This window comes from Sarcophilus harrisii, chromosome 6 (genome assembly GCF_902635505.1).
Source record: "Sarcophilus harrisii chromosome 6, mSarHar1.11, whole genome shotgun sequence".
Taxonomy (NCBI): domain Eukaryota; kingdom Metazoa; phylum Chordata; class Mammalia; order Dasyuromorphia; family Dasyuridae; genus Sarcophilus; species Sarcophilus harrisii.
This window is the reverse complement of record NC_045431.1, coordinates 245,174,808-245,241,850: the sequence shown is the minus strand read 5'-3', so window position 1 is coordinate 245,241,850 and position 67,043 is coordinate 245,174,808. Positions and strand designations below refer to the sequence as shown.

The following is a 67,043-nucleotide window of genomic DNA, read 5'->3' as shown; positions in this document are numbered from 1 at the left end:
AACTAGAATGGGGGGAGGGCCCGGGGTCCCGCTGTCCGAGGGCACAAGGATCCAGGGGCACCAGCCCAGAGGCTCAGAGAAGGCCTAGATTTGGGGCCAGGAAGGAACCCCAGGGTTCTCCGCTGAGACCTCCCTGGGCTCATGAGGAGCGAGAGCCGGGGCCTGGAATAAGCAAGTCGGGGGGCCACACCCAGGGGTGCTCCCAGCCTAAGCTCAGAACTGGCTGAAGGGGTCCAGGGCTGCCCTGGGCAAGACCCCTGATGACATTAGAAAGGGAAGCTCTGGGGAGGTGGGGGCCCTGGTGACCTTGGGAGGTTGGGGTCCCTCAGCACTTTGGGAGGCTCCTGGTGACCTCGGGATTCTTGGGAGGTTGGAGGGGGGGCACCTCAGGACCTGGGAGCCCGGATTAGGAGCTGTCCAGTCCTCTTAAGCCCAGGCTGGGATTCTGGCACATAGACCTACTGCCCCCTTGTGGACATTTTGGGGCATAACCCCGAGCCCAGGACCACCATTGGGGTTGGCCATTAGGCCAGGCCCAAGGATGAAAGGGAGACGGGTGTGGAGGGGAGGGGGCCAGGGGGTAGGAGTCTGTCCCTGGCTGATGGGCAGCCCCCTGGGTCCGGGGCCTCCCTGTGCCCTTCACGCTGGCCCAGAGACCCCCGACCTCCTGCCATCTGTGCAAGCCCCAGCTGGGCGCCAGGATGGTTGGGGCTTGGTCAGGGTTTGGGGCCCCAAGCCCAGCTCGGGGCAGATTGCCAGGACCATCTGTCCAGCACTCAGGCGTCCTGCAGTCCAGCTGTGAGTCTGCCAAGTGTCTAAATTCAGCCTGTTTCGCCACTTTTAAGCTGGCACAGGGCCCCCGAATCCCCAAAAAGCACCATGTAAAGGCCGGCCGCTTGGGAGGAGCTCATCTCGCCCCCATGCTTCCTGGCTCGGTGACCCTGGGTTGCCGCCGGGCTTCCCCGCCCCTTCCTCACCTGTCACGGAGCACCAGCAGCACCCGCACCAGGGCGGCACCCGGGGCCTTAAGACACAGATAAGTGTCTGGGACGGGGACATCACGGGAAGGTTGGGATTGGAGGCTTAAGGGGCACAAGTGTCTGGAGCCAGGCCGGCCCATGGGGCCCAGCTACAGAATCCCAGGGAGGGCTGGAGGGGCACCTGCACCAAGGGCAGCACCAGGCCCGGGAGGGACCCGGGTTCAAACACCACCCCAGCCAGGTCGCTCCAGGCTCCATTTACTGGGCAACTTCCCCCAAGGCTCCCGAAGATCAGCTCGGGTCGTCTCCAAGCATGGGCCTGGGGTCTCTGGGGGAAGCTAAGCACTGGGTTCAAGCACCGACATGGAGGAGTGTCTTCTGGGTAGGGGGAAGAGGTGTTCTCCCCTCAAGAGTCTTGGGGCAGAGGACAGTCACTGTTCAGCGCTCCCTCCGGTTCCCCAGAGCTTGGCTCGGACCTCCGGGTCAGAAAGGCCCCCTGCAGGTCTCCCAGAGGCAGAAATGGAGGCCCTGGGCTGGGAGTCTTGCCATGGGGGATTCGCTCCTTTCTGAAGGCCATTCCTGGGGACCCCCAAACTGCCCCCACTGCCTGTGGAACAAATAGGGGCCTCCAGCAGTCAGGGAGCTGCAGGTCCCCCGTCCCCAATGGAGACAAACACCCTCCCTTGAGAGCACCCCTGCTCTCCCCGGGAAGCTCAGCCCCTTTCCATGGGCATTTCAGCTACAAAGACGAGAAAACGTTCATTTATTTTTTTTAATGAAACTAGATCACTGCTTACAAAAACCTGCCCATGTTCTGTGCCCCTCCCCCTGGGCTCGGCCTCCCTGGGAGCTAAAGCAAGCTGGAGGTGGGCAGGCCAGGCCCCTTCTGTGGTGCCCCGGGGCAACGGCTCATCTTCCCCGGGGGCGCTGGCTCTGGGGCAGGCCCCGTGCCCAGAGGCGGTGGCACAGGGCAGGGCGACTTCGGCCTCTAGGACAGTCGGGACTGGCTGAGCCACCGTTCAGACCAGAGTGAAATGCTGTGAGTCCCTCCCCAAAGTCCTCCCCCCTCCCCTCAGTCTCTCTCCCCTTCCCACCCCCCACCCTAAATGCTACCCACACTACAGAGACAAGGCCTCGGGATCTGTAGGGGACAGGGCCTACAGGCTGTAGAACTTGAGGCTCCTGTCCATGCCAGTCGAAGCGATGAACTTGGCGTGGTGCCCGAAGGCCACCCCTGTGGTCAGGCCGCTGTGCTCTGAGGGAGAGAGGGCGCCAATTACGGGACAAACCCCTGGGCTGAGTGTGGGACCCCCCCCTCCCAGGAAGCTGAGGCTCCAGCAGGGAGTTGAGCCCCGGGAGCCACCCTCTCAGCCCTGGAAGTGCTCCCCGACAGCGGAGCCCAAGTCTGGACGTGAAAAACCCCATGTGCCCGATAATCCCAATAAGGGAGCTGGCCCTCAGCAGAGTGAGCTGCTCCCTGTGGGTGAGACGTCAAAGGTGAGCCAAAGGCTCTCAAAAGGAGGCGGCCAACACAGTGCCAAAGGGTCCTGAGCAAGATGGCGGGAATGTGCGTGCTGGAGGGACTGTGGAGAACGGGCATTTGGGCATTGTCCAGCACTCATTCACTGCCTGCTGTGTGCCAGGCGGCCGCCAAGCCCCAGGAGACACAAAAATGGCCCCAGACCCGGGCTAGGAGAAAGGCCCGTGTGCCCGTGCTATGATCAAGCCCTCTGTGTGGCCTGCATGGCCATCAGGACTCTGTCCTGGGCTGTGAACCAATGTGCTTCGGACGCTGAACAGAAGCCGACGAGACCCCGGGGCGCCCTTCCTTTGCCCCAGAGGGCCCCACACCCCACTCCAGCCCGTCCCACGCCCCCTACCTGTGAAGTGGAGGATTTCTGTCCACTGCTTGCAGATGTAGATCTGAACGTCGGTGCCTCCGAGGGCCAAGTATGTGCCGCTCTGGTCAAAGATCAGAGACTTCACCTGTCACGGAGAGAACTGGGTTTGGAGGCTGGGGATCCTGGCCCGGGGGTGGCCCGAGGGTCCGGCTCAAGGTAGGGCCGAGGACGCCCGCCAGCCCACCCACCTCAAAGTTGTTGTCCAACTGCAACGTCTTGAAGTTCTTGAGTTTGCGAAGATCCCAGAGTTTGACGGACGAGTCGTCGGCCGCAGTAGCCAAGTAATAGCCGTTCTCCGAGAAGGCGATGCTGGTGATGGGCCCAGAGTGTCCTGGGAAGTTGGCCACGTTGGTGCGTTCCTGTGGGGGAGCCGGAGGACATCAGCCCCAGAAATTCCTTGGATCCCACCGTGGGGGGAGGAGAGCCTCTTAGGCAGAAGCGAGAGGCCGGGGCAGAAGGGTCCTGGTGGCCCTCCCTCTCTCCCGGGAGCAGCCATGGCTGCCAGGCACAAAGCTGGCAGGTCAGCGGCGCGCTCCAGGCCTCCCGCCTACCTTCAGGTCCCAGATCTTGATTTGAGAGTCCATGGTCCCGGTCCCAAAAATGAGCCCATCAGGATGGAACTGAGCGCAGGTGAGAGCTGCAGAGGGAGGGGAGAACGAGCCGAGTCAGCACCTGCCCACCGGGGCAGAGGGGGGGGTTTGGGGCCGGCCCTTGGGAGCACTCACCGCAACCCGAAGTCTCATCAGTGACCTTGGTGAGCACTCGTCCCGTCTGGATGTCGGAGAAGGCCCAGTACTAGGCACAAACAGACAATAAGGATGAGGGGGGAGGAAGCCCTTGGAGCGTGTGAGAACACAGGGCCCGGGCTGGGCAGCTCTGGGTCCGAGGAGCAGCATTCTCAGGAGGGCTCACCTGGTCATCCGAAGAGCTCAGCAGGTAGTCACCCGTGGCGTGCAGGCTCAGGCCAGTCACGGCACTCTCGTGGGCCCGGACAACCTGCACGCAAGAGGCGTTGGGAACCGACCAGATGCGGATGGTGGCGTCCGGGGAGGCAGAAAACACCAGGTCCTGGGGGGGGAACAAGAGGGTCCGATGGTGAGAGCTGCCAGCAGAGCCCAGGGCGGCCCCGAGGCAGGCCCTGTCCTCCCCAGAGCCAGTTCTGCTCCCTGCCCCAGCCCTGGCTGATTGCCCTCGGCTCACCCTCAGCAATACAAGTCCCACCATTTCCAGGCCTGACTTTTTAGCCCTTCCCTTCACGGCTCCGTGAGTAACCAACCATGCTCTCCTCCCTGCTGGGATCCTGCCGCCTCCCCCAGGACCTCACCCATGCCCAGCCCTCCATGTCTGGTCTCTTCTGGAAGGGTGCTGGAAGCTTCCCCCCCCCCAAGTCCTCAAGTCTGGGCTCAGTAGAGACCACTAAGTCATCTGGACAACAAGGTGGCACTGCCACCCAGTGGCGGAGGTGGGCAATGGCAGGCTAGCACAGGAGGCTGCTTCCCATCCATGGGTCCCAAGGAGGCCCAGGGTCCCCTTGCCCCCCGGGATTGAGAAGCCCCCAAAGCCACAATAAAGGCCCAGGCAGAGACGCAGTCAGCAGGGACAAGGGTCATCACATTTACCGGACATGGGACCATCGAATGAGGCTAGAAGGCCCCGGGTTCATCTCTATTTTACTGATAAGGGACCTGGGGCCCAGAGTCCCAGGAAGCCAGAAGAGGCAGAGGCAGGAGCCGGGGCCCTGCCTCTGGGGGGGCTCAGGACCCTGAGCTGCTTTCTTCCCATAGCAGGGAGGGCAGGGCTGCCTGTGAGGACCAGAGACTCTCCTCACTGTGAGGGTGGAACTCTGCTTTTCCCCGCCAGTTGAGGGGCACATTAAGGAGAGTTTCCTCTTGAGCCTTTAAATATCACTCAGGGACTGCAGCTGGCACACGGGGGGCCGGAGGAATTCTTCTGGGGACCTCAGACCCCCCTTCCCCTCCCCACAATTTAGGCCAAGTTTTCCCATCTGTCAGAGGAGATTCAGCCCTTCCAGCAAGACCCAAGGCAGGTCACTAAGGGAAAGAGTAACCCCACTGACCTCTGACCTTCACATCAACCCAACCCAACCCAACCCAGAGAACCGTCCGGGTCACTTCCGAGGGAGCCAGGCTGGCAGAGCTGCGACGGCCTCACCTGGGACGGGTGGAACACCACGCTGGTGACCTTCTTGGTGTGGCCTTTGAGCGTGGCCAGGATCTGCTCGGAGCTCTTGTCAAAGACGACCACGTTTTTATCCGCCCCTCCTGAGGATGATGTAGAGCGAGGCGTGAGGAGAGGCACTGGGACCTCCCCCCCCCAGAGTCTGCCCTCCCCCGCCCCAGACCACCTTCGGCCTGCCGCTTACCGGTGAGGATCTTGTTGGTGTCTGACGGGCAGAGGTCCAAGGCAAGGATTCCCGGGATGCTGGCGCTGTGCAGCCCCTTTGCAGAGAGAAGAGTGGCCCCGCGCCATCTGAGCCCAGATTCTGGAGCTAGCGTGCGGCCCAGAGCCAGTCCTCCCTTACCTCCCTGGCTAAAGTCGGGGCTTTCTCCTCCTGCCCTCAGCAGGAACCTCACTGAGGGAGCAGCAGCATGCCCCCCACCCCATCACTAACAGAGGGAAGCTTGGTTCCTGGGGTCACCAGACCTCCATTACCACAGGCCTCTGGGGTCTGTTCAGAGGAGGACCACTCACCACATGGGATGCCACCTGCCGGTACTTGCTGAGCTCCTCTGGCTTCACCAGCTCCTCCGGCACCGTCTTCCCCCTCTGTCAACAAGAACCGCCCCCGAAGGCTCCTGGTGAGTGGTGTCAAAGGCCACCTCCCCAAGATCCCTTCCTCCACAGTACCACACCATCCCCCCCAGCCCCCTCCCTCCATGGCACCCCCCCATTCCAGGTGCCCGTCCCCACTGGCGGGACTCACCTTTTTACGCTCCGTGGTGAGCACCGTAGCTTTGTCTTGAAGCTGAAGAGGAGAGCAAAAGGCCATGAAACCCGGCTGCAGACCCGCCTGCCCGCCCACACAGGGTGTCCCCCACTTCTCTCTCCAGGCCAGGAGGCAATGGGGGGAGCTGGGGCTTAGCACGACAGCCCGGCTCTCGAGGGGAGGACACCAAGCCTTTGCCCAGGCAGCCATCATGGAGGGTGAAAGGGAGAAGGCCCAAGAGCCGGGCACTCCGCCGGTCCCAGGGGGGCAGTCCAGGTGCCTACCTTCTGGATGATCTCGGGGGTCATTCCCACCAGCTCTCCCAGATCCATCGGCTCGCCGGCGCCCTAAAAGAAAGAAGACCGCGGCTGAGGAGGCCCGAGGAGGGGCCCCGGCGCTCAGTGGGGGCATGCCCAGGGGAGCACTCACCACAACACTGGGCTGGGAGCTTGGCACCGCCTGGGGCACGATGAGCCCGGCCTGGGGCTTCAGCGTGGCCAGGGCTTCTCGGGCAGCGGTGACCTCCTTCGTGAGACGGGCAATGACACGGCAGGCGGCATCGTGCTGGTAGAGCGCGTGGGACAGCTCCTGGCGGGTGGTCTGCAGCTGCTGGCGCAGGGTGAAGCTGTGCAGCATGACGGCGTCCTGGGGGAGAGGGGTGGCTAAAACGGGGCAGGCGGCTGGCCCTGGGCCCAATGGGGGAGGGGGAGCTGGCGGGGAGACCTGCTCCGGCCACATTCCTCCGGGAGCCCCAGGCACAGACAGAACCCCGCTCCCAGTGCCGACCCAGGCCTTCCATCTGCTGCTTCGGCCTCCCGGGGCCCACACTCCCAATGCCCCATCGGGAAGGCCGCGGCCGAAGTGAGCCGACAGGGTCGCCCTTAACCCCCCGACCCATCTGAACTGCCAGGGGGCACCTCAGGCGTGATCGCCTCGGGCCCAGTGCCCTGCACAGAGGAGCCCCGCGCTCTCACCCATTCGTCCTGCAGGGCCTTCAGGATGGCCGGGATGCTGGTGGCAGAGGGCGGCTTGGGCCGGATGGGGTGGGCAACTATCCGAGAGACAGAGGGCTCGTGAGCGATTCCCGGCACAGACCGGCCCTCCCGCGTCCCTTCCTCCCCGGGCTTTTCATCAAGGCCCCTGCATGGCAGCCTGGGAGGAGCCCCTGGGGTGAGGGGAGGGGGTACCTTTGATGTCAATCAGCTGCTCCTCAGACAGGGGCTGGTTGTTGATGGGGTCGGTGCCATTCTCTGCAATGTACTTCTCGATAAGCCTCCGCTCGTACACATGGTTGGAGACCGGGGACACGCAGGGGTGCTCCGGGACCTCGTTGGAGACTGGGAAGAAGGGCCCGGGACTCATGAGCGTCCGCCGACTCCCCGACCAGCCGAGCGCAAAAGGGCCACGGGGGAGCTCGGGTCCGGCCTCTCGGACGCTGCCGTGGCTCGGGGTGGGAGGGGAACAGCGCCCACCCCCGAGGCCCAGCTCCTCAAAGTCCGAGTCCCGACTCCATGGGCTCTCACAACTCAACGTGGGGCCACCCAGTCATGACGCGTCCTCGGGAAACGTTTGATGTCGCACCTATTTTATATTCCCATGTACCTGGGGACACCCAAAAATCTCTGGGGTCACGAGTGGGGAAAGTGAAGGACCCCCGACTTAGAGGTTGTCAGAGGGTCCAACGGGGTGTCAGAGTCTCTGGGACAGGCCACAGGGCAGGGACCCATCAGGGGGTCAGGCAAAGGGGACGAAGGGCGGCTCTAGCGGGCGAGACCCCAGCCAGCTCTAGGGCCCTGTCCTCCTGGAGCGTGGAGGACCAGAGTCCGGCCCTGTTAGAGATCACGGGGCCCTGATGTTTCGGGCACGACACTTACCACGTTTGGGACAAAGCCTGAGTGGGCAAACCCCCTGAAAGGGCTTCTGACGCCCCGGGACTCCCTAACCCACACTCTGAGAACCCTGTTCCCCTTTAGGGGAGAGGAGAGGGGGAAGGGCTGAGCCTAAGGGAGAACAAGCCGCCGCTCCCGCCTGTCTTCACCCCCCCTTCTGACCTTTCTCCCGCCATGACCACGGGTGACCCCACAAGGACAGAAGAGCACCTGCTGGGGAGGGGGGGGTGGACATCTTCCCTCCGTACTTGGAGGAACTCCCCGCGGCGCGCCCCCCCCCCCCAGGGCGCGCATCTTCCGTGCCAGGAGAGGGCCCCCACTAAGGATGCTCACGGCCCCTCCCCCGGAGGAGCTCTGCCCGCCCCGCCCCGCCCAGCGCCGCCGCCTCGGGCTCTGCCACCCGACCCCGGGGTGCTTCCCTCGCTGCCCCGCCCCCGTGCCCCTCCCCCTTCCCCCAATCCCCGCCGGGCCCTCCCACAGGAGGTCAGCACCACGTGCGGCCGAGGCTCACTCAGCGCTTGCACGGGGGCGCGCCGCTCTCTCCGGGCCGCGGCCGCGCAGCCCCCGGGGGCCGCCTTACAGGTGAGGAGACCGAGGCCGCGGCGGGGGGAGCGCCTGGCCGCGGCGGGGGAGCGCCTGGCCCCGGGGCATCCCGGCAAGAAGAGGCCGGGCCTTGGGCTCCGCCTGGGGAGGCCCGGCCGGGAACGCCGGAGGCCGCTACTCACTGGAGCAGATGAGGGACATGGCGCCGCCGCCGCCGCCGCCGCGCTGGGGCTCCCTTCCCGCCGGGCTCTGCTTCCGGGGCCGACGCCTCTACTTCCGGTTCTCCCCCTCTCCCGGGGGGTGGTTCCGGTTCGAGGAGGGAGAGGGGGAAAGAAGAGGGCCGGGCACGCGGGGCTTCACGTGGGGGAAGCCGTCGCGCGCGGGATCCTTGGGCAACTAACGGAAACGAGTCCTTCCCGGCATGCAATGGGACCGGAAGGAGCTCTCCCGCCTCCTATCCGGATTTTCCGGAGGACGCTCGGTTTCTTCCGGAAGAACATGGGACCAGAAACTACATTTCCCATGATGCAAAGAGAGTAGGGGGCCGTCCGATTCCCGAGAGGAATACGAAAGGTTGAAAGACCGCGAGATTTGACGCCCCGGGGCGGAGTCCTTGGCGTTAAAACGCGCCGTGTCTTGACGTCACTCCAACTGTTTGGACCTGAGAGGGAGGATTTGGGTCTGCTTCAGCCAGCCTAGTATTAAATTTAAAAATTCAGGACCACGGAGGTGGAGCAGGGCGGGGCCTCCACCTAGACCGCCTCCCTTCCATTTCACAGATGGGTAAACTGAGCCCGCTCGGAGGTTACGGCCCGTGCCTGGCACGCGCCTAGTTACTGCTTACTAATGCTTGCGAGCTCGGTTGGGTAAACGTGGGTGCCCCCACATGGGTCAGTGTATCAGTCCCTGGGGGGCCACCATGTGCAATGTTGGCAAAACCGTCGGTCCCCGCTGGTCCTAGTGCAGCAGCGAGGCGGCCTCGGCACTTTCGTGGCTGTGGGGAGCTCTCTGTGCCTCGGTTTCCCCTTCTGTAAAATGGGGGCTCAGACTGGCTTCAAAGCCGGGATTCTGGGCCCCTGGGTGTGCCTTTGGGCAAGCCCCTCCCCCTTATCTGGGAAGTGGAGGGCCGGACTAGACCGCTTCGGAGGTGGCTCTGGGCGGGGGGCGGGGACAGTGACAAGGCGGGAGAATCCGGGCCGGGAACGCCCCCTAGCGGAGGGGGTGGGAAATGGGGGCTCAGACTCTGGCTTCAAAGCCGGGATTCTGGGCCCTGGGTGTGCCTTTGGGCAAGCCCCTCCCCCTTATCTGGGAAGTGGAGGGCCGGACTAGACCGCTTCGGAGGTGGCTCTGGGCGGGGGGCGGGGACAGTGACAAGGCGAGAGAATCCGGGCCGGGAACGCCCCCTAGCGGAGGGGGTGGGAAATGGGGGCTCAGACTGGCTTCAAAGCCGGGATTCTGGGCCCTGGGTGTGCCTTTGGGCAAGCCCCTCCCCCTTATCTGGGAAGTGGAGGGCCGGACTAGACCGCTTCGGAGGTGGCTCTGGGCGGGGGGCGGGGACAGTGACAAGGCGGGAGAATCCGGGCCGGGAACGCCCCCTAGCGGAGGGGGTGGGAGCCGAACCGTGAAAGGAGATGATTCCCTCCCACCCCAGCCCCGGGGGAGGGGAGCGCGGCCTTCGCCGCCTTCTGCCACAGCCCAGCAGCTCAGTGTGATTGCAGGGTCCGCTCCTACGGGGTCCCCGGCCTGAGCTGCCGGACGGGCTCGGGACGTGCAAGCTGCTGCAGCAGCGGGGGCCTCGGGGGTGGTTTCTAGCCTGGAAAAGTGGGGGGGCAGCGATCCGGAGGGGGGGAGGGGGGCGGGGCTGGCTCTGGGCAGCCAGGAAAAGGGCGGGGGAGGGGGAGGGCCGGGCCGGGAGGCAGCTGGGAACGTGGGCGGGCGCTGGGAGCAAGGAGGAGGAGCCTCGCCTCCGCGTCCCAGGTCTGCGCCTCTGGCTTGCCGGTTGAATGCCCTTGGGTAAGTCCCGGGATCCGGAGCTGGAACTCGGGACTTAGACTTGAAAGCTCTCTCTGAGGTCACCCGCGTCTGATCCCCGCAGGCTGCCGGGCAGGCGCCTTCTCTTTGCGCTCTCTCCCATGCATTATCGCTCATCGTTAGGGCACAGCACTGTGTAGCTTATATATGTAACAGGGTGTTATGGCGTAATAACAGTACGCAATATTATAGTCACTAGTGACAGCGTTAATTCTGGGGTTTCAGTCATCGCACGCACCAAAAGAGGTCACAAACAGGCACATGAAGGAGGCCGGGGCCCAGGGACAAAAAAGGAGTAGCCTTGGAGTCACATCTGTGTGTGTGCTTATCTATATGCACGTGCCTCCTCCCAGACTGGCTCCCTGACTTATACACCTGGACAAGTGGCAAGCATGGCCCTAAATGTAGGGGATACCAAAAAAATCCATCCTTCAGTCACTGAGCTTGTTGCGTGTCACTAGTTAAACTAGACTCTCTTGATTGATTAGGAGTCGTCGGAGGCAAATGTTGCAGAGTTTGCTGCTGTTGAGGCAGTCGGCATAGAGTGGACAGATGCTTGGCCTGGATTCAAGGCCTGAATTTAAATCCAGTCTCAGATACTTCCTAGCTGTGTGACTCTGGGGCGAGTCACTCAAACACTGTCTGCCTCAGTTTCCTCGCCTGTCTAAATGGAGACAATAATATCTACCTCTTGGGTTGTGGTGCGAAATTAAACGGAAAAAAAGCTTGGATCATAGTGCCTGGTACATCTTGAGCATTATGTAAGTTCTCATTCCTTTCCCTTCCCCCTTCTCCAGTTGGCCCAGTGTTATTCCTAGACAAGGACAAATCTGGAAGATCTCACCATTTCTAGGAGAACCTGGGTCTGGCACAAAGGAAGTGGTTGTTTGTTAGTCGAAAGCTGACTGGCTTCTCTCTCCAGGGCCTTTGGCAAGCTTGATTTATCTCCCTGCCTTGTCTTTCTTGGCTAAATTTGGAAGTAGCAACCAGAATTATCCCTATCATTACCTCTCTTAAGGATTTTGACACATGTGGGAGACTCCATGTTGGAAAAGAGCCCCGAAGATGGTGTCTGGCTCAGCCAAATCAAATCCTTCCTTAAATTCAAGAAACAATAAGCATCCCGTGAGCCTCTCCTCTCTGTATTTGTTAATCATTGGTGTGATTGTAAAGTTGTGGTCTGTTGGAGGGCATCGTTTGGGAAAGCCTGTTTCCTCCTCCTTCACATAAATATCAAAGATTTGAAAGAACTCGATTCTGCCATCAGCAAATGCTCGATTTCCTTGCCTAGAAAAGAACTGTGGAGACCAAGAGCAATCCCCATTTGTAACATCCAGTGGAGAAGTGTGGTGGGAGACTGTGAACAGTCTGGCCATGTAAAACACCAAAATTTATCAAGAGACATAACTGGGCAAAATCATTCCTAGGGAATTCAGAGATGAAACTAGGAGGACGACCGTGAATGGATGAAAAAGGGAAAAGATCTGATGTTGTCACTTCGGCAAAAACTCTGTTTCTGAATCGGGGACAGTGGACAGCAGTCACCGGGAGTGTGTTCACAGCGCAGCATGGCTAGGGAAGATTTGTATGAATGATTCCAAAAAGCATAAATAAGAGCACCAATCACAATAGAGGAGGATTTATCCGAGGAGTCAGTGTTCAGTCTGATGTGTTTCTCCAGTCAAAGAGTAGGTGTGGAGTAGGGATCTATAAAATTGTGTGGTTTAAAGAAAGATGATTTTATTTTTATTATAATTGGTTTTTTCTCTTAGTCCTAAGGATTATGTTTTATGCATTTAAAAACATTGTTCTGAACAGTGTCTATAGGCTGCCCAGAGTGTCCATGACAAAAAGATCAAGCAGCTGTGGTGTCTAAGGGATCTTCCTTATGGAATGTCAGCATGGTTTGCTAAGAGAACTCACAGAACTATTCATTGGGTTTCAAAGACCTGGGCTGCCTCCAAGATAACTGATTCATGGGCTTGTGATGGGAAATCAATTGGGCCCTGAAATGATTGTAATGTAATCTACCTCTTTCCTCTTCCCATTTATGATTTGTGTATAAAATCTCTACCTTGCGTGCAACAAAGATGATCTGCCCAGAACTTCCAGTTTGCACACTGTATTTCTCATTCTAAAAATGATTAAACTGCTACTTGATCTCTAAAACCTGCCCCTTGGCCCTGCTCAGTGTGGCTCTAGCTATTCACACTTTTGAGATCAAGACCATAAAATTCTGTTAACATGGTGTCCAGCTGAATGGGCTGATACTGTGGAGATAAAGGACAGAATTCTCCTTCCCCTCCCAACTGAAAATGCCTGACATGAGGGCCAAGGCCCGAGGCGAACGACATGTTCTTAGCCAAGCATCCTGAGAGGAGACTTTTCCAGCTCTGGACATAATAGCAGCCAGGCCCCTGAGAGATGTCCTGGAGAAGCACGGGGCAAAAGCGTGCCTGCTTCGTAGGTATCCCCACCTTTTGAGATTTCCAGGTTCCATGGGTCCTGCTTGAGAGGTCAGCCACCACCTATTTAGAATAGGAATTTTTAACCTTTCTTTGTGTTACAGATGAAACCCATGGATCACTTCTCAGAATGATAGAAGTGAACTAAACAGACTCCCTAGGATGACAAAGGAAACCAATCTGTACTGAAATTCAATTATCAACACATTAGAAACACAAGAAATCCATAGACCCGGAATGAGTGGGTGGAATTTTCAGGTAAACTCCTGGCCAGTGGGAGGTTTCCCTAACTGGATGCTTCTTGGAGAAGTCAAGCCACAGACAGTAAGTGCCTGCTGCATTCCAGGCTCTGTGCTTAGTTTGGGGAGCTCTTGTCCTCAAGAAGCTCACAATTTAAGGGGAAAAACAATTATGTGCACATGACATATAGACAGGATAAATTGTAGGTAAGCTCAGGATGGGGAAGGGTTTCTGGCGGAAGATGGTACATTAGCAGAGACTTGAAGGAAGTCAGGAGGCAGAGATGAAGGAAGGGCATTCCAGGCATAAAACAGCCAATTGGGAGAATGGGAAGAGTCAAGTAGGAAGAAAATGACAAATGAAGATAAGGAGGAAAGAACCTGTAAATAAAGGAAGGGGCTTGGTGATCAGGACTTTAAAAGCCAAGCAGGTCTGAAAATAGGATCTTGGCAGTAAAAAAAAAAAAAAAAAAAAAAGCTCTGGAGAAGGGACAGGATCACCAAAATGCTTCTCACAATGAAGGAATAAGGCCCTAACTTGGGGGAGGAGATGTAGAGCTTGCCACGACAGTTCCCACCATTAATATGAGTTATTTAGACAGGGCATGTCTGGGAGCAAGGGAAGCGCTTTCAAAAGCCCCCAAAGTAGGTTTCTATGGGATTCTAGGTAGAATTCTGTGGGAAAGAAGGGCTTCCAGTCACATCAAAGGGTCATTCCATTGGCAAGCCCAAGTACAGCTTCCATCCAGGAATCTTTGATCATTTTGTTCATTCCCTGGATCTGTGGATTCTGCATTTTTGGTGGGAGTGAAATAAAGTCTGTCCCAAAGCCAATACCCATGTTCTTTGGAGATCCCAGGAGCCATGGACCTTGTTTCCTACCTTCAAGCATTAGACACAACCTCTTCTGGACCATATGAGACATCATGAAGTTGCCGTTAAAGAGAAATAAGCCTTTTGGATCCATGTTCTAAGACTGGACCCGGACCATGTGAGCTCAGAGTTAGGGAGAGGCCTGGACCACTGATCTGGTGTAAATGTTTTGTTGTTGGTCACTTGCATCCAACTCCTCAGGATCTCATCTCTTGGCAGAGATACAGAAGTTTGCTGTTGCCTTCTCCAGCTCAGATGGGAAACTGAGGCCAGCAGAGTGAAGTGACTTGACTAATAAGTACATAAGGGCAGATTAGTACTTCAGTCTTCCTAACACCAGTCCTGGCACTGTTTCCACTGTGCCATTGTAAAGGAGACCAGGGCTAAAAGAGAGCCAAAGTCCAAGTGACCCGGTCAACCTCTTTACAATGTGTGGGACACCCTCTGCTCTCATATCCGTCTGATTTCTTGCCTTTTTTCAAAGCCCAGTCCCAGCCCAGCCTCTCACCTGAAGAAGTCATGTCCTCCCAGCCTGTGCCCTCGGGAGCTACTTTGTGCTTGCTTTGTAGAGATTTTTATGTTTATCTGGGCATATGAATGAACTCTGGGGTCTCCCTCGAGAGAGTCTAACTGTCTTCTAAAAGTGTGGGTTGTCTTCTTTGTACTTTTGTATCTCCAGCATTTAGCCTAGTGCTTGGGACATAGCAGGTGCCCCAAAATGCTTGTTGAATGAAGAAGTGGATAAAAAGGATTTAGGTTCTACCTTTACAGATAACCCAAATGGCAATAATCACTTCTCCCTCTCTCCCCCTCTCCTTTTGTCTCTCCCTTTCTTTTTTTTTCTCTCTCTCTCTCCTCTCTCTAGTTCATATTCCTTATTTATTCTTATCCTGTTTTTATTTTTCAGTCAGTCAACAGGTTTTTATTAACAACTTGCTATTTTCCAGAAACTGAACAAGGTATTGGGAAAACAGAACAAAGTATAAAATAATTGCTACTCTAATGGGGATGGAAGGTTACATTCTAATGGGGGAGAGAAGTATGTATAAAAATATAGACAGCATAAATGTAGACAAATATAATTATATACAAAGTATTTAAACTAGTTCAGGTGGAAGAGCACTAGTGGTCAGGAGATCAGGAAAAGCTCCATGCAGAAGACAGTATTCTGAAAAGGGATCCATAGCTTTCATCAGATTTCCAAAGGGATCCATGTTACCTTTTTTGTAAAAGGTCAGGGTAGAGGGAAAAGAGAAAAAGAGAAGGAAATAAGCATTTATATAGTGCCAACTATGTGCCGGGCACTGTGCTAAATGCTTTACAAAGATCTCATTTGATCCTCATAACTGTGGAAGGTAGAGTCTATTATCTCCATTGTACAGAACTGAGGCAAATCAGTGAGTTACCAAGGTTCATAGAGATAATTTTCTGAGGCTAGTTTTGAATTCTAGGTCCAAAGCTCTAGACCAGTGGTTCTCAAAGTATGGTCTAGAGAATCCTGGGGATCTCTGAAACCCTTTTAGAGGGTCTACAAATTCAAGAATAGTTTTTCTTTCCAATATGGGAAATGTCTATAAATATAACCCAGATAAACAAAAATGCTTTGGCGAGATCCTCAATCATTTTTAATAGGATAAAGATACTGAAAACAAAAGTTTGAGAACCACTGCTCTAGACACTTGAGCTACCAGCTGCCTCAAAACCCAAGAAAGAACTTGAGAATGGCCACATTTAGAGAGAGGGGATAACACAGGTATTAGATTGAAGAATTAGTAAAGGAGATTGAGAAATCATCAGACAGGCAGAAAAGAAAGAGTGAAGGGTTTTCAGAAGTTGATTAACCACTTCAAATCCAGGTGATAGGGTAAGAAATGAGAAAAAAACCATTGAATTTGGCAATTGGTAACTTTAGCTAGAAGCACAAGAGATGAGGTGGAAAGCCAGATTGCTGAAAGTTGAGGAGTGAGTCTCCTACAAGGCTAAAGATTCTTTCCCTCTGAGATTCCCTCCAATTAAATGTACTCTGTATACCAAGTGACAGGGGGAGACTGAAGATTGAGGGAAGAATTGAAATCTGCTGGAGAAGACACGGGGAGATGGCATCGAAGTATAGGAAGAGGTTTTTACTGGCCTTGGCAAGAAGGATGTCTTGGAGGAAGGAGGAAAGCGTGGTCATGAGATGGAGAAAATGTGACAGCAGGGACCTCCTTCAGAATGGCCTCCAAAAAAAATTTTTTTTTCAGTAAAGCAGGAAACAGGGTCCTAAATTTGCAAGTGTAATTGAGACCTGGCAAGTGCCCAAACCACCTGAAGTGGGGACATTCTGACTGAAGAGACTCAGATCTTACTTATGATATAGGGAAGTACTTTGGAAGGACCAGAGCGGGCATGAATGTCCTGTAACAGGTTCCAGTTGATCAGCCAACATGATTGGAGGGAGACTTGTTTTACAGGTTTTGAATCTAGAAAAGATTATGTCTTCAAAAAATCCCAACTCAGTATGTTGGCTCATTATTGCTTCATTCCTGGAGGGACTCTGTGACCCTCATCAAGAATGATTCCAGGGGGTAAAAAGAAGGATCAAAAGGCCTCCTACCTCCCCTCTCTTCTGGCTTGTTCATTTCTGTTCTAAGGAAAGAGAGTAGAGCCTCTTATCTAGGTCAGGAGTGAGTGAGAGTTATAGGAATCTAGGCATTGCATGTTGAAATCTAGCCCAGGTGTTGTCCAGCTTGGCATCGGTGCCCCAAGGAGGGACCTTGGAGACTCAGCTCAACAGGACATGATTTTGGTATGGCTCATGCTGTGAAGTCACTTGAACGAAGCTCAGACGGCCCTACTAGATATTATGGAAGAGAAGAGGGAGGGAGAGGGGACATTACACCACTGGATGGTGGGGAAATGTTTATCGATGTCTGCTTTTGCAATATTTTCAAAGTAAATAGCCTTCTACAAAGCTGATCGAGGTTTAACTGGTTAAACAACTGGGATGTTGTTCACTAGCCCTTAAAATGTGGGAAACACTGCTGGTGGGACTCCTGCTGCTGGCAAAGAAAACGGATATTCCCAATCCCCTGAGGTTGGAGAGAGATGTACCTTCCTGACTTCAGGAGAGAAGGTCAAAGTATATACATTACACAAAATTGCTACATCTTTAATCCATTATCTGTGATCTCTCACCCTTTTCTTTTTGCTCAACTCCTTTAATTGTCTAGACTTGAATAATAATCAAGGTTACTGGCTGTAAAATTTATTAGAGGAGCAATAAAAACAAATATGTAAAGAATAATTTGCACTATGTCAGCTGTCGGAAAGCACACAAAGTTCTCTTTAACCATAACTCTAAGCGCTGTCTTAGGTCTGGGAACAAAATCTCACTTTTGCCTCCCTATCTGCCTTTAAGATTCAGCTCAACCACTTCTTACTTGAGACCCTTCTTAATGGTTAGTGTCCTTCCTCTCTCTCCTGTCCCCCAAATTATTTTTATTTACAACATGCATATTGTATTGACTTTCTGTTTACCTGAATCCCCATTTATTACAGGTAGAATCTAAGCTCCTTGAGAACAAGGCCTGTTTACTTTTTGCCTTCCCATCGTAGCAAATACCTAATAAATGCTTGTTGATTTTAAGGAAACAGATTTCCTTGGAAGATGCAATTTTTTAAAATTAAATTTTATTTCTTAAAAGTCACTAAAACTCAGACTCCTGTCCCTCAAAATCCCTCCACTTTTCCCCTCGGTTCTCATAAGAAATAAGACCTTACTCCTTTTCTCCCGGCCCTGGCTTCAGCCATCACCGGATCCAGTAACTCCAGAATCACATTTAAACTCTGTCTCCTCATCCAATGACAAACTGTCACTCCAAGATTCCATCGCTTCTGCATGTCGCAGTAACGTTAGCTATAATGTCTCTGGAAGAAAGTATTAAAACTGGCCCTGCACCTGGGAATAAAGCAGATAAGGAAAGACACCTCCCTTCTCTCCACAGAGAGACCATTCTGTGGCTGTGGAATATGGCTCTGTAGGGAAAGAACCTCAGAGCGAGGATCGGCTATACTTCGAGGTCTATTTTGAAGTGGATGTTGGAAAGTGTAAAGACAAGGAGCACCAAGCAGTTATTTTTATTTTTATTTTTATTTTTTAAGACTGTAAGCTCCTGGAGGACAGGGGCAACGCTGTTTTTCTCTGGCTGGCTGGCTCCTACTAAGTACTCCATAAATGCCAACTGATTGGTCCATTGTCTGTTTTATCTCTGTGCCCCCACCCCCAATTCGGGGGCCTTCACAGAGACACCTTTTTATAAAACACAGCCATTTGCCATTGCATAATTATGCAATAATTGGATCTACATGTTCCTAAAAACCACCCCCTTCCCCCTATGCAAAATCCAGCCATAAAAGCCACGGGACCTATGGGAGAAAGGAAGTTAGGGTACCACACTCAAAAACTTTGTAGAGAACACATTACAAAAAATAGACACAATTTTTAAAAGGGTGGCACAGTTTTATACATGTTAAATGGCACTTCACCTTGAAAGAGACCTGAAGTTTGCTGGCTGAAGTGGGTTCCATCCAAAGGGCCTGCCAGCTACTGTGGAATGACCGATCGAGGGGTGTCCAAAGCCAGGCGAGAAGCTGCACCCCCAGATGTGCTCGGGCCATTGACTTCTCGTCTCTTAAGATACACATAGGATTTCTGCTGCTTCGCCAGCCTCCTCCTCTCGTACTGAAGGCGCCGGTAGGGTTCCAGATTGGTCCGGACGCCACGAGCCACTATTCTGCTGCGTTCAGCGTTGTAGTCGTTGTCCTCCAGCCACTGCAGCTGCTTTTCTATCACCCCTAAAACGTCCGACAGCTGGACCGTGTCCAGCTGCCTGGGAGCGGCCTTCGGGCTGTCTTCCTCTTCCTCGTCCTCTGCCTCAACCTGGCCTTCGGCAGCCAGCTGTCGCATGTCCTCAGAGGACAGGCGATCGGGGGGCGCCTCCAGAAGCTCGTCCACGTCTTTCTTCTTGACCCCCTCAAATCCAACTTGTTTCGCCAGATCCACGCAGCTTGCCTTGATTTTTTTTAATTGCTCCGAAGGTTCGAATCCTTTAAATTCGTGAATCAAGTCGGGGAGCATCTTCTTCCACACACGGTGCAGACACTCTCTGGTGACATCGTTCCAGGCTTCAACGATGATGTCGATGGCCATTTTGATGTTAAATCGCTTCCAGAACTCGATAACGGTCTCCGCATTCTCCCCTCCGGTGGCTGCGAGCAGCATCTTAAATGTTCGCCTCAGGTAGTAAGCCTTGAACAGGGCTATCACCCCTTGACCGAGGGGCTGGATCAGGGAGGTGGTTTCGGGGGGCAGAAAGATGAATTTGACATTGGGATTGAGTTCTGCGATGGTCAGGGGATGGCTCGGTGCGTTATCGATAATTATAAGAATCTTAAAAGCCAAGTTCTTTCTCTTGCAATAATCCTCTAGAACGGGGAAGAATTCGGCAAAAATGTCGATGCAGACTTGGGCCGTCATCCAGCCCTTCTTGCTGTAGCGGTAGTGGACGCCGAGGCTGGCCCTGACGACGCCCCTCAGGGCCTGGGGGTTGGCCGAGCGGTACACCACGACGGGCTTGAGCTTCAGGTCCCCGCTGGCGTTGGCGCCCAGCAGGACGGTCACGCGGTCCTTGGCCGCCTTGGGCCCGGGCCCGTGCTTCTCGGCCCTGGAGATGTAGGTGCGCCGCGGCATGCGCTTGTAGTAGAGGCCCGTCTCGTCGAAGTTGAAGATCTGGTCGAGCGTGTAGCCCTCCTCCTTGACCAGCTTCTGGATGAGCGCCGGCAGCTCCTTGGCCGCCTTGAGCTGCGCGCTGGCCGCCTCGCCCAGCAGCTGCAGGCTCTGGAAGTTGTAGCGGTGCTTGAAGCCGCTGAACCAGCCGCAGCTCGCCCGGAACGGCGCCACCTCGCCGGGGTTGGACGACTTGCGCTTCAGGTCGGCGTAAATGGACAGGGCCTTGCCCTTGGCGGTCAGGAACGTGGTGCCCGACCGCTTGCCCTCCATCCACAGGCTCAGCAGCCTCTCCATCTCCTCGATCTCCCTGGGCCGCCCCCGGATGGACTTGGCCGCGCTGGCGCCGGTGCCCGTCCGGGACGTCTCCTTGATCTTGACCGCGTTGTCGCGGATGGTGCGCAGCGTCGACTCCTTGAGGCCCGTGGCGCGGGAGATGTCGCACGTCCTCTCGTTGCCTTCAAAGCGCTTGATGATGTCCAGCTTCTCCTTGATGCTCAGGGCTTTCCGCTTGCCGGCGCCGCCGCCGCCCCCCCCGGGCAGCTTGGAGCCCGGGCGCTTAGACATGTCCGGGCCGGGGGCGAGCGCCGGCCTTAAGCAGGGACACGGTAGCGACGGGCGGCGCCGCCGGGGCAGGGGCCGCCCACCCAACCTCCAGGGAGGACCCCCGGGCCGCGGGCCCCCGACGGCGGCGGTGGCGGCGGCGGGGGGCGGTCCGTGCCTGCGTGCTGCGAGGAGGCTGGGACCCAGGCTCGGGCCCGACTGCGCCGTTCTCGCTGCTTCTCGAGGGCAAAATCGCAGACTGGCAAACGCGGGGGGCGCGGCGGGGCGCCACCGGACAAAGCGATCCGATTGGAAGGGATGCGCGTCTTGGAGCGGGACTGACAGTCCCTCCGAAGGGAATTACCGGGGAGGCGAGGCGGGGAGAGGGAGGGACTCCAAGCCCTCCCGAATTTTTTTTTTTTTTTTTTTTTGGTAACGGGTCATAACGCATGCGCCTAGTTGCAGGATCTGGGGCTGGGGAATGCGATCGCAGGGAAGAGCAATTGACGTGTGTGGGGGACTGCTTGAGTCAGGGCGCATGCGCAGACTTCTCTCCGGGGCGGGCGGCTTTCCCTGGCCTCCCGCATTGCGCAGGCGCAAATCGTCACTGAGACTCCCAAGTTGAGGCGGCTGAGCCGGCCACGGCGCGGTTATAGCGGATTCCCACGTGAAGGGCCGACCTCGCCTGAGCCCGTGAGTCCGAACTGAGGCGGGGAGGGCCGTCTCGGGCCGGAGGGACGAGACGCCTGGTTACCGCGGCGGGGCGGGCTCGCGTATGCGGAGCGAGGCGCCGCGGGGTCTGGGGAAGTCTAGCCCGAGCGAGTCAGAAGATCGGGAAGGGCTCGAGACGGGGCCCCGTTGCTAGGCAACTGGGGGTGGCGTTGCTAGGCGACCCGGGCGCCCCCGTGGACCGCTCCTGGGGGCCACAAGGAAGTGGGCGAGGGCGCGGGGGGAGGGGGACGGGAGGCGCGGGGCTCGGCGATCCCCGAAACCGGGAACGTTCCGGAGGCGCCCCTGCGGGGGTCCTCACGCCCGCCGGCCCCCCCCCCCCCCCCGCCTGCGCAGCCTGCCCCGCCGGAGGCGCCGCCCAGCCCGCTCTGGCAGCGCGCCCCGCGGGCGAATATAGCTCCGGTGGCTGCCCGGGCTCGGGGGAGCTGCCCCCGCGACAGCTGCTGTCTGGCCCGGGCTGCCAAGGCCTGTGTCGGACAGGGTGGGGGGGCAGGGCGTGCACCCCGGGGCCCGCGAGTGGCCAGAACTGCGCCCCCGACGGCTAAAAGCCCCGGCCCCCTGGGAAGGGGCAGCGGGAGGGCGGGGACCCCGGGAACCCGCGGGTAGCTAGAGCCACGCCCCCATGCCCGGGGACCTCCGGCCCTTTGGGGAGGAGCCTGGAAGCCCAAGGGCAGACGGAGCCACGCCCCTGACATCTGGGCGTTCGCGACCCCTCCCTCCCCGTAGCGCAGCGGGCAGGTGGGACCTGCAGGAATGGGATTGGAATTCTGCTGCTGGAGCTCAGACCCATCCTCCGCCCCAGAGTGCTGAGGCTCCGAGCCGGGGCTATTTATTGCTCAGGCGGTTTTTTTCCTGTCGGTCCAGCTTGTTGTGACTTCTTTGCAGAGACCCTGGAGGGGTTGGCCATTTTCTTCTGCAGCTCATTTTACAGATGAGGAAACTGAGGCAGACTTGTGTGTCACTTAAGTGACTTGCCCAGGGTCACACAGCTAGTGAGTGTCTGAGGCTGGATGAGTCCTCCCGCTCTACTGCCCCCAATGATGGCTTTGCAGCCCGTTCAGTTGTAGCCTTTGGATTCAGTTCCATTCAGCCAGCGTTTCTTAAGTACCCAGTGTGTGGGCTCTCCTTCCCTTTCACCCCAGTGCCTCTGGCTCCCTTCGTCCTCACCCCTGCAGGTCCAGTCCCCAGCCTCTTATCAGCTCGTTCCTCTGGCCCCCCTTTCATCCTCACCCCTGCAGCTCCAGCCTCCAACCTCTTATCTGGCCCCCTTCCTGGCCCGAGCATCTCCCCTGAGCCTCTGGGGCTGCAAGTCAGTGGCCTTAACCACGATGCAGAGAGTGACTCAGAATGCGAAGATGCCCCGAAAGGAGGAAGGAACTGGGGGCACCAGCGGGAGCCGGGCAGCCCCACCCTGCTCTCCCCTGCCTGAAGAAGCGAGAGCCTTCCCCCTGCTGCGGAGCCGCTGGCCACGGAGGCCCCTGGCTGGGACTGGTGGAACCACCTTCCCAAACAGAGGCGTTGTCTCCTCGCCAGCCCGACACAAAACCAGGAACTGGGAGCCCCGGCTTTGGGCCTTCCAAGGCTTGGCTGTCACCCCAGTCTATCTGGGCTGGCCTCTATTGTTTCGAGCTGGCTGTGTTGCCTAATGCCTCAAGCTTCTTTAAAACCTGATCCCCTTGGTCGGGATGTCAGCCCATTCCCCCAAAGCCCCCTCCTGCCGGCCTTCCCACTCCTGGGTGAACCTTTGACCCACAGGCCAGATAAGAAAAACCTGCCTTATTTGGACAAGTCCCTTTGTCTCTGAATCTTAGTTTTCTTATCTGTAAAATGGGTCCCATGGACTCTGTTCCTGTGACTTCCTTAGTGTCAGGACCTAATAGAGAAAAAGACCCAGGCAGCCGCCATCTGCCAGCAGAGCTGGCCCCCAGCTCCGGTGGCCAGAGGAGAGGCTGGAACCCCGGTGCTCCCCCGCTCTGCCATTTCTCAGCCTCAGGTCCCAGCTCATAAAAGAGACCCAGTGATCTCTCTGGTCCCTCCCCAGGGGTTCTCATTCGCAGTTCATCTTAGCCCCGTTGGGTTCCCCCTGCACCCTGGGTGCCAAGCAGTGCAAGCTAATGGTCAGACAGTGCAGCGGAAGGAGGGCAGTTAAGGACTCGGTGTGAGGGGGCTCCGCGGGCATCTCCTCCCTGTGCCCACAGCTGGAGCGGAGGCTGAGCCAGCCGGCCGAGCGAGGCGATCGCCGCCGCTGACCTTCTCAGGTGGAGGCGGCGATGTGTCCCCTCATTCTTGGCGGGGGGGGGGGTGTCTGATAGCAAATCTTAACTCGCACTTGGCAGCGCTCCCCGGCAAGTTCCTGACTTGGCTGCGACCCAGCTGCCTCCGCCTTTGGCTCGCCTCCTCTCGGCCTTGGCAGCCGCTGGCCGTCTGTCCCCGGCGAAGGCTCGCTTGGGGCAGCCTCCCTCCTCAGGCTGCCTCCTCGGCAGCTGTCCCCGGCCCATTTCCCTGTCTGCAGCAGGACAGGGAAGAGCAGCTGCTGGCCCACCTCGGATCCTCTTCCTTCAGAGCCGGGAGAGCTGGGAAACGGGGTCTGGCCCCTCGGCGGCTCCCAGGCTGAGATTTCCAGCTCATTGTTTGGGTGCCATGGTAACTAGCAAACTTGGCTGGCCTGCCATCTGCTAGCAGGTGAATCATGGAACCGCCCTGAAGCCTCCAGGTTCCCCTTCCCGCTTCCTCCCTCTGTGCCCCGGGAGGGGAGGAAAAGAGGAAGAAGAGGGCTGGCCGGCCGCCCTCCCGGAGCTGGCACGGCCCCCTCCCAGAGCTTCCCTTCCTTTGTGCTTGTGAAGTGAATTAGCCCGGCTGCCACTTTCTGCTCTCGAATACTCTGGCCGCTGGGGAGCTCACTACTCTGTGCTTTCTGCCTTCCCTTTGCAGTCCCTTTTCATCCACTGGGGGTGTGAGAGCCCGCCCTTTGAGGCCCATGAGCTAAGAAGGCAGTGGGGCAGAATGAGAGAGGGTTGGACCTGAAAGGTCGGGCGGCAAGTCCTGCCTTTTGCCATTTGTGGCAAATCTCCGGTCAGGTCATTTGGTCATTTCCCTCAGTCTCAGTTTCCTCATCTGTAAAATAAACCACAGCACCTGCCCCCGGGTATGAGGGAAGCCCACGTGAGCTGGAGAATCAGAGGATCGTGCAGGCTGATAATGGCCGGCTCCTGGCGGCCTCGGAGGTCACTGAGTCCGGCCCTCGGGCCCCCGATGATGAATGGAATTCCATGGGAGGCAGGCGGCTCACCTGGGCCCGACAGCCGGGAGCCACCTCCCCCCCCCATCCCCTCTCTGTCCCAGTGTTGTTCCCTGGCTGTGTCACCCACACTGGTGGTAGGACCCTCAGTAAGAAACGCCCCCGCCTGGTGCCATCCGGCACAGCTCTCTGAGAGGCCCTCGTGCTCCTGGCCTTTTCTCCCCTCCCAGCCACTCTTCTTCTTGCTAGCCCAGTCTCCCAGGGGCTTTTGGATCCTGCCTCCATCACTAGCTGTGACCTCTTGGCCGCATCTGTGAAATGAGCTGGAGACAGAAAGGGCGAACCCAGAAAAGCCCAGAGTCTGGCCGGATTGTGATGGCCAGACACTAACACCAGGGCAAGCCGGTGTCTATCAGTCCGCTCTTGTTCCTGGGCCTCCTCCCCCTGGTCTCCTTTGGGCCGCCTCCCCTCCCCCCGGTCTCTTTTGGGCCGCCTCCCCTCCCCCCCGGTCTCCTTTGGGCCTCCTCTCCTCCCCCTGGTCTCCTTTGGGCCTCCTTGACACTTCCTTCTCGGGAGGCCCTCGAAAACGCCAGGTTGAGGCAGCCGTGTGCTGGCTTCTAAGCCCCCTGTGGGCTGGCCCACCTCCCACCTTTGTGTCCCCCCCCCCCCACCAGAATTCAGCACTGGGCACTGTCCAGGGAGCCTTGGTTGTCAGCCAGGGCTAATGCTGGCTCCGTGTGGCCCTGCAGTCTCCATCTTGAATCCTTCCCAGCCAGCATTGGGTCGTCTTCCAGAATCGGGGTTTGGGCTGTGGGCCAGCCTGGCTGACCATTCCCGGGAGGAGGTCTCCGGGGTCCCCGGGGCTCCAAGTCTACAGCGATGCCTTTCCCCCTTCCCACTGGCAGGCAGAACCATGCTGAGATTGGGCAGCAGATTCCTGATGGGGCGAGCTGTGCCCAAGGCCCTCCTGGCGGCCTTTGTGGCCCTCCTCCTCGTCCTGCACGTGGCAAATTCCCAGCAAGACTTCCAGTCAAGAAAACAGCAGAAGGACCACCCCCCGACTGACTTCCTGTCCCAGACAGGGTGGGCCATTCGGGAGACCATGGACGCCTGGATTGGGCCCGAGGTCATGCACGTGGTGGCCGAGGTGAGGAGGCTTCCCGCTGGGCGAGCGGAGGCGGCTGGCTGCGGGCGACCGTATCCTCTTGGGCACTTAGGGAAGATTTGGGGGAACCGGGTCAGCGTGTGCCTGGAAGGGGGACTGGGGGGACCCCACCCTGCTGCTCTGTGGTCCCTGATCTCAAGGGTAGTCTCCACTTCCTCCTTCCCCGGTTCCTTCCCTTCTCTCAGGGAAAAAGGTGGGGAAAGGGCCCAAATATCGGCCAAGCCACTTTGACCTATTGTGACCCCGACTCTTCCCTTGGTAGAGAAGAGGGAGATCTGGGGATTCAGCCCTGGCTGAGAACACCATTTAGTGGGGGAAGGGCTGACAGAAGGCCTGCTCCTTGAGCCGCTCCACATTCGGAGCTTTTAACCGAGGTGACTCCCTGAGCCTCCCTTAATGGGGAGAGAGCAGGCCCATGATGACCTTGGCCAGAGTGCGGGCAGACCGAAGGGAGGGCTTCTGCTGGGGCTCCCGGAGCCCATCGGCCCAGCTGTCCAGAATCTCAGGCTTGTGGCTTCCCCTCGCACCCCCCACCCAGAGCAGGGGTCCTTGACCTCCCTGGGGTGTGTCCCCCCAGCCAGTCTGCCTGGGAGGCCTGATGTCACCATGCTTTGGAGCCCATGTTGATCACTGAAGGATGAAAGGCTACATTTCAGTTAGGGGCTCTTGAAAACCAAGATGTCCTTCCTGGCCCATCCCTGGCCCTTCTGCCAGGACCTTTGGGGACCCTCCCTGCTGCAGGAGACGGGTGGGCTTCTCTTGGGTGCCCCTGCCCCGAGTCACCCAGCTGCCCTGCTCTCTCCTAGACCTTGTCCCAAGTGCTGTGGGCCGTCTCTTCTGCCCTCTCCGTGGCTTGCTTCGCTCTCTCCGGGATCTCTGCGCAGCTGCTGAGCGCCATGGGGCTGCATGGTAAGGAGGGACACGGGTGGCGGGCGGTGGGCACCGGCCGTGGGCCCCGGACAGCTCGAGGCCTGAGCACTTGTCCAGCTTCTGGCTGTCCTGGCGGAGGGTTCTGGGCGTCCCTCCTTCCAAGGATCAGCCCCTTCCTCTCGGGGGCGGGGGAGATCCTCTGGCCCCTTGAGTCCTTGAGGGTCCCCGGCCTCTCCGCGGGTCCTGCTAATGCCCCCTGTCCCTCTCACAGGTGAGCACCTCACACAAGGCTTGAAGCTGAGCCCGGGCCAAGTGCAGACCTTCCTCCTCTGGGGAGCGGGGGCCCTCGTGGCCTACTGGGTGCTGGCCCTGCTCCTGGGCCTGCTGCTGGCCCTGCTGGGCCGGATCCTGTGGGGCCTGAAGCTGGTCCTCTTCCTCGTGGGCTTCGTGGCCGTGGTCAGGTCCGGGCCGGACCCCTCCATCCGGGCGCTGATGCTGCTGGGGCTGCTGACGCTCTACGCCCTGCTGAGCCGGCTGAGCGGCAGCCGCGCCTCGGGAGCGCAGCTGGAGGCCAAAGTGCGCGGCCTGGAGAGGCAGGTGGAGGAGCTGCGCTGGAGGCAGCGCCGGGCCGCCAAGGCCACCCGGGGCGCCGAGGAGTAGGCGCCGGGCCGGAGCCCAGGAGCCCCGGGAGGCCCGCCCGTCCCTGCGGCTCTCTGCTGGATCGGCTCCCGCCGCCCCCCTGGCGCCCGGCCAGCTCCGCCGGGAGGGCCCGGCCTCCTCCGGCTCCTGTTGCTACCCCCAAGCACACTCTGCTGTGGCCTTGACCGAGACCTCGGGCGGGCAGGGACGGACCTCGGGGCGGCGGCCGCCCCTCTCAGTGCCCCTCCCCCTCCGCTTCCCACTCCCGGCCCCCCCTCCCCCTGCTCTGGGGCACGTGTCCTGTGCACCGCCCTCGGTGGGAAGGAGACACGAGTGGTCCCCGGGGGGCCCGAAGCCCCCCCACCCCAGGTCTTAGGGCCGCCAGTGTCAAATCTGTGCCAAGTGCCTTCACTTAAGCCAGCGGTGCCTGCTTCTCGCCTGCTGTAGGTAGGAACGTACTCGGTGTCCTGGAGCCGGAACAGGAGCGGCCTCCTAGAACCCGACACCGACAGCCAAAGAGCCCCGTGAGCGAGCGAGGGAGCCCCGCAGCCTCCCCTGCTCCGGCCCCCAACTCCTCCTTCAGGAGGGCGGCCCGAGCCAGCCCCACGCCAGCGTCACTGCCCGGCCGGCCAATCAGGTGGCCCCCCGGAGCCGGCTGCCCCCCAGGCTCGGACACCACCGACTTCTCTGGGAGAGCGCGGGCAGGGGGGCGGCGCAGCCTCTGCCCGGAACCTGGGGGGGCTCCGGCCCGAAGCAGAGGGCCCCGACCGAGGAGGAAGCAGCTGCCAGGGAAGGTTTTATCGAAGCTGAGCTCATTGGGTTTTAAATTAAGAAACGCACGCTATTTTATCTCGTTCCATAAAACACATGTAATCCAAGTCTCTCGTGTGGCTGCTGATTTCCCAACATTGTCCCCCATAGGCGGGGCGGAAACCCCACGTAGTTCCAGTCGCCGCCACCAGGGGGAGCTGGAGGAACGGCGCGGGGCTGGGATGGCTGCAGCCCGGGGCCGCGAACAAGGCTCCCGCCACGGCCTTCCCCCGCCCCCCCGCCCCTCCCATCTCGCAGCTGCGCCTGCGCGATACCAAAGCGGGCTCCTGGGCTGGGGCAGAGAAAGATTGAAGATTCAGCGGCGAGAGGGAGGGCAGGCGGGCCTGGCGTCCCCTCTACCCCCGGCTCCCCCCGCCCCCCAGGGTAAACAGACCCACATGCCTGCCTGGGACAAGCCTTTCTCCGCCCCTACCTCCCAGAACTGCGCACACGCGCCTACCTGGGACAAGCCTCCCCCCACTTCCCACAAGTGCCCGTACACACGGGGGCGCACCGCGCACGCCCCGCCTGAGGGCTCACCTCCAGAAGCTGGCTGCACGTGCACGCGCACACATCCTGCCCGGGACTGGCTTTCCCGCGCTCTCCCCTGCGCTCTGGCACGCACAGGTGTACCGTACACGCCCCCGCTCTCCTAGCACACACGCGGGCGCGCACGCCCCACCTGAGGGCTCACCTCCAGAGGTTGGCCGCCCGCGCACACGCTCCGGCCCAAACCTGCCTCCCGTTCTCCCCTATGCTCTTGCACGCACGTTAGTGCCCCCCCCATATGTACACGCGCGCGCCCCCGGCCCGGGGCAGCCCTCCCTCCCACGCTCTCCCCTAGGCTCGCAGACACCTTTGTACAAGCCCCAGGCCCGCGTTCCCCTGCCCGCACACACGCTCACACCCCCAGGACAGCAAGCCTCCTCCCCCCCCCCCCCATCTCTCTCCCACGATCCCGAGGCACCCCCGGGTCTGCGCCCAGGTCCCGAGCCCGCCCCCCGGCCCCTCCCTCTGCTCTCCCGCGTCGGTTTCCTCCCCTTTCCCACCCTCCGCCAGGGTCAGTTTCCCCTCCCGGAGGAGGGGCCCCGAGGGGCGGGGGCCGGGGCCGGGAGGAGCCGGGACCCGGAGCCGGCGTCGGGGGCGGCGGCGCGGGGCGCTAAGACCCTGCGGGTCGGGGGCGGGGCGTCCCCGGCCGGGTCCCTCCCCCGCCGCCCGCCCGCTCCGGCTCCATTGTCTGCTCGGCTCTGAGCGGCGGCGGCCCCGGGGCTGCGGGGCCGGGCTGGCGGCCGGAGCGGCGCCCCCTGAAGCCTGCGCCGGGAGCATGGGCGCCGGCCGCCCGCGAAGCGCTCCTCTGCGGGGCCCCGCGCGGCCCGCGCTCGCCTGCCTCTGGGTGGCCCTGCTCGCGTTGAAGACCGTGCGAGGTGAGGGGGCCCCTGGGGCGGAACGGGGGAGCCCTCGGCGGCTGCCGCGTGCTGCGGGGGCTGCGGGGGCGGGAGGCCCCGGGGGGCTCGGCTGCGAGGCCGGGGAGCCCCGCTCACCCCGCTCCGCATCCGCGGCCGGGATCCCCGACCGCGCCCCCGAGAGACCCCGGGATCCCCGAGGCTGGGGCAGCTTCGTTCTTCCCGGGACCTCCGGTGTCCGGGGCCTGTGACCATGCTCTCCCCCAGACCTCTCTGCCCTCCGGGGCTCCCGCCTTCCTTCCCCTTCATACCTGTGGCCTCCGGGGCTCCTTCCCTTCTTTCTCCCCCCACACACCTCTGCCCTCCCGGGACTTACCTCCCCCCCCCGGGGGTCCCACCCCTCTTTCTCCCCCCCCCCGGGGGTCCCACCCCTCTTTCCCCAGATGCCCAGCTTGCCGGGGCGCCTTCTTTCCCAGCTCCTCCCCAGGCCGGGCTCCTGGGTGTCCCCCTCCTTCCCCCTCTGCCGAGGGAGCCTCCCCGCGTTTCTGGACCCAACTTTCCTACCTGCAGTAGCCGGGCGCACATCTTCTGCTGCCGGGAGGGCCCGCGCTCTCCCTGGGGCTCCCGCGCTCTCCCTGGGGCTCCCGCGCTCTCCCTGGGGCTCCCGCGCTCTCTCTGGGGGTCCCGCGTTCTCCCTGGGGGTCCCGCGCTCTCCCTGGGGGTCCCGCGCTCTCCCTGGGGCTCCCGCGCTCTCCCTGGGGGTCCCGCGCTCTCCCTGGGGCTCCCGCGCTCTCCCTGGGGCTCCCGCGCTCTCCCTGGGGGTCCCCGGCCCTTCCTAAGGAAGGGGAGGGGGTGACACGGCCCCGGGCGGACGCCTCCCCCACCTGTTGGACAAACAGGATGAAGCAGTTTGGGGCCTGAGGCTGCCGGTCACTCGGGGAAGCCCCTCCCTCCCTGCGGGCCCAGGCTGTGGGGTGGGGCAGGGAGCGGGAGGCCAGAGCCGAGGCCGCCCCGGGCACTTCCCGCGGGATCCAGCTCTGGGGCAGACGGGAAGCAGAATGGCCCCGGGGGAGTGGGGGAAGGGCGAAGGGCGCGGGGCCGCCTGTCTCCCGGGCGGCTGCAGGACCTGGCCGGAGAACCGCCCTGACCCCCAGACGCGGTCCCCCTTCCCCTTGGGGGGCCCCTCCCTCGGACCTGCCGCCTGGCCAGCCTGTGAGAACGCTGTGTGCCCCAGAGCTAGGGACGGCGGGGGTTATTAGCCCCCTTTACAGATGGGAAAGTCAAGGCTCAGAAAGCCGCCCCCGCAGCGGCCTGATCCAACCTGCCTCAGAGCTGGGATCCCCGGGGGCGGGGAGGCGGCCAGCCTTGGCTTGAAGTCTCCCAGCCCGAGGCGCCGCCCACTGCTTTGCATCCTTAGGAAGCTTTTCCTCAGTTTCCCCCTTTGTCACTTCAGCCATCGTTCCTCCGGACAGCTTCTGCACAAATGGAATAAAGCGAGCCCCTTTCCCACGCAAGCCCTCAGACGCTTGAAGACAGCTCTTGTCTTCCCCCTCCCACCTCCTCCCCCAGCCCTCTTTCTTGGTATAATATGGCCAGGGCTCAAAGCCACTGGCCTCCCGACTGCCCTGGGTTCTCCAGCGCACTCCCATCAGGCCTGACCAGGCGGACGAGGGCAGCCCCCAGTCCTGGGCTCTCAAAGCCGCCTTAAACTACATCTTCCCGGGGGGGGGGGGGGTGGGTGCTCCTGGGGGGGGAGGAAAGGCATCTCAGTCGGTGGTCCACTAAGACCCTCAGATACACTGACATGTCTCTTTTCCGGCCAGAAGTAGAATCCGATCTCTCGACCCTGTTTTCTTGACCACCCACCTTCTGCAAGGGCAGGGGGCCCGGCCTTGAGAGAGAAGGTCCCCCCGACTCCCAGCTTGTGCAGGGATGACAATCACTGATCCTCCCGAAGAGAAGGGCCCCCCGGGACCCCCGGAGCCTTCCCAGCTCAGCCAGAAGAAGCGCAGCAGGGGTGGGAAGGGAGAGACCGAGGGGGGAGAGGAAGCGTGGCCCGGGGGCTCCCACTGCCCGCTCTGAGTGGGCTGCCCAGTAGTGAGCTCCCTGTCCCCAGCAGCCACTGGCAAGAGTCACAGGTGGCAGGCCTCTGACTCTGTGTGAGGGGCCTTGGCTCCCACTGGCTTCCTCAGCCCCCCACCCCCGGCTCTCGCCCCTCTTTTAGGGAGTGGGGACACCGAGCCCCCTGACCCTGTCTACCTGCCGGCCACTCTGGAGCTCTTGGATGCCCCGGAGCACTTCCGCCTCCAGCAGATCGGGCGCTACCCTCCCGCCAACTCCTCCCTGGGCTCCCGTTCCGAGAGCTTCCTGCTCCTGCACCCTCGGCCTGGGGCCCAGCCCCTGGTCCGGGCATCCTACCCACCCTTCAGCGCCCAGCAGGTGAGGAGGCTGCCCCCGGGGTCGTGCAGGGCCAGCTCCGTGCCCTCCCCGTGTAGCAGGAGAAGTGGGCACAGAGAGGGGCTGAGCTGGGAGGCCCTCCCCAGATTTGGGTGGGTCCCCGGTGTCCGGGCACCAGGTTTCTGCTGGGTGGAAGCATGACATCTGGGCCGATGCTTCTCAAGGACCCCCTAGCCCCCTGTGCCCCTGCTGTTCCAGTGCCTGGCTTCCTCCCCTCCCCCGCTGTGCCCCTGCTGTTCCAGTGCCTGGCTTCCTCCCCTCCCCTGCCCCACTCAGCCTCTTCTCTGCCCCTACAGGCCGTGCCAGCCTGGGCCACAGAGCCCAGGGCTCCGCTGGCCGCTTGGGACGTTCGGGCTGTGTCGGTGGAGACTGTCCTCACCCCTGTGGAGCCCCATGCCCGGGTCCTCTTCTACCTCAAAGGGCAGGACTGGCAGCCCAGCCCCCGAAATCTGCCCTGTGCCCGGCTTCATGCCATCCACCCCCTGGGCACCATACACCGGGCTTGCCGCTTCCAAGTGAGTAGGATGCCTGGGGGGGGTCTCCAGGGATGGCAGAAGCGGAGTGGGGGGGAAGGTCCTTCTGGGGCTGGGAAGGACAAATGGACAGGGGTGATGGGAAAGGGATCAGGCCCCTCATGCAGCGGAGCTGGGGGTCCCTGACAGATAAGAGGCTCAGGGGGGAACCTGGGGGAGCTCCAGGCTCTGGTGGGATGCAGAGCCTGGGGTTCCAGTGGGATCCAGTTCTGGGCTCCCATGGGATGCAGAGCCTGGGGCTCTGGCGGGATCGGGCACAGAGCTCGGGCTCCTCTCCATTCCCACAGCCATCCCTGGGGGCGTGTGTGGTGGAGATGGAGTTCCCGCGGCGCTGGTTCTCGAGCACAGCCACCACCAAAGCCGAACTGGCCTATACTTTGGAGCCGGCGGCCGAGGAGCCCGGGCAGTGCGCCCCGGCGGGGGAGGGGACCCCTCCAGCCCAGCCCCTGCCCGTGGGCTGGGTAGAGATCCAGCAGGCAGAGCCCCCTCGCCAGCAAGAGGTGCCCCTGGACGCCGCCGTGCGCCTTCGAGTGTCTGATGCCGCCGTCAGGGCCGGGCAGCCCTTCAACGCCACCATCCTTCTGAGGAACAACTTCACCGATGGCTCCTTAACGCTCTGGTGAGTCGTCGGGGCCCCCGCCCCCTCCTTCGGGCCAGCCTTCCCCATCCCAGGGGCCAGCTGGCGGCGACCGGGCAGAAGGCACTGGCTGGGGGACACTGGACGGCCATTTCTGGGGGCTCTTACATTCTGTCTGAGGCCTCCCTGGTTCGGGTTTTCTGGGATTCTCCATCTCCCCGCCCCCTGCACCCCCACTTCCAGGCCTGGTGGTCATAGCTCTTTGGGTTCTGTGCCCACTTTGCCCTTGGGACGGTCTCCTGAGGTTCCTGCCTCCCTCCCTGACCCATCAGCCCCCTGGGGCTGCCTTCCCGCTTGCCCATCCCCCGTCCCTCCAGGACGCCTGGCTGCAGGTAAGTGACCAATGGCTGCCCTGCTCCCTGCAGGATCAAGGTGAAGAAGGGGCTGCAGGTGACAGCCGCCCGCCCCGCCCACCCCGCCCTGTGGACCGCCAAGCTGGAAAAACTCAAGGGCTCCAAGCATCCCACTCTGCTGGTCACCTGCCAGCGCACGGGGCCGGGGCCGGACACCAGGTAGGGCCGGCCCCCTGTCCCAGAGGGAGCCGGGGAATGGCGGGCCGGGGGCTGCGTTAACCTGGCAGCCGGGAGGAGTGGGGGAATGGCGAGCCAGGGGCTGCATTAATATGACAGCGGGGAGAGCTGGGGGCTGCGTTAACATGGCAGCGGGGGGAGTGGGGGAATGGCGCACTGTGAGCGCCAAGCAGACACGGGAGTGGGGGGGGGAGTCCGGGGGATGCCAACGTGGCAGCCAAGGCCGGGGGTTTGAGGACGTCGGTGCCTTGGACCAGAGCAGGAAAGCTGGGCGGGGGACGAGGGCTGGGCCATGGGAAGCCCAAGGCCACAAGCTTTTTTTCCGACTATGGAGTTTGGGATCATTCCCCCAAAACTGAGCACTGGGAGCAGGGCTCAAGGGAGAGACTGAGGCGGGCTCGGCGGCCCTGGGTGTCCCCTGGCTGGCCAGGGCTGTGACCACGTCGGGGCTGCTGCTGGGAGAGTGGGGGCTGGGATCCAGGGTGAGGAAGGAGGCGCAGTGGTGGGACAGAAACAGGCGGTGGGACGAGGCGGTCTCCAAGCGCGGGGGTCCCTGCTCCCCCTTCCTCTTCTGGCTTGACTCTCCTCCCTCTCCTGGAAGCCTGCCTGGATTCTCCGAGTTCCTGTGGGTGGACTTTGTCGTGGAGAACGGTACAGGAGCCACGTCGTCCACCCGTCCGGTCACGTGGCAGCTGGAATACCCGAGCCAGGTCCCCGAGGCCAAGAAGGAGAAGATGGTGTGGGAAATCCTCGTGTCCGAACGGGATGTGCGGGCCCTCGTCCCCATGGCAAAGGTACCAGTCCGGGGGCGGGGTGCCCTGGGCCAGAGCCTCCACCCTTACTGGGACACTCCAGGGGATCCCGGGGCTTAGGGGCAGCTAGAAAGAGGGGTGCCAGGCATCTGCAGGGGCGATTTCTTGGGGTTATTCTGGGAGAGCTCGGGGGGCAGAATTCAGCGCCAGGCCCCCTGGGGTTGCCAAGACGGTGTTAGGAGTGTGTCAGGCCTTCGGGGCTCCTATGGTTGTAAAGCTTCCATCTGTCTGTGGCCTGTGGGTCTCCGACTCAAGGAGGGCTCGGGGCCCAGTGCCAGTGAGTGCCAGGTAACTAGCATTCCCCAGGGGCAGAGCCCTATCAGGGTGTCACCTGGAACTGAGGATGGGCACAGCAACCTTGGCCAGCTGGCACTGCCAGCAGGTAACCCAAGTCCTCCCTGCCTTGCAGACCGAGGAGCTGGTGAACACCTCCCCCCTGACTGGCATTGCCCAAAGAGTGCCCATCCGCCTGGTCACCGTCGCGACGGGGGGAGCTGTGGCGGAGGTCACCGAGCAGGTGGGCTGCGAGTCGGCCAACACGCAAGTCCTGCAGGTGAGTGGCTCGCGGCTCCCTCGGCCCCCCCCCCCCTCCCGCCCCTGCCCCTTCTGCCCACAGCCCGCTCTCAGGCCCACCCAGAGACCAGGCTCCTTTCCCCTTCTCATGGCCAGAAGGACCTTCCCATGGTGGGGAGCCCTCCTCCTCCCCAGACGCCTCTTCCACCCTTGGATGGCTCCAAGGACGCCTCCCTGGCCTCTGGGGCTCCCATTGCTCCCGGGGCTGCCCGCTGGGGTCAACAGAACAAAGCTGACCTCTCTCCCAGCTGGGAGTGGGGGGGCAGGTGGTAAAAGAGGTGTCCTCCTCCTGGCTGTGCACCCGATTCCTCGGCCTGGGAGAGCGCGGCACCCGGGGAGAGAGCTGGGCTGGAGCGTGGGTCCAGGCGCTGGCGGTGTGACCCTGGCCAAACCAATCAACTTTGGGGTGTTTTGGGTTTTTTTTTTTTAAATGAGGCAATTGCCTGGCTCACACAGCTAGAAACCAGTTAAGTTTTTCAGGCCTCAGTTTCCCAGTTGTAGAATGAGGGGGTTGGACCAGATGGGCTCCGGAGACCTTTCACATGTGCTTCTATGGCCTTCAGATCCTTCCATCATAGTCCCCCTACCCAGACCCTCTGAGCAAGGGCAAGTTCAGGTGTGACGTCCAGTGCTCCCCGTAGCGGGGATTAGGCCCGAGCTCGGAGTAGAGAGCGGACAGTGGCGACCTTCAGCCAGAGACAGTTGGGCAGAATGGCCACCTTTTCTTGGGCTGCGCCCCTTGTTATGAGCCTCCGAGAACTAGTCTGAACGTCAGCCCATGTGGAACATGATTAAGAAGCCGGGTGCGGAGGGCGGACGAGGAGACGCGTCGGGGGCCACGAGGCCTGGGTGGAGGCTGGTCTCGGCCACTTTGTATGGCCACCTTCCCTCCCCCCCCCCCAGAACCCACATTTCTTCTTTGGAAGGTAACTGATGGTCTCTGAGGAGCTTTCCTGCTGATCTTAGATTTAGAGCTGGAAGGTTTCCCGAGACCATTCTGGGGAAACTGAGGCAGGCAGCCTCAGAGACTCGCCTGGTCAGCCGCCTAGTAAGTGGAACTCCCACTTGAGCGCGCTGTCCTTTGGGTCTTGCCATCCGTCAGGCTCGGAGGAAGGTGCTTTCGCCGCACCCTCTCTGAACACAGGGACGAGCCGGTTCTCCCCCCCCCCCCCCCCCCCCCGCCTCTAACTCTCCTGTAGCCTGGGGTCAGACTACGGGTCTCTTGATCTAACCCAGCGGACCCTCGCCACGCTTCCTCACGCCCGCCGGACTGGGTACGGGCTGCCCTCCTGAGCGCTCTGCCTCCCCCAGGTGTCGGAGGCCTGTAGCGAGGTGTTTGTGGAAGGCAAGGAGAGCCAGGGGAACCGGGGCGTGCAAGTGGACTTCTGGTGGCGCCGGCTCCGAGCCTCCCTGCGGGTGACCGTGTGGGCCCCGCTGCTGCCGCTGAGGATCGAGATGACGGACACCACTCTGGAGCAAGTCCGAGGCTGGAGGGTCCCCGGGACGGCCAGCGGGTGAGCTGTGGACCTGTCTCTCCGGGGCATTTCCAGGCCCAGCCTGGAGCTCTGTGTTGGGTGTGGGCGTGGGAGGGCCCTTCCTTCCCTCCTTGGCCAGAGCCTGTTGTGGCTCCTCAGGAGAGCCCTTCTTGGGAGCCCCAAGGGGACATGCCCATACTCTGGTCCCTCTGCCCCTGGTTCGGCTGGAGCCCGAGCTCCCTTTTGGCCGCGACCCTGCAGCCGTTCCCAACAGGGCCGCCTCCTCGTGGACGTGCTCGACTCTCCCCGTCCCTCTTAGCAGGACCAGGTCCCAGGGTGACCTTGGCCCTTGGGATTTTCCTCTAGATCCTAATTTATAAGATCCCCTCCAACTCGAAAGCCCCAGATCCTGTGATCCTACGGCCTCAGGGACTCTCCACCTTTTATGTGTGGGGGATGCTGGACCCCTTGGGCAGTCTGAGGAAGCAGAGGGGCCCTTCTCAGAGCCACGTTTTAAAAGGCACAAACCAGGCTGCTTAGCACTTAAACAGAAACCAGTTCTGGGACATGGAGTTATCAGATGTTCATTTAAGCTTAAGAAGCTCTGGATTCTTCCGGGCCAGTCTGCCGGGAACAGGGCAGAGGGTGGGTGAAGAGCCGTGGAGTAGATACTATCAGGGGATGGGATCGGGAGTGTCCTAGAATGGTCTGCTTAAAGAGCGGCCTGTGGTGTGGGTCAGAGCGGGGAGTTCCAGGCCGCTCTCCTCCACTGACCGCTTTGTCCTTGGCTGGGTAGCGCCCCCATCGAGCCCGAGGAAGGAGGCGAGGAGGCGGACCGGCGGGCCCGGAGCTGCCGGCTGCAATACCAGCGTGCTGGCGTCCGGTTCCTCGTCCCTTTCGTTGCCCATCCTCAGGATGGAGGTCGCCATCTTACTTATCTCCTGGGCCCCGATTGGCTACTGGATGTGACTCATCTCGTGGGACCCCACGCCCGTGTCCAAGACCCCCGCGTGGCCACCCTGGAGGCTGGCAGCGTCCTGGTTGGCCGGGAGCCAGGGGTTACTTCTCTGGAGGTGAGAGGGAGTGGAGGGAGGGAGGATGGGAACAGGAGCAGCTGACGGGGATGGAGGCGGGGGCTTTGGAGCCCATCCCCCTTCAGCTCCACTTCCTGCCATAGGTCCGTTCGCCAGTGTCCGACTCCATCCTGGGAGAGCAGACCCTGTCCGTGACCGATGAAAAGGTGTCCGTGCTGGAGCTTCGGGTACAGCCGGTGATGAGCATCTCGCTGGCCTTGAGCCGGGGCACCGCCCACCCTGGGGAGATCACGGCCACGTGCCGGGCACACACAGCTCCGCCCGGCTCCAAACAGGTGAAGGCCAGGGGGGAGATGGTCCGTGGATGGGCAGCCAACCTCCCCAGAGGGAGACGGGGCCAGGGGCTCCAGAGAGAAGGGTGGAGGTGGGAGAGAGGGAAGAGGGAGGCCCTTCAGTGACCACCCAAAGGAAAATGCTCTACATAGCCCCTGGCCAGGGGAGCTGGAGGCTGGCTCTGGGCCCCCGATGGAGTAGTGAAGGGTCTGCCGGACCCCACTCAAGTATATGAAGCTGGCCTGGGTCCCCTGTGGAGCTTGGAGGGGGGGCTGGAGACTGGCCTGGGCCCCCTGTGGAGCTCGGGGGAGGGGGACTGGGCCCCTGTGGGCCCGGGGAGGCGGCTGGGCCCCTGTGGAGCTCAGGGGCTGGGCTGGGGGCCCCTGTGGGCTCGGGGGAGGGACTGGGCCCTTGGAGCCGAGGCAGGGGGCCCCTGTGGGCTCAGGGGCTGGAGGCTGGCCTGGGCCCCCTGTGGAGCACGGGGGAGGGGGGCAGGAGGCCATTAACCCCGCGGCCTCTCTCCCTGTTTGCTTCTGTCACTGTCTGGCTCTGGGCGTCTGTGTTGTTCTTGTCTCTGGTCCCGCTGTGTCCCCTCCCCGCCCCGCAGGCGCTGGCCTTCTCCTGGCTCCCTCCGCCACTCCCGGCCGACTGTTTGACCCGGGACCGGCTTGGTCTCCCCGAGCGGGCCTTCCCGGCGGCCGCCAGGACCGGGGAACTCCGGGGGGCTGGTGGGTGGGGAGGCGGGGAGGGCCCTGCGGGTGGGCCCTCCCGGGCCCTGCGCGCGCCCCGCCCCCCTCGGCCACGGCCTGGCTGGGGCCGCCCAGGCCCCGGGCGGGCTTCCCCGGGGCCTCCGCTCCCGGGGCCTCCCGCGCCCGGTGGGGCCAGGGCGCGGGGGGCGGGGAGGGGGAGGGGCTGAGGAGCAAGTTTGGGCAGGCAGGGCGGAGGAGGGCGGGCGGGGAGGAGGAGGAGGAGGAGGAGGAGGAGGGGTGGGGCCTCGGGGTGCGGACCTGGGCTGGGGCCTCGCCCTGCTCAGCATCTTCTGCCTGGCCATCCTCATTTCCTTCAGGGCGTGGTCTTTGTCTCCTACCCGCGCAAAAACCCCCGGCCCCGGGGGGCATCCCCGGCCCCACAACTGGGTCTGGCTGGGCACCGACCAGGAGGCTGAGCGGCGGGGCGGCCCCGGGAGGAGGCCCCAGGCCCGCCCCCCGCCTCGGGAGGGGCCGCTGCGGGCGGCGGGCCCGGCCGCCCGGGGGCCACCCTGCCCCGGAAGGAGCCGGGCGGCGGAGGCGGGTGGATTCTACCTGGCGCCCGGCCCGGCCCGAGGGCCGTCCAGTCCATTCTGGTGGCCGGGGAGGACGACATCCGCTGGGTGTGTGAGGACATGGGCCTGCGGGACCCGGCGAGCGAGGGCTACATGGGAGGATGGGGCGCTCCGGCCCCTCCCCGGCCCCTGGGGCTGCGGGGTGAGTGGGCGCCCGCCCCTGTGTCCCCAGGCCCGGCCCGAGCCTCGCCCGCCTGCCCCTTTCCCCTCCTGCGGGGCGGGCCCGGGCCGCTCCCGTTTTTTGACAAATGTTTATTCGGTTTACAAATAAAGGGATGGGCCAGCCTGCCCCCCTCTCCCGGGCTCGGCCCCGGCGCCGGGCCGGCGCATGGGGGTGGCGATGGCCAGGAAGAGCAGGGCCGTGGCCGCCTGGATGCCGGCCAGCAGGAAGAAGTAGAGGTCCAGGCGGCAGTTGTTGATGTTCCCTGCGGACCCGAGGCCGCGCGTGGGCCCTGCCCGCCCCGGGCGCCGGCCTGGCTCCCCCTCTGGGAAGTGATGGTGGGGGCTGCGCCATGGCGCCCGCCTCCTACGGGAGGCGCCGGCGGGCCGCCACACCCGCCACGGAGGCGCCATGGCGGCCCACACACACTGCCCACAGGAGGACCTGAGGCGCCCCACAGGAGGCGCCATGGAGCCAGTCCCCCACCACGGGAGGCGCCATGAGCAGTCCCCACCACGGAGGCGCCATGGCCGGACCCCCACAGGAGGGCGCCATGAGCCAGTCCCCCCCCACCACCACGGGAGGCGCCAAGCGGCCCACCACCCCACAGGAGGCACCATGAGCCCCCCACAGGAGGGCACCATGAGCCGCCCCTCCCCCCACAGGAGGGCGCCATGAGCTGCTTCTGCTTTTGGGCCTCGGTTTCCCACCCGGGGACGGGACTAGAGACTGTGACGTTAACACCAAGGCTTCACCCCGGGACGCGGGACCCTCCGCGCCTGAGGGCACAGGGTGGGCGGGGACCCCCCCCCCCCCCCAGCTCCGCGCCCCCCTGCCCACCCAGCCCCCGCGCTCACCGTAGTCCCTGGGGCAGTGCAGCCAGCCCCCTGCCGGGAGGGACAGCAAGGCCACCAGGCCCGAGCCCAGCAGGGAGCCGACCCCAGACAGGAAGTAGAAGATGCCCATGATGGCGCCCTGCATGGAGCGGGGCGCTTCCGAGTAGGCAAACTCCAGACCTAGGGCGGAGGGGGAGGGGTGAGGAGGGGGCCCGGCCAGGCCGCAGCCCCTGGGAGGCCCTAGAACTGCAGCCCGACCCTGAGCAGGGGGAAGGGCCCGATTCCGGGGCCTGGGAGGCCAGGACGGCCCCGCCCCCGCCCTGCTGCCTGAGCTAGGCCGGGGCCAGCCTCTGCTGGGGCTCCGGGGGAGGGGGGGTGCCGCGGTACCTGGAATGCTGGCGAAGATCTCGCTGATACCAATGAGGAGATACTGGGGGATCTGCCACCAGATATACAGGGGGGCTGCAAAGTACACGTCCAGCCCAATTTCCTGGGCCACTGTCTCATTGCGGTGGATGTACTGGAGCCTCTTGGTCTCCAGGATGCCTGTTGGGAATCGGCAGGATTGTGGGTTATGGCCTCATCCTCTACCACCTAATTTACCTGCCAGTGAGTGGGGAACACTGTGCTCCATGATCCAAGGCCCCGAGCTCCATCACTTTGTGCCCCGTGTCCTGAGCTCCATCACCCTGCGCCCCGAGCTCCATCACCTTGTGCCCTGTGTCCTGAGCTCCATCACCCTGTGCCCCGTGTCCTGAGCTCCATCACCTTGTGCCCCGTGCCCCGAGCTCCATCACCTTGTGCCCCGTGTCCTGAGCTCCATCACCCTGCGCCCCGAGCTCCATCACCTTGTGCCCCTTGTCCTGAGCTCCATCACCTTGTGCCACGTGTCCTGAGCTCCATCACCTTGTGCCCCGTGTCCTGAGCTCCATCACCCTGCGCGCTCCATCACCTGTGCCCCGGTCCTGAGCTCCATCACCCTGGAGCTCCATCACCTTGTGCCATTGTCCTGAGGCTCCATCACCCCACCCGAGCTCCATCCTTGGCCTTGTCCTGAGCTCCATCACTTGGCCACATGTCCGGCTCCATCACCCTGTTGCCGAGCTCCATCCCTTGTGCCCCGTGTCTGGGCTCCATCACCCTGTGCCCAGAGCTCCATCACTTGCCCGTGTCTGGCTCCATCACCTTGTGCCCGTGTCCTGAGCTCCATCACCCCCCTGAGGCTCCATCCTTGTGCCTTGTCCTGGCTCCATCACCCTGTGCCCCAAGCTCCATCACCTTGTGCCCGTGTCCTGGGCTCCATCACCTTGGCCCAGGCTCTATCACCTTGTGCCCGTGTCCTGAGCTCCATCCCTCGCCCAGGCTCCGTCACCTTTTATGTCCTGAGCTCCATCACCTTGTGCCCCTTGTCCTGAGCTCCATCACCCTGTGCCCCGAGCTCCATCACCTTGTGCCCCGTGTCCTGAGCTCCATCACCCTGCGCCCCGAGCTCCATCACCTTGTGCCCCGTGTCCTGAGCTCCATCACCCTGCGCCCCGAGCTCCATCACCTTGTGCCCCGTGTCCTGAGCTCCATCACCTTGTGCCCCGTGTCCTGAGCTCCATCACCTGTGCCCCGAGCTCCATCACCTTGTGCCCCGTGTCCTGAGCTCCATCACCCTGCGCCCCGAGCTCCATCACCTTGTGCCCCGTGTCCTGAGCTCCATCACCTTGTGCCCTGTGTCCTGAGCTCCATCACCCTGTGCCCCATGTCCTGAGCTCCATCACCCTGCGCCCCATGAACCAAGTCCCATCCAGCTCCAATACTCTGCCCTGGGTTCTAGGGCCATCCGTTCCTGGCCTGAGGTTCTCGAGTGCAGGGATGAGCAGCTCCCTCCTTCCTACCACGGGGTCTGATTTGGCCCCGTGGTCCTCGTGGCGGGCACGGAACCCCTGCTTTCTGGACCCAGGACTGCCAGATCTGGCCCCAGCTCCCCCTACTCCCCCAGAGGCTGCTGAGCTGCCCTCCCTCACGCCCCCTCCCCAGAAAGACCTGCCACGATGACAGAAGCAAAGCCGAAGAACATGCCCAGGGCCATCTTCTTGAGCAGTGAGGGGAGCAGCTTCCGGCGCTGCAGGAAGGGATCGAGGAGACGGTCCTTCAGGGGGACCAGGACCAGCACCATGACCACATTGGCCAGAAGGAGCCAAGCTTCCGGAAACTGGGAGGGAGGGAACCAGATCAGGGCCTAGCCTGGCGCCTGGGAAGCAGAGGGGGGGCCGGGTCAGGGCCGGTGCCGCCCAGGTGGCATGTCCCCCGGGTGTCGGGGACGGAGAGCAGCAAGGGGATGCCCGTCACCAGCTCGGGTCACCGGTCAGAGGAGATTCAGGACGCCCCCACCCAGTAAAGGACCCCCACCCCCGGCAGCCACCGGTCCGACAGAGAGGGAGGGCAGAAGGCAGTGGGGAGCCCCGCAGAGGCTTCCTGGGAGCCCCAGGTTCCGGACAGAGCCAAGGCCCCTGAACTTCCTCCCAGGGAAGGGCTCTGTTTACAGAAAGGAGGGAATACATTCAGGGAAGGGGGGGATGAAACTGGGAGGATGCTACATTTGGAATCAAGATGTGAGCCGGTTCTCACCAGACCCACAGAAGCTGTGTGAGCTTTGCAAAGAACTCCGGCTCTCCGTTTCCTCATAGGTAAAATGGGGATATTAATGCTCCCTACAGGGCAGATGGGCCTAAGAACTGAACTGATTGAGCACCTCTAGTTCTCCAACTTTGGGATCTGAGGACCCCTTTGTAAAGTTTCTGCAGCCCCCTCCCAAGGGCTTTGGGAGTTCTACCCACATTTACCATATTAGAAACGATATTTCTATCATTAGTGTTATTATCATGAACAAATTTTGACCTCGTGATCCCCTAACAGGGTCTTAGGACCCATAGGAGACCCTCTTTCTCCCTGACCACAGCTTGAGAATGGCTGGAGTAGATGGACTCTGGGACCTCCTAATTCCAGCATTCGGTGCTCCCTTCTAATGTTTGCGGATGCTCTGACCTTCTTCAACATTAACATACTGAAAACCCCTTTCAGACGCCAATATTCCATTTTAGAATCTGGCCAAGGTCTTGCCTAGTGCTAACATTGTGTTCTATGATTCCTTCCAGCTTTAATATTCCATATTCTCTGACATTCCCTGTTCTAAAGTCCCCCCCCCCCAACTCTGACATCCCCTGTTCTAAGCCCCCTCAGCTCTGACATTCTATGTTCTCTGCTCAGGTAACAATATTCTCAAGTTTCTCCCAGCTCTGACTTTCGGCTTCTCCGTGGGCTCCAGCCCTGTTTTCTGAAGTTTCTCCCAGTCTGCCACCCCATGTTCTGTTTTCTACGATCTCGTCTCGTTCTAACACTCCCCATCCGCAGGTTCCTCTGAGCTCTGGCTCCTAGGAACCCATAATACTGCCGTCGCCCCTGGTCGGTAGGAAGTCCACGCTACCAATGAGAGCATGTGGGTCTGCTGCCCATCCTGGGTCACATGGCTACTAAGTGTCAGACCTGTCGATCCCTCTGCCCCCATCCTCTCCCTCTCCCATCTACCCTCATTGGAATTACAGGAATCGAGCCAAGTTCTTGCTGACCAGGCTGGCTCCCCGTCCCCCAGAAAGAAGCCTCAGGGGGCTGGTGATAGGGTTCGGCTGTTTCTGTTTCTGGTCCTGGGGGCAGGGGAAGGGTCAGTTGGAAAGGACGGGACTTTGTCTCACCCTGTAACTGCTCCTGTCCTGGGGAAGCTTGTTGCTGTTGCTCCCATTGTCCAATGGGTTCTGGAAAATGTGTGGGATTTGGAGGTGCAAGCCCTGTAGGACATAAGTGGACTGCATCTGGGGGAAGAGAGAGAAAGGACAGAACAGGAGTCAGACTTCCCGCTTTCCCAGGATTCATGAGGAGTTCCCAGAATCCTCCCGGATGCTACCCCACCTTCCACTCGGCTCTTTTCTGCCTGAGAGTACTAAGAAACAGAATGGGAGGCATTTCTAGCATCAGGAAAAAGGGAGACTTTCCCAGGATTCCTTTTCCTACAATTGAACCATCAACATGTGCCTGTAGTATTGGCCAGTCCTCTGGTTCCATTAGTGTAGGGAACTCCCAACAAGAAAATCTCCCCTGCAACATAGAGAGTGACCTGTGACACCTGTCCAGGATCACCCAGCCCCTTAATGTGGACAGTAGGATTTGAACCCAGGATCACCCAGCCCCTTAGTGTGGACAGTAGGATTTGAACCCAGGTTTCCCTTTCCATGGTCAGCTCTCAGCCCACTATTGCCAGGGTAACTTAGGGAGCTTCCAAACCAGAATCCAACAACGTGTTTACAAGAAACACACTTGAAACAGAGACACACACAGAGTAAAGGTAAGAGAATGGGGCTGAAGCTTAAAAAATAAAAAACAAGCAGGGTAGTAATCCTGATCTCAGAAAAGCAAAAGCAAAAATAAACCTAATGAAAAGAGATCAGCAGGGAAACATCTTTTTGCAAAAAATGCCATAGACAACGAAGTGCTTTCCCATTTGGTACATGTATATTTAGTCCTGATATTACTGCATAGTCTATGGCCCCTTTTAGTCGTTTTGCTAAAAAGTGCCATATAATAAGGGGAAATTTCCTATCTCTAGAGGCCTACTTGCATAAAATAGAGAAAGAGAAGGTCGATGAATTGGGCTTGTAACTAAAAATGCTAGAAAAGGAACAAAACCCCCAGTCAAACACTAAACTTGAAATTCTAAAAATAAAAGGAGAGATCAATAAAATTGAAAGTAAAAAAACTATTGAATTTTAATTAAGAAAACTAAGAGTTGGTTCTATGAAAAAACCAGCAAAATAGACAAACCCTTAGTAAATTTGATTTTTAAAAGTGCCATAGACAACAAAGTGCTTCGTCATCACTGTCTGCATCCATGAGCTCCCCTTCCTGCCCTGCACATATTCCTGTCTTAACAGTGGGTCCTGAGGGGAGATATGGCTGGTAAACTCCCCAGCGGAGGAGGGGCACGTGGACCCACCTGGAAATAGACCATCCAGTAAGGCACCAGCGTCAACATGACGGGCAAGATCCTCACCAGCACCCGGAAGTTGGTGACATCTTCGTGGTGGGAGGGACCCCTCGGTGACCATCGTCTGCCAGGCAGCTCGTCTTCATCTCGGGAGGGTCTGTAAGGGAAGCAGCACGCAGACACAGCCGATGGAGTTCCATCTCCCCCTTCATCATCCCCACCCCATCCTCATCCCCACTGGTTACTCAACAAACATTTATTAAATGGCCTCAAATGAGCTATGCTGGGGGGGAAGGGTTCAAAAAATCACACAGGCCCTACTTCCGAGGCAGTCTGATGGAGGAACGCCCCGTGAACGTTTGTGAAGAAATAGAAAATACGTAGAATTTTAGGAATGGAGCACTACCAATCGAGACTTTCAAAAAGGGTCTTGTGCAGGAAGGGATCTTTGAAGGGATCTGGAAATCTTAAGAGGCAGAAGTGGAGAAAGAATGTGTTCCAGGCATAGAAGTACTTTGTACAAAGGTATGGAGGTAGGAGATGAAATTCAATGTATGATCACTATCATCCTAGTTTCTCCTGAGCTCCTTCCCCTATAAGCAGCTACCTGTTGGAGGTTTCGCCCTGGATTGGGACTTCAAACTCAGCTTTTCTAAAATAGAATTTATTTTCTTTAACTCATGTCTACCTGCCACCATCTCCCTCTTCCTGGAGTATCCTATTCCTGCAGAGGGTATCACCATCTTTCAGATATCCAGGTTCACAACTCCATCCATCTTCAAATTTTCCCCCTCACGCCTCACATCCAAGAATCATCAAATGTGGGCATTTCTACCTTCACAAATATCTCCCATCTCTCTACTCACTTAGACACTTCCCATGTTCAGACCCTCATCTCCTCTCACCTGGATTATTACAATGGCTTCCTTACTGGTCTCCCTTTCTCGAGCCTTTCCTCCTTGTAACCTGTCTTTCTCGTGATCTTTAAAATAATTTTCCAAGGACAATTTTGCTCAATAAAAGCCAGGGGTTCCCCATTGCCCTTAGTATCAAGTATTAAAGTACAACTTTAAATGTTGCCTTTTAAAGCCCTTTACAACCTGGTTCCTACCCCCCCCCCCCACCCCGCCCCGCTTCCAGATGTACATAGATTACTTCCCTCCTATTTAAAAAAACTAGCTTTCTCTATTCTCACACATGATTCCCCATCTTGGGTCTCAGTGCCCTTCCCCATGTCTAGAATGTAGTCTTCTTTCTCTTTCTCTCTTAAAACCATTCAATTCCCTCTGCTCAATCACTACTTTCTACATACTTGATGATTTTCCTGATTCCTGCCACTGTAACCCCTGCCTCCAGCTGCTAGGGCTCCTCCCATATCAGTTTAAATGGACTTCGTGTCCATTTTTGTCTACTTATATTTGCAGGATGGTCCATAAGGACTCTGGATTGGTCCATGTTTCAGGAATACATTTAGATAGATAAGATCTGAACACTTCCACTGCCCCCTGATTGTCTCCAACAGAGGCTATGAACAATGCATGCATCGTTTTGGTCAGCAGAGTATTTAGGCAGCCCTTGAGTGCTGAGACTGTTGCACTTTCTGTTTCTGCCTCAGTTTCCTTATCTGTAAAATGAGCTGAAGAAGGAAATGGCAAACTACTCCATATCTTTGCCAACAAAACCCAAAAGGAGTCACAGAGTTGGATGTGACTTAGTAGGTGCTTAATAATTGCTTGTTGATTGATTCTTTTTTTTTTTTTTGCTGAGGCAATTGGGGTTAAGTGATTTGCCCAGGGTCACACATTCAGGAAGTGTCAAGTGTTTGAGACCAGATTTGAACTCAGATCTTCCTGACTTCAGGGCTGGTACTCTATCCACTGCGCCACCTAGCTATCCTGGATTGACCGATTCTCATCCTGGCATTTCCCTTAAGCTCTCTGGTACTCAGTTGTGGTCACCACCTTCACCATCGCCTGCTCAAGGCACCTTACCTGAGTAAACAACGGCAGCACTGAGGACAGCACCTTTGGATGGCAAGCTTCAGCATGGAGGACACTTGGCTGCCTGTGGGGGGCTTGGTGATGAACAGGGGGCCTGCGCAGATGAACACGAGCAGGGCGAGACCGACACAGACCACGGGGATGGTGTAGCCCACCAGGAAACTTATGTTCTGCTGGATGAAGGCCACCAGAAACAAGGACAGAACTGCACCCAGGTTGATACTCCAGTAAAACCAATTGAAAAAACGTCGGGTGGCATCTCGTCCCAGGTCCATCACCTGCCAGGGAATGAGGGGGGCAGATGTGAGGTGAGGGGAACATGTGGGGTTTGAAGCCCTCATCTTCAGCTCCAGCGCACTTGCCCTGCTCCACCAATTTTTCTAGAATTCTATTTCCCTCCTTAACTTCTTTCCCATTTATTTTGTGGTTTGATTTATCTAGTTCTGAAAGAAGGAGGTTGAGATTCCCCACTAGTATAGTTCTGCTGTCTAATTCTTCCTGCAGCTCTCTCAACTTCTTTAGGAATTTAGATGCTATACCACTTGGTGTATATATGTTCTAGCTCATATTCCTTGAGCCATGGAGGCAGCATCATGTTGTGGAGGCCCTCAAAGTGTCTATGGAGCATCTCTACATCTGGCATCGGGAGCAGGGAAGATCTGAGAGAGTTCAAATCCTACCTCTGACATTTACTGTCTATGCACTATGGGCAAACCATTTAATCTCTGTGGTCTTCAAGCCCAGACTACAGAATTCCTGCAGCACCCATTTTATAGGGCTGTGAATCTCCAAGAAGATCTTACAAGAAAGCTTCTACTTAAAAGTCTGCCATTGTAACAGTTGCCACTTTGATAGCTCTCTACAAATATTACCTCACTCAATCCTCACAACCACCCTGGGAGGCGGGTCCCATGATTATCCCCATTTTACAGATGGAGAAACTAAGACTGAGAGAGGTAAAAGGTCACACATCTGGTATGAGTCTGAGGCAGAATTTAAACTCAGGTCTTGCTAGATCAGGTGCTCTATCCACTGTGACAGCTATTATTTTAGCAAAACTTCAGAGAAAAGGGCACGGACCATATCTCTTAGGGTACATCTGGACAACTTCCTCTTTTGAGCATGTGATTGCATCCAGCTATTAATACCAACCCTCCTACAGTATTTCTATCGCCTCACCCTTTCAGACACTTGGCAAGCCCCCCCATAAAGAATAGGAATCCTTATGTCCCCTGAGATTAGATCATAGGGACCCTGCTGCTGAGAGTTTATACACTTATAATACTATAGACTATTGGCCTATAACTACTCAGTGAAAACAACATCTTATTGTCCCCACTCAACAGATGAGCAAATTGAGATCTGGAAGGGAAATGACTTGCCCGGAGTGAGCATTGCTGGAGCCAGGACTAGACTTGTCTTAATGTATTTCCTCTAGAACAGGATGTTTGGGTCATTGGGATGATCAAATCTGCCCACAAGGGAAGCACAGATGCAAGGGGAAGTGTGTTGGTCTTGAAGTCCCAGCCATCTGCAGCCAAATTCTCCCCCTGTCACTTGCCTGTGTGACCTTGGTTACCTTCCTCCATTCCCCTGGCCCTCACCTGGTTCATCCATAAAAAACAGTCTTTGTATTTTCTACCTCATAGTAGTATTGGGAGAAACAGCCCTTCACAGCCATTCACAATTCCACCAACAATGTACCAGTGTCCCAGTTTTCCCACATCCCCTCCAACATTCATAGAAATGTAGTGGGGGTGCCCACTGACAGGGATGTAGAGTCTGTTACAACAACCAAAAAAGCCCTCTTGCTTTGGGACCCTCGATTGCCCCTCACAACTAGGGGTTTCCATTGAAGATTAATGGCAACTGAGCCAGCCTCCCCTCAGTAGGCTATAAAAAGAGGAGAGATTGCTTCTGTTCTGGATATATTTTGTGGGGAGGAGGTTTTTCCCGTGATCCCCAACGCCCAGGGTGGGTGGCAGCTTGCAGCTGGAGTATGTCACAATGGGGATCACTAGCACATGCACAGCTGGGCTCGCTCCCACTCCATTACCATTCCAGTGCTATAAAAATGGCGGTTATTGTCCTTCCTACCATTGACTTCTTCAGCTTTCATGCATCTGCAAAACTTGCTCCATGCTTCACTCACTCATAGTGAGGAAAAAGCTTGTTAAGACCCACAAAAGTCTAGAAATACAATTACTAACACCCATATCTGCAGTTTTCCCATCTGCACAATCATAGATTTAGCTGAGAGAAGCTTCTCTTGAAGGTCGTTCCCCCTTTTTCCACTGGCTCTTGAGTCGATCTGTGAGAGAACTTTTAGGTCCATACCTGCCATCATTGGCTACAGCTTCATGACTCCTTAGAAATTTGATTCAATTCTTGGGCTTGGTTTAGACTACCCTGGGATGTCCAGTGCTAGTTCATAGCTCTAGAATGACTTCAGTTCTAGACCCTATTTCCAGAAAGAGCCGGGGGATGCCTCAGAGAGTGGCCAGGAATGGTCCAAGATCTGTAAGACCTAGACAGATCAGAGGAGGAACTAAGGATATTTAACCCAGAGGAGAGAAGACTTGGAAGGAACGTGATTGCCGTCTTCAGGATCTGAAGGATCGTCCTTTGGAAGAAGGATCAGCTTTGTTCTCTTGGGCCCCAGAAGGCAAAACCAAGTTAGGAAGAAGATAAAAAGCAGCACATTTAGGCTGGATATTGGGAAGAATGGCCGGATTCTTAGTTCAGAGTGGATTGGGTTGCCTTGGGAGATGGTGGATTCCTTTGCAATGGAGCTCTTCGAGTGGAACAGATTGGGTTCGATGATCCAATTGGAGATCCCCCTCACTTTCAAGATTCCATAATTCTGTGAAGTTAATGAAGAAGAAATGGGGGAGGCTCTGGGGGTGGGAGAGCAGATGGCCTCCAGAAGACAAGGGAGGACTATGGGAAGAGATCTGTGACGCATACGCTGTGCACACACTAGGCTGATGCAATGAGAATAACCGGGGGCTCCTGCTTTGCTCTGGCTAGAACACACCCCAGTGGGAGGATTTGTGAACCCCAGCAGGCCTCCCCTGCCATTTTCTGGTGCTGCATGTGACAAAGCATTGAAGAATATGTACTTTGGGATGACTAACAGACTTCTTGGTTCCTTAGTCCTATGACAGCAGCAAGTTGACCATCAAGCCATCCACTCAGGAGATTTTAAAAGGAGAGAATTTCTGCTCTCATTTTCTTGTTCTTTTGTCCAGAAAATAATATTCTTTCTTTGTCTCTGTTTATTTCTCTCCCTCTCTCCTCTCTCTGTCTGTCTGTCTCTTCTCTATATCAGTTTGTGTCTCTCTCCATTTCTCCATCTCTTCTCTTTCCTTCCCCTCCTCTCTCTCTTCTCATCCTTCTTTTCATTTCTATCTCTTCTCTCTCCTTCTCTCCTCCTTTCTCTTTCTCTCTCACTTATCTCTTTTTCTCTCTCCTCATCCTTCTTTCCATTTCTATCTCTTCTATTTTTCCTTCCCCTCCTCTCTCTCTCACTGATGTACCCCTAGGATTATTCAAAAGCAGAGGCCATATTTATCACAGGTCTTCATGCATTTTGCTCTCCCCTTGAAAATCCCAATGTTGTTGAAGACTCCTCCCTGATTCCCGAACCAGGTGCAGATGGGTGAGGGCCCTAGTCCTTTCCTTCCACCCTGTTCTCAACTCCGGTAAAATGTAGGCGTCTATAATCTAGTACATGGTAGCCTAGCGGTCTCCTGAGACCCAGAGAGAGGGAGAATGGCTTCCCAGAGCTACCCAAAGAGACATTAACGGCAGAAGAGCCGGGTCGTGGCGAGAGTTCTGGTTCTGAGGAGCTAAAGCTTCCTCCCTCACCTCCTCCCCAATTATTGGGGCTGTCCAAAACTGGAACCAGGCTACTTTTTGACCTCGGGCCCAAGTTCATCTGCCGCCACTTCCCCTCCGGACTCTTAGCTTTGCTTGGAGGCCCAGCAGAACAAGCTCATTGCCCTCCAAAGGCCAGCCCTCGGGGGTCCACATCCCTTCAGGCTCCCTCTTCTCCTAGTTAAATATGTTCCGTTCTTCCACGACCCAACCTGGACTTGAGAGCAGCTGGACTTCCCAGCTGCCCACCTCTGACCGTCTCCCAGTTAGCGATTCCTCTGAAGCCCCACCAAGACGGCAAGAGAAGACAGATCCCTTTTTCCCAGAACCGTTTCCTGTTTTTCTTGGGACATTAAAGACACAGGTGGGTGTGGGACTGGCTGGTATCAGCTTGGGGCTCTCTAAACCAGCCTTTTTCCAGTGTCTCTCGCCTCCTCCCACCCCACAGGGTGGTCTGAGCAGCCAGCCCCAGAACTGGCCACTGTCACTTTGGCCTTTGCCACGGGGTGGCCAAACTCCTGGCCCAGAGTGCCAGGCCACAAAGCCTGGGCGCCTCCTCCCATGCTACTTAGAAATGTTCAGTAAATGAGGGGGAACTGGGAAACTCAGTGGATAAAGCCCCGATTTCAAATCTATTGTCCCTGAATGAGTCACTTTAAAAAAAATGAAAGGAACAAGAACTGTTGGGTGGATGGAGGCCACAGTGGCTGTAGGTCTCCCGCCTGAGGACCCCCACACACACCCTCAGTCTCAGCCTTGATTCTTCTTACCTGGTCAGCCCCGAAAGAGGTGAGGTTAGCCTTCACTGAGCTGATGCCCAGGGCCAGCAGCAGGAGGCCCCCGTACATGGTGGGCGCGCAGTAGGGGCTGGGAGACTCCCTCTGGCAGTCCTGGCCAGGGCAGGGGGGCTGGATGACCGCAGTGGGCATCCCCCCGCAGAAGGACTGGCGGCCATCGGGGAAAGCGGTGAGGGGCAGCAGGCAGGAGGCCGCGGCATAGATGAGCAGGCTGGTGATGATGGTGGCGTAGCGGCCCAGGTAGACGTCCGCCAGCCAGCCTCCGATGGGGGACAGCAGATAGGAAGCCCCCAGGAAGACCAGGGCGGCCCGGGTCGCCTGCTCGCCGTCCCAGTTGAAGTTGAGACTGTTGAGGTAGAGCACCAGGTTGGAGGAGATGCCAAAGAAGGAGGCTCGTTCCAGCATCTCCGCCAGGAGCACGGCGGCACAGGCAGCCTGGCGGCGGCGGCCCAGAGCTGTGAGGCTCCTCGGCGAGGGGCCCAGTAGGGGCCTGTGCTCCCCGGGCACTCCATCGCCAGCCATGGCTCCCACAGGGCCGCCTTCTGGCCCTTCCTTCCCCTCCGACTCCTTCCTACCCTTTCATCCTTCCTGCCTGCCCTCCTCCGCCTCTAACTGGCTTCTCTCTGCCCTCCTCCTTGCTCCCCCTCTCTTACCCCCCCCCCCCTTCCCCTCTCTCTCTTCTCTCCCTCCTGCCTGCTTCCACTCTTTCTTTCCCCCCTTCTCTCCCTCCTGTCTGCTCCCACTCTCTCTCCTCTGGCTCTCCTTTCTCCTCTGGTTCTCCTTTCCCTTCCCGCTTCCCCCACGCCCTGTCTCTGTCCCGAGTGGCCCTGGCTCAGTGGCAGCTCCCTCCAGCTCTCTCCCTTCTCCCCCTGCAGCCCTCCGGCCCGGCCTAGCTCCCCAGTCCTTGAGCACTCTGGAGCCTGTCTCTGTGTGACCCTCTGGGCTCTCTCTGTGTGTTCTCCTCACTTCCCCTTTTCCTCCCAGACCAATATCATCACATGATGTTCCCTAACGAGAAATGAAAGTCAGAGGCCAGGCTGCTGACCCATCCAGCTTTCTAAATCCCCTTCCTGCCGGATTCCCCTTCCCCTCCCCTACCGGCCCCCCTCCCGATGCTGGAGCCCAAAGCCAAATGAACTCATCCACTTTCGTTTCTCCTGCTTCCCCGCCCACCCCACAACAAACAAGCTGCTGTTTCTTCACATCCAAAGACTCGCCTTCAAGCTCTTGCAGCTAAGCCGGCTTTCCCTTCCTGGAGCCTCAGTTTCCCTCTCTGTAAAATAGAGGGTTGGGGCTGGCTGATCTCTAATGTCCCTTCACATCCTTATGTGGAGCCCTCTGCGAGGCGCTGTGAGAGGACAGAGAAAACTTTCTGAAACTTTCCTTTTGAGGAAGAGTCCGGAGTAATGGAAAGAGGCTGAAATCAGAACAAAGAGAGCCAGACTTGGCTTTGCGATTGTGAGCAGATGGCTTCTTCCGTTTTCTCTCTTGGGAAATAAGTTGGGGAGGGGGGTGTGGGGCGTGGAGGGAGGGGGGCTGTCCCTGCTGATGGCCGAGGTGTCCTCCAGCCCTGATGTCCTGGGATCAGGAAGACCCGGGCTTGAGTCTCAGCTCTAGTGCTTATCGGAGCCGGGGGCTTCTGGGAGTCTCAGTTTTCTTGCCTATAAACAAAAAGGCAAAGGGAGCTATAAGGATCAGATGAGGAAATGCACTTAAAAGGCCATGTGAACATGGCTTGTCTGCCAGGACTAAGAGCAAGCCTCCATGCTCAAGCCAACGAGTCCCAGAATCTCAGCCTCTGGCTGGCAAAACCTCAGTGTCCAGCTGGCCCTAGAACAATAGCAAGTGGCCAGTCATCCAGGAGCAGACCAGCACCCGCTCTATTCCAGGCCGCCCATTTGCTTCAGCTGGTAGCTGTTCTGCAGTAGTTAGAGCACCAGCCCCCAAGTCAGGAGGACCTGAGTTCAAATCGAGTCTCAGACACGTAATACTTCCGGGGCTGTGTGACCCTGGGCAAGTCACTTAACCCCAATTATCTCAGGGGAAAAAAAATATTTGAACCAGGAAGCGAGTTCAAATCTGCTCTGAGATACTTACTAGCTGTGTGGCCCTGAATGAGTCACTTCCCAGAACAGGATTAAGTGGCTTTCCCAGAGTCACACCAACTAGTCAAGGGTCTACCATCACATTTGAACTCAGATCCTCCTTATTCCAGGATCTACGCTTTATCCGCTGCAGCGCCACCTAGCTGCCCTTCTTTGTAAAAAGAGGATTTCAATTAGGAGATCCTAAAGTCGCCTCCAGTTCTAAATCCTATAATCCCATGAATTGAATCGATGATGAGTAAGAGACAAGTTAAGTCCTCACGGGGATCTGCTGGAGAGGAAAGACCAGGACATAAATAATGCCAAGTAGCATTCGTGAAACACATCGATGTTTCTGGACCACACAAAGACAAAAATGAAGCAGTTCTTTGTCCTCAAAGAACAAATGAATGAAAAAAAAATAGTTTTTGCCAAGCCCCGTACTAAGGAATGGGGATATTTACAAAACCAAATCCCTGTCGTTGAGAATTTTATTTTCTAATCAAGAAGGATAACACGTAGAGGAGAGAGTTGTGACCAGAACCGGGTCATGGGTCTAGAAAGTCGTAGTCGACTGAAGTCATAGGGGAATAGGTGGATATACTTTTTACAAGAGTAATAATAACAGACTCTAATATATTTAACATGTATTGGTCAATCTGCCATCTAGGGGAAGGGGTGGGGAAAGGAGGGGAAAAATTGGAACAAAAGGTTTGGCAATTGTCAATGCTGTAAAATTACCCATGCATATAACTTGCAAATAAAAAGCTATAATTTAAAAAAAAAGAAAAAAAGAGTAATAATAACAGTTTGCATTTATATAGCCTATTAGGATTTGCAAAGTGCTTTACAAATATCTCATTTGATCCTCACAACAACACTGGGAGTTGGCGCTTTTATTATTCCCATTTTACAAATGAGAAAACTGAGGTTTAGAGAGTCAATGACTTGCCCAGAAACACACAACTAATAAATGTAATTTATTCAAACTCATCTTCCTGACCCTAAGGTCTAAATTTCTAGTAACGGCAGTATTGATTTGATTATGTTTCCAGGACTGGAAAGGGATGAAAAGGAAGGCTCTTCTGAATAAGGCAGGCAAGAGGCTGTAAAATGTTACTGATGATCTACTTGTGGCTGGGAGAGTTCAAGAAGAATGAGGAGTGAGAAAAGGCTTCTGGGTTTGACAATGAAGGATAGAACAGGGGTCTAGATGAGCATGGTGGTTCTGGGCATATTACATATTCAGAAAGGAAAGAATCAAGGAGGTGACTCTCGAACTGAAGGAATCCGAGGATCCAAGTGCAAACTAGAGATGGATGAAGCCTGGGACTTGGGGAACAGGGTCCTTAAGGAGAGTGGTTTGAGAGAAGACTGGAAAAGTAGATCCGAACCAGCCCTGGAAGGGACATAAATGCCAAGAGTCTGCATTTTACCGTGTGGGTAATGGAGAATCGCTCTCAAGGAGGAGTGACATGTCTTAGGAAGATCATTTTGGCAGGGGATGGGTGGAAAAGGGGAATGAGGAGAGAAGAGCAATCAGTTCTAGTGCTCCAGGAGAGGGTGATCAGCATCCACACCAAGAAGATGGCCCCATGAGGGTAGGAGAGGGATGGCTGTGACAGGTGGTGAGGAGGCAAGGCGGACAAAACCTGGCTGATTTATTGGCTATAAGGTTACAGGAGAGAGAAGAGGTGAAGATGACTTGGGGTTTATGGATCTGAGTGATCTCAAAAGCCATCAGTCCAACCTTATCAAGAAAGTGAGATCCAGAAAGCAAAAGAGATTTACCTAAAACTAGACCGGTAGTAAGTGGCAGAGTCAGCATTTGAACTCAGCACCTCTGACTTCAAAAACAGTTCTCTATCCAATGTACCATGGATAGGGGAGCTTTCAGCAGAAGTAGGGGAGTTTGGTAGAGATGGCTATTCTGGGAGCCTGGAAGTCTGGAGGTGATTTAAAGTTGGAGCTAAATGAGTTTAGTTTTGGACATGTTGAGTTTGCGATATCTGAATACAAGATCTCTAGTTTGAAATGTCTATTAGGCATTTGGTAATTCAGAATTGGGATTCAGGAGAGAAATCAGATTGAATGCAGAGATCTGGGAGCCACCTAAATGAAGAACTCCCTTGGGAGGGCATGAATTCATCAAAAGGCGGTATATTCAGAGAAGACTGCCAAGGGGAAAGCTTTAGAGGACAACCACAGTTAGGGATGGGGGACATGGATGATGATACGCCAAACAGGAGTGGTCAGATTGGCAAGAGAAGGACCAAGAGAACAAGTCATGGAAACTCAGAGAGTGTCCGGAAGAAGGAAGGGGTCAATTAGGTCCAAGGCAGCATAGAGTTCAAGAAGAATGAGGAGTGAGAAAAGGCTTCTGGGTTTGACAATGAAGAGGTGACTGGTGCCTCCCGACACGGCCCTTTCAGCAGCGAGGAAGTCCCAGTTTCCCAGCTGCCGGGATGTGAGGACATCAAGGTCATCTGTGGTCATCCATTGAATTTTGATGATTCTGAGAGAGAGGCTGACAACTCTGAGCTACTCTGCCTCTTTTAAATCCAACTCACATACAGATCAATGCATCACTCATGAGTGTCGTGCTGCTATTGATCTTTGAAACCAAAGGAACCCACCGCAGCCACCACAACAGAACTCGCAAGAAAGCCCAAGAGAGCCAACTCTGTGGAGTCCGAGGCAGGATAGAGCTTTCCTGAAGAGGCGTGACCACGAAGACTTCTAGGAGGTGACACTGGATTTGAATGGATGAGAACTAAGAGCAGTAGGGGAAAGTGGGAAAGAGATGAATTTAGACTTGTGTCAAGAAGAGATTCCTAATCAGCTGAACTTCCATAAATAGAATGGGAAAACTGGGAGAGCCGGTGGATTCTCTAGCACTGGAGATCTTCAGGCATGGTCTGCAAAATCACTTGTTGAGGGTGTTATAGGAATCCTTGTTCAACTGTATGTGGGACCAGGTAAAGTAATAATGATAATAATAATAACAGGGATAACAATAGCTAGCATTTATATAGTGCTTTAGGGTTTGCAAAGGGCTTCACATGTGTATTTACCAACACTGACATTCTAGGAAAAGGAAAGGAAGGGAAGGGAAAAGGGAAGGATAAGGGAGGGAAGAGAAGTGAAGGGAAAGGAAGAGAATAGGAAAGTGAAGGGAATAGGGAAGAGAAAAGAAGGGAAAAATGAAAAGGGAAGGGGAAGATAAGAAAAGGAAGGGAAGGGAAAGGAAAAGAAGGGAAGGGAAGGGAAGAGAATAGGAAAGGGAAGGAAAAAAGGGAAGGGAATGGGGAAGGGAAAGGAAGGAAAAAATAAAGAAGGGAAGGGGAGGCTAAGGAAAGGAAGGGAAAGGAAGATAAGAAAGAATAAGGAAGGGGAGAATAAAAAGGGAAAGGAAGGATAAGGAAAGGAAGGGAAGAATAATGAAGGGATGAGAAGGGAAGGACAAAAAAGGGAAGGGAAGGATAAGAAAGGGATGAGAAGGGAAGGGAAGGGAAGAGACTAGGAAAAGAAAGGAAAGAAAGGGAAGGGAAAGGAAGGAAAGGGATGAGACGGGAAGGAAAAAGAAGGATAAGAAAGGGATGAGAAAAGAAGGGAAAGGAAGGATAAGAAAGAGAAGGGAAGGGAAGGAAAAGGATGTCTTCCTAACTCCAGGCCCAGCATTCTATCCATTGTGCCTCCTAGCTGCTCTCGTAGATTCTTAATAAATGTTTATAGTCTGAATGACTGATCCCATCAGCATGAGAGAAGTATGGCCCAGTTCTTCTTGAGTTAGAAATCCCAGAATAAATCACCAGTATTCCATCTATCTGGCCCCTGCTGTGTGTTGTGCATGGAGGGAGCTCAATTTGTTAAGATAGCCTGAGCTCTCAGTGATGAAGCACCATCCAGGTCTCAGACTGTATTTGCCTCTAGCTTGTAAATTGAGTTCAAGAGGCCCTGACTGCAACTGTATTAAATATAATCAAGCTAATTAATTAGAGCAGCTGCTGAGAGCCAGCTTCCTGCTCAATATTCAAAGCACAGACAGACATGAAATAGAGAATGGGTTTTTTTAAAAATCAGTTCCATCCCATCCAAGGTGAGAAAAGACAGACAGCGCCAGTCACGTTCCCAGGGAATGAGACATTTCATAGAAAGGCGCCAAATTGAATCAAACGCCTGGCTGATCTGAGGGAAAATTAGCCGTCGGCATCCTCCATGTCTCTTCCCCCCCACGAGAACATGGGCACATATGTACTCACACATACACAAACCTGTACACTCACAACACCCCCCCACACACATACATGCTGACTAAAACCCAGTGGGTTCGGTAACCCTGCATCACCAGGTTCCCACACCAGAACCAGCCACATCCTCTATGGGCTGGTAGCCACCATCTGGTGGTGGTTCTAATATATGGGCAATTTTTGTATAGGTTCCATGAACTTAAGAATGGGTTTGACCAGTGTTTTGCAAATCTAATAGAAATGGCTTTAAAGTAAAAGATTGGGGTGGGATGAGACTATTTGTTTACCTCATCGTGGGCAAAAGCAAAAGTCTTTTTGGGTCATGGGTCATGGGTCCCTTGGACCGTCTGACTGGTGAAGTTCAAGGACCCTTTTGCAGAATAACACTTTTTAAGTGCAAAAATTCAAACCCGTAGGATTACAAAGGAAATCAATTCTATTTAAATAGCAAACTATTTCTTGAAAACAAGTTTATGGGACTTCACAATAAGAATCCCTACCTTAGAATGTTGCTGCAAAAGAAGCAGAAAGAATCGCATTCAAGACATCCAGAAATTCTCCAGAGACAAAATCCTAGAAACAAGCCAAGAGTAAAAACCTCTGGCTTTGAAGATCTGGTACCCAAATGCTCAAACTTCAGGCAATACAAAAGAAAAACTGGGGTTCCTAATGCAAAGAAGCAAATTTGACTTCATAGCATCTCTGAGCCTCGGTGGTTTTTTAGGGAAACACACGCTGGTATTCTATCCCCGTGGTCAGCCCAACGTTGGATCGTTTGGCGGTTTAGTTCAAGAAAGAACCTGGGGTCTGGTACCTTCTCCTGCCAGGGGATCTTCAGCATCTTCCTAAGACAATCCAAATGGAAGCGATTAGTTTCCGGCGTGGCGCTAGTAATGGTCCAGGATTCTCAGCAAAACAACAATGAGATCGGCATGACGGAGACACAGTTTGGAAAAGGACAAATGTCCCAATTTTCAAAAAAAGGGAAGAGAACATCTGTAAATTATAGGTCATTGACTGGGATTCCTGGGCAAATTCTAGATGAACTCATCAGAGAGCTGGTTCGCAATTGTCTGAAAAGGGGAAGTGGGGGCGAGTACCTCGAGCCAGTACGGCTTCACCAAGAACGGGTCATGTTAGCCTGACCTCGTTTCCTTTTGGACAAGTTTACAGAATGAGTGAATGAATCAGTCAACAAGTAGAAAGATCCCCAAGATGTTTGGGTTTTTTTGTTTTTTAGTGTGAGTCAATTGGGACTAAGTGACTTGCCCAGGGTCACATAGCTAGGAAGTATGAAGTAGGTTCCCCAAGATGGTACAATAGGTAGAGTCAGAGAAGTAAGCTGCCCTTTACTTAGCTGCAAGTCCTTTAACCTCAGTTTCCTCATCTGTAAAGTGGGAATAATAATAGCACATATCTCTCCTAGTAGCTGTAAGGTCTTTGTTTTATTATCACGTAAGCACCTAGTGTCTACAGCACAATGCTGGGGATATAAAGAAAGGCTGGGTTCAGTCTTTGTTCTTAAGGAACTCAAAGTTTAACATGCACTGGATCCCAGAGAAAGAACATTATTATGAGGGGCCATTGGGAAAGGCTTCTTGTAGCAGAAGGGATTTTAGTTAAGACTGGAGAAAGCCAGAAGATGGAGAGGAAGAGAAAGATCCTTCCAGGCCTGGGAAATGGTCAAAGCAGGTGATGTTTTGGGCTCAAAGCCAAGCTCGTTGGCTGCAATCTAAGCCACTGCCAATCTTCTTACCGCTGGATTCTGATGCAGACAGCTTTCTAGCTCTGCTTCGCTTAAACCCAATTATTACACAGATCAAAAGTCATCCCCCGGTTCCCTTTTAGAATTTTTTCCTTCCTGAGAGCCATGTGGGGACAGGTAAGTGATGAAGCAGCAGGAGCAGTGGTCACAACCCAGCCCAGGCTGTTGGGCTGTCCTTTCGCTGGAAGCAGCAGTGGGATTTGGCAGCCCCCCCGGGGGTCAGAGCAGCCTTTTAAAGACCATCCTGCTTACCTGCTAGTGTGAGGAAGGGGTATGTTTGGGGATCACTTGCCTGATTACTGCAGCAGGCAAGGATCCTACTCAGTGGCGAAAATACCCCAAAAAAGTAATAGTACAAAAACTTTTGCGAAAATGATTCCACTCCCTATTGATACATGCAATGTGTGAGCCTTATAGACTGCACAAAATCCCAGTAGACCTGAAAGACAAACGGCTCTTGCTGTAAGAGAACTCAGCCGGAATCACATCCCAGTAGCAGTCCTAAGTGAAACAAGGCTGGCAAATGAAAGCCAGCTTACTGAGATGGGAGCTGGAACCACGTTTTTCTGGAGGGTTCACAGTGATGGGGAGCACTGTGAAGCTTGTTGATGTTTTACAACAGAAATTAATACAATTAACAAGCTCATATGCCTCGCCAAAGGCGTGAATGAAAGGTTCATGACAATGAAACTGGCACTTGTAGGAAACGATGGGTTTTCCTACATCATTAGTGTGTATGATCCCACCATGACAAACCCTGATGAGTTCAAAGAAAAATATTTATGAGGATCTGGAGAGCCTTATCCTTAATGTAACAGAAGCCAAGCTTATAATTCTGAGTGGTTTTATTTTTTTTAATAATATTGTATTTGTCCAAATACATATTAAGATAGTTTTCAACATTCACCTTTGCAAAACCTTCTGTTCCAAAAATTTCTCCCTCTCTCCATCCCTTCCTCCTCCCCACAATAGCAAACAATCCAATATAGGTTAAACTTCGGCAATTCTTCGAAATATATTTCCATATGCATCATGCTGTGCAAGAAAAATCTGATCAAAAGGGGGAAAACAGGAGGGAAAAAAACCAAGCAAATAAACAACAATAACAAAAAGGGGGGAAATGCTTTGATCCATATTCAGTCTCCCTATTTCTCTCACTGGATGAGGTTGTCTCTTTCCATCACAAGTCTATTGGAATTGCCTTGAATCATCTCATTGTTGAAAAAAGGCAAGTCCATCAGAATTAATGATCAAATAATCTTGTTACTGCTGTGTATGATGTTCTTGGTTCTTCTCACTTCACTTAGCCTCAGTTCACGTAAGTCTTTTCAGACTTTTCTGAAACCATCTTTTCTTTTCTTTTAGAATAATAATATTCCATTACATTCATATATCATAACTTACTCCGCCATTCCCCAATTAATTGGCATCCACAATTCTGAATGACTTTAATGCTACCAGATATGGTAGGAAGTCCTTGGAAGGAATGGGATTGGAAACGGCAACAGCAATGGTCTCTTATTCCTGAAGACTTGTGCATCTCAAGACCTTCTCATCACCAATACTATCTTCCATTTATCTAAATGCAGTAAAAGTTTGTGGCTGCCCCTTTGCAACAAACTTTGTGATTGTAGGGAGAAGAGACAGATGTGAGAGTGACCAAAGCAATGTGAGGTGCAGGGTGCTGGACTGATCATGGACTTATCCTCTCCAAGCTAAAGATTCACATTTAGCAAAAGTGGTGGCTCCAAGGCAAGACAACTAACTACCAGAAGAATTCATGTCCACAGATTAGAATGTTTCTCCTGGCAGGTGACTTGTATAACTTGAAGGGAAAGTTAAACCAACCCATGGTTAAAAACAGTGGAACAGAGAAGGAGTCAGCAACTTTCAAAGATTTGGTATCCTGCTCTGCCTTCACTCCACTGGGCCAGAACAATCACAAACATCAAGACTCATTGAATTAAAATGATGGAGAAATTCAGAAGAAGTTTAAATCTATTGTGTGCCATGAAAGACCAGGACACGGGACCACCCAGCATGGCCTGCCCACATCGAAGAAGGTGATGGACTCTATGAGCAAAGCAGAATTCCAGTAGCTCAAAAGAAAAAGTAGATGTATAAATTTAGAACCATCTCCCACTCCAGATGTTCATCTGTGCCTGATCTGTGGCAAAGCATTCAGAGCTCATATTGGTTTGATCATCCACAGTCACACACTGTATCTTGATTCCAACATAATGATGTCATTTTGATCTTCTTCGAGGGTGAAGGACAGCAACCAACCCATCAATCATAGGTTGCCCATCAATCATTTACTGCTCATGATTTGAATAAAGACACAGAATTTTCCTCACATTTTCAGATGCCCCAGAGCTGAGAGGGACAATTAAATGCAGTGAATTCAAAAAGATCTTGAGTCTAGAGCATGGGACTGAATTGAATCAGATGAAATTCAGTCGGGATAAATGTCAAGCTTTACACTTGAGCATGAGAAAGTCAACTTCAAAAGTAAATGATGGGAGAGATCTACTTACGCAGTAGTGATTCTGAAAAAAAAACTTAGGGGGTTTTAGTGACCTGTAAGGCCCAGATGAGTCAGCAGTAAAATGTGGCAGCCAAAAAGTTCATTCAGTTTTGTGCTGAATTAAGAGGGCACAGCTTGCAGGAATAGGGAAGTGAAAACAAAAATGATTGCTAAATTTCCAGGGTGAGCATTTAGACCACAAAAATCAGTTAAATGCTACAAATTGATGCTTGATTTTTTTTTCTTTATTGATTTGTTGAAAATTGCAACAATAGTGACTAAATTTAAAAAGGTGCTTTTCATGCACTTTCTTCCTCTCCAGAGACCTGGTTGTTAAACATTTATTAGCATGTCCCTGTTATGACCTTACTGGACACTGCCATTGCCAGACTAGGTCTGCAGCATTATATTCAGTTCAACATTCACCTTTGCAAAACCTTCTGTTCCAAATTTTTCTCCTTCTCTCTATCCCTCCCTCCTTAAAAAAGCAAACAATCCAATATAGGTTAAACTTGTGTAATTCTTCTAAATATATTTATCTGGGTGCCATGATTTGTGGAGAATAATTATAATTATCATTCTTATCATCATTAACGTTTGTTATCTACAACAGTGTTTTCTATATGTCAGCCACATTATAAGTGCTTTACAATTATTATTCTTTTTTGAACCTCACCTCAATCCTGTGTGGTAGGTGCTATGATCATCTCCATTTTACAAAAGAGGAAACTGAGGAAAACAGTGGTTTGCACAGGGTTACACAGTTAGTACACTTCTGAAGTCAGATTTGAACTCAGGTGTTTCTGCTTTCAAGCCTTGGGCCCTATCCGTTTGGCCACCTAACGGCAAGATGTTTGTGAAAGGACAGAAATTCGTGTCCTATGAGGGAGCAAGAGCTGGCTTGTTCTGCCTAGAGAAGAAATCTGATCTCTGTCTTAAAGTACATGAGGGGCTGGCACATGGAAGAGAGACTTAATCCATCTGGCCCTAGAGGAGAGCACCAGGAGTCGTGTCCAGGAGCTGCCAACAGGCCAACTGAGGCTTTGTGGCCAACAGGGAGCTGTCCAGCGGTGGAATGTCTGCTGGAGAACATGGGGCTTCTTCCCTTATTCAGTGTCTATGTGACTGTTTCTCAGGAAGTCATGCTGTACATGGATCGGGCTCGGTGGCTCCTGAGATGGCTTCCAGCTCTCAGAATCTGTAATTCTGTGAATTTTATCTCTTTAGACCAAGTTGTTTCAAATTGCGAAGCGTGTAAAATAGCATGAAGCTGATTTTCTCATGTGAGAACCGAATGAGATCACGTATATGGAAATGCTTTGGAAGATGCCAGCTAGAATCTGAGGGAGATAAATTGGGCTGAGCAGATGAGGACTGGCTGAAAGACTGGAGAGGAAGGGACTAGGAGAGGATATGTGGGAGGGAGGGAAGCTCAGGAATGGGCTGGAATACCAAGAAGAGCCCATATTCCTATAGTACCTGGAAATTTCTTTTTTTCCCCTTTTTTTCTTTGCTTTTATTATTTTTAATTGAAGCCTTTTTATTTTCAAAACATATGCGAGGATGATTTTTCAATATTAATCCTTGCAAAACCTTTGTTCCAATTCATCTCCCTTCCCTCTTCCCCCTCCCCTAGATGGCAAGTAATCCAATATATGTTAAGCATGTACCTGGAAATTTCTTTTTTTTTCTTTTCTTTGATTATTTTTTATCGAAGCTTTTTATTTTCAAAACATACGCAAAGATAATTTTTCAACATTGACCCTTGCAAAACCTTGTGTTCCAATTTCCCCTTTCTCCCTTCTACCCCCTCCCCTAGATGGCAAGATATACATTAAACATGTACCTGGGAGTTTCCAAAGGGCTTTATGTTCCTTTTCTTTTTGATTTCCAATCGGTTATAGGATTTAGAACAGGAAAGTTCCTCCTTTCTTTTATCTTAAAGGTTTGGGAAATAGTTTATATACGTAGGCACCCATGAAACAGGTGGTACAAAAATGATTGTACCCATCTTGCAGATGAGAAAACTGAGATTCAGGGGCATGTTCCCTGTATTCCAACCCCGGATGGTAGATGGGAAGTTGATATGTGTCTGGGATTGTTCCGGGCGCCGGGAGTCTGGCTGGTCCTTGTGCCCAACAGGGAGCTGCTGGGGGAGACCCGGGACCCGGCCGTCCTCCCCACCAGTGCCCTCCTCCAGCCTGTGTTTTGAGCTCTCGTCCATTAGAGGGCAGCGCCTGCCAGTGTCAGAGATGGGAAGCCGGCTGAGGGCTCGGTTACTAAGGCCATGTTGGGAGTCAACCACCCAACACAGGAGAGAGGCGCCGATCCTCCCCAGCCTCCCCCCCCCCCAGCCCCCAGGGCCCTGGGACTTTGCTATAGGTTGTAGCCTTCTCCCCTGCAAGGGGGGCTTGGGGAAGCCTTTCTGCAATGCTTGGGGGCAGAGCGGAGCAGGAACCTGGGCTCCCGGTCCTAAAGCTTGGAGCCTCTCCCAGGGGGCTGAGAGCTCAATCTGGGGCCCGGCCATTCGTAACAGATGTTCAAACTGAGACCCAAGGAGGCGAGGGTTTCCCGGGTCCAGCAGCTGGTCACTGTCTGAGGCAGGATTCGAATCCAAATCTTTGGCTCCAGAGCCTGCTGTGCTAAAGTGATTTACCACCTGCTCCGCCTCCTTTTGCCTCAGTTTCCTTATCTGTAGAATAAGTGGGCTGGACGAGTTGACCTCCTTCTTTCTAGCTCCAGATTAGGATCTCCACAGTCATGTGGAGTCACGATTCCCCATCGGTCGTATTGCATTTGTCCTCCCCAAGGAGTCTGGGGAACACTCATCCAGACTCTCCAAACCCCAGGGTGGGAGGGACCTCAGAAATGTAGCCCAACCCTTCTTGTAACAGGAGAGGAAGCCGAAGTGGGGAAGGGGATGGCCAAAGATTGCCCCGGACTAAGCGCCAGAGCCGGGACTTGAACCCAGGACCCCACTTGGAGAAGGGGCTGGTGGAAGGTTTGCCCTGGGACTAAGCGCCAGAGTTGAGACTTGAACCCGGGACCATAATTTGGAGAAGGGGCTGGTGCCAGTTGCCTTGGGACAAAGTGCCAGAATCGAGACTTGAACCCGGGACCCCAACTAGAAGTTCAGGGCTTCTTTAGAAACCACGCCATCCTTCCCACACTCCAACACGTGCTCCAAGGCGGTCCATCCACTGGAGTTCAAGCTCAGCGAGCTGACCCAGCTTCTGCTCCTGGGAGTGAAGGAAGGGGAAACTGCCCAACTGGGCAGTGTGGAGGCAAAGTACCCCCTTCTGGCTCCCGCCAGCCACGGCACCCAAGTGGACAGAACGCAGAGCAAGCCTAAGGAAGCTCCACCTGTATCCTTGGATGCTTTGAGGTAAAGGGGGCGGGGACTGTGTCTGCTACCCCCCCCCCCGAATTTGGAACTTCCCTGCCTTTCACAGGGTCCCCGTCCTTCTTCAACAGCCAGTTACAATGGGGGGACCTTGAGTCAGCCCAGAGCTCCAGTGACCAGAAAGTGAACAACAAGAGGAGAATCAGTCTGCATTTATTAAGCACCTACTGTGTGCTAAGGATGCAAATACAGAAAGGAAACAATCCCTGCTGCCCTTAAGAAGTATCTCTTCTCTCTGAGGAGACAACTTGTCTTTTTAAGCTTCTGGAGACTAACTGTAAAATAACATCCAGGTGTTGGGGAGGGCGGGCGCCTCCAGGACTGGCAGGGGGGTGAGCAAAGGCTTCTTGTGGAAGATACTGTTTGTCCTCTGTTCTCAAAGAGAGCTGCGAGTGAGTGGGGCTTGAACTGAAGCAAACAGAACATTGTCAGGAGCCCAGATAGGGATGCTGCGTCCTCCAGGCACTGGGAATGGCCAGAGCAAAGTCCCAGAGGTGGGAGATGGAGTGGTGGGTGTGAGAAACAGCAAGAAAACCAATCTGGCTGCACTGGAGAGGGCAGCAAGAGGAATAATGTAGAACAGAGCAGAAAGGTTGGTTGGAGGCAATTCCCTATCTGTGGGGCTCTGCCAGAGAATTTCTTGAATTGGGGTCAGACTTGTACTCTGAGAAGGTGGCTCTGGCAGCAGGGATGGAGGATGGACTAGAGAAGGGAGAAGTCAGGAAGGGGGAGCTGGAACCAAGGGGGTGCCCATGTGAGCAGAGAGGTTGGGTCCTCCTTTTTCAGAAGGGGAAACTGAGTCAGAAGGGGGGAAGTGACTTGGGTACGGTGCTTTTAGCACACTTGGTGCTTAATACAGTGTGTGGCCATAGAAGCATTAACCGAGTGCCTGCAGGCTGTTGACAAATAGGGGCAGGGGCCCCTCTCTCTGTCCCCCCTCCTCGATATTTCCTTCCCCTCCCATCTCTCTCCCCACCTTCTCCTCCCGGCCTCCGCCTCCCTGGGGTTGTGGGGCAGCTGCGCATGCTGGCGGGGGTTCCCATACATCACCGACCCAGCTTCCTGGAGACCAAAACCACAAGTCAGAGAGTGAGCGGCACGAGAAAGAGACTGAGGCAGAGAGGGAGCGAGCCCGAAGAGGAAGAGCGGGGCAGGGAGCGGGAGGCAGAGGAAGGAGGGAGCCCAGGGAGGGGAAGGAAAGAGCTCGTTCATCTTCAGAATGGTTCTTCGCTTTTCCGGCGGCCGGGATGACTGAACGGGGACCAGACATGCCGCTTCTCATCGCCGTCCTCGGGTGCCTGCTGGCCTCCGTCTCAGGTACTGACTCCCCGGGGCCCCTTCCCTTTGTGCCCGGCGCCTCTCGTTCCCCCCTTCCCCAGAGCTGGGTGGGCCCTTGCTCTCAGGACCGGTTTGCCCACTCACCCCCATGGCTGGCATCCACCTTAGCGAGCCACTCATGCGCTGCCTGCTTGGCCAGGGGGACTGGGCCAAAGGAGGCTTCCAGGCTCCTCAGTGGCCCCTTCTGTATTTTTCCTGGAAGTGACATTCTGCGCGGGGGAAGGAAGCAAGATTTCCTTAGCAG

General features: G+C 56.2%; 5 protein-coding genes and 1 long non-coding RNA gene across 6 annotated transcripts; 2 read left to right on the top strand and 4 right to left on the bottom strand.

The window, feature by feature from the left end:
- Positions 1 to 1,738: 1,738 nt before the first annotated feature.
- On the bottom strand, positions 1,739 to 8,707 carry PRPF19 (pre-mRNA processing factor 19). The gene is made up of 15 exons (XM_003774010.2): positions 8,443 to 8,707; positions 7,016 to 7,165; positions 6,803 to 6,879; positions 6,258 to 6,473; positions 6,113 to 6,175; positions 5,826 to 5,867; positions 5,594 to 5,668; positions 5,265 to 5,340; positions 5,054 to 5,163; positions 3,794 to 3,949; positions 3,607 to 3,676; positions 3,433 to 3,518; positions 3,070 to 3,240; positions 2,861 to 2,966; positions 1,739 to 2,235 (listed from the first exon to the last, which is right to left on the bottom strand). Exons 1-15 carry the CDS (start codon positions 8,459 to 8,461, stop codon positions 2,138 to 2,140), a joined length of 1,515 nt encoding a protein of 504 aa, XP_003774058.2. The 5' UTR covers positions 8,462 to 8,707; the 3' UTR covers positions 1,739 to 2,137.
- Positions 8,708 to 18,453: 9,746 nt separating this feature from the next.
- On the bottom strand, positions 18,454 to 20,202 carry LOC100930816 (tigger transposable element-derived protein 1-like). The gene has a single exon (XM_003774027.1). It carries the CDS (start codon positions 20,200 to 20,202, stop codon positions 18,454 to 18,456), a length of 1,749 nt encoding a protein of 582 aa, XP_003774075.1.
- Positions 20,203 to 20,744: 542 nt separating this feature from the next.
- On the top strand, positions 20,745 to 27,697 carry TMEM109 (transmembrane protein 109). The gene is made up of 4 exons (XM_031944280.1): positions 20,745 to 20,871; positions 25,051 to 25,292; positions 26,117 to 26,219; positions 26,452 to 27,697. Exons 2-4 carry the CDS (start codon positions 25,059 to 25,061, stop codon positions 26,838 to 26,840), a joined length of 726 nt encoding a protein of 241 aa, XP_031800140.1. The 5' UTR covers positions 20,745 to 20,871; positions 25,051 to 25,058; the 3' UTR covers positions 26,841 to 27,697.
- A 1,106-nt stretch (positions 27,698 to 28,803) lies between these two features.
- On the top strand, positions 28,804 to 38,581 carry TMEM132A (transmembrane protein 132A). Its single transcript, XM_031943659.1, has 12 exons — positions 28,804 to 29,053; positions 31,257 to 31,471; positions 31,786 to 32,004; positions 32,310 to 32,641; positions 33,025 to 33,171; positions 33,791 to 33,983; positions 34,411 to 34,554; positions 35,886 to 36,088; positions 36,846 to 37,122; positions 37,227 to 37,418; positions 38,024 to 38,140; positions 38,483 to 38,581. Exons 1-12 carry the CDS (start codon positions 28,954 to 28,956, stop codon positions 38,579 to 38,581), a joined length of 2,238 nt encoding a protein of 745 aa, XP_031799519.1. The 5' UTR covers positions 28,804 to 28,953.
- Positions 38,582 to 38,998: 417 nt separating this feature from the next.
- On the bottom strand, positions 38,999 to 52,493 carry SLC15A3 (solute carrier family 15 member 3). Its single transcript, XM_031943658.1, has 8 exons — positions 51,406 to 52,493; positions 46,748 to 47,034; positions 44,766 to 44,913; positions 43,471 to 43,587; positions 41,765 to 41,933; positions 40,121 to 40,279; positions 39,755 to 39,913; positions 38,999 to 39,162 (listed from the first exon to the last, which is right to left on the bottom strand). The coding sequence occupies exons 1-8, from the start codon at positions 51,952 to 51,954 to the stop codon at positions 38,999 to 39,001; spliced, it is 1,752 nt and encodes a 583-aa protein (XP_031799518.1). The 5' UTR covers positions 51,955 to 52,493.
- Positions 40,418 to 41,546, bottom strand: LOC116419725. Its single transcript, XR_004230009.1, has 3 exons — positions 41,391 to 41,546; positions 41,130 to 41,311; positions 40,418 to 40,581 (listed from the first exon to the last, which is right to left on the bottom strand). It is a non-coding gene; the product is annotated as an uncharacterized LOC116419725 (long non-coding RNA).
- Positions 52,494 to 67,043: the final 14,550 nt, after the last annotated feature.

Excerpts from the sequence above, each read along its gene's own strand:
- PRPF19 (XM_003774010.2), bottom strand. Across the intron at positions 6,880-7,015 it reads GCAGCTGATTGACATCAAAG|TTGCCCACCCCATCCGGCCC; the intron begins GTACCCCCTCCC and ends TCTCTCGGATAG. Across the intron at positions 3,241-3,432 it reads TCAAGATCTGGGACCTGAAG|GAACGCACCAACGTGGCCAA; the intron begins GTAGGCGGGAGG and ends GCTCCCCCACAG.
- LOC100930816 (XM_003774027.1), bottom strand. The coding sequence starts at position 20,202 with ATGTCTAAGCGCCCGGGCTCCAAGCTGCCCGGGGGGGGCGGCGGCGGC.
- TMEM109 (XM_031944280.1), top strand. The coding sequence starts at position 25,059 with ATGCTGAGATTGGGCAGCAGATTCCTGATGGGGCGAGCTGTGCCCAAG. Across the intron at positions 25,293-26,116 it reads TCATGCACGTGGTGGCCGAG|ACCTTGTCCCAAGTGCTGTG; the intron begins GTGAGGAGGCTT and ends GCTCTCTCCTAG. Across the intron at positions 26,220-26,451 it reads GAGCGCCATGGGGCTGCATG|GTGAGCACCTCACACAAGGC; the intron begins GTAAGGAGGGAC and ends TCCCTCTCACAG.
- TMEM132A (XM_031943659.1), top strand. The coding sequence starts at position 28,954 with ATGGGCGCCGGCCGCCCGCGAAGCGCTCCTCTGCGGGGCCCCGCGCGG. Across the intron at positions 33,172-33,790 it reads GGGCCGGGGCCGGACACCAG|CCTGCCTGGATTCTCCGAGT; the intron begins GTAGGGCCGGCC and ends CTCTCCTGGAAG. Across the intron at positions 34,555-35,885 it reads CCAACACGCAAGTCCTGCAG|GTGTCGGAGGCCTGTAGCGA; the intron begins GTGAGTGGCTCG and ends TGCCTCCCCCAG.
- SLC15A3 (XM_031943658.1), bottom strand. The coding sequence starts at position 51,954 with ATGGCTGGCGATGGAGTGCCCGGGGAGCACAGGCCCCTACTGGGCCCC. Across the intron at positions 47,035-51,405 it reads CCTCTTTCGGGGCTGACCAG|GTGATGGACCTGGGACGAGA; the intron begins GTAAGAAGAATC and ends ATTCCCTGGCAG. Across the intron at positions 44,914-46,747 it reads TGCTGCCGTTGTTTACTCAG|ACCCTCCCGAGATGAAGACG; the intron begins GTAAGGTGCCTT and ends CTTCCCTTACAG.